This window comes from Hibiscus syriacus, unplaced genomic scaffold (genome assembly GCF_006381635.1).
Source record: "Hibiscus syriacus cultivar Baekdansim isolate YM2019G1 unplaced genomic scaffold, ASM638163v2 tig00111708_pilon, whole genome shotgun sequence".
Lineage (NCBI taxonomy): Eukaryota > Viridiplantae > Streptophyta > Magnoliopsida > Malvales > Malvaceae > Hibiscus > Hibiscus syriacus.
The window spans coordinates 242,801-314,889 of record NW_024063159.1 but is presented as its reverse complement, the minus strand read 5'-3'; the positions used below and the strand labels follow the sequence as shown (position 1 = coordinate 314,889).

At 34.2% G+C, this 72,089-nt stretch overlaps 2 pseudogenes; one reads left to right on the top strand and one right to left on the bottom strand.

Annotated features, from left to right (window-relative positions):
- Window positions 1-39,512: 39,512 nt before the first annotated feature.
- LOC120167903 lies at window positions 39,513-40,852 on the top strand (annotated as a pseudogene).
- Window positions 40,853-41,093: 241 nt separating this feature from the next.
- LOC120168024 lies at window positions 41,094-42,271 on the bottom strand (annotated as a pseudogene).
- Between the last annotated feature and the right edge of the window lie 29,818 nt (window positions 42,272-72,089).

Genomic DNA, 72,089 nt, shown 5'->3' with positions numbered 1-72,089 from the left:
TTTAATATTCGAAGAACTAAAGATTAAAATTTGTTCAATTGCTCCACCTTAGAAAGTAGCATAAATTCAATCGTTTAAAAGATTAAGCAAACATGAAATATCAGTGACGTGTTCAAACAAAACAATCCTCTACGTGCAAATGGTATATGCCATGCCCCCTTCTTCGGCTGTCAATGCCCCTGAATCCATCAGGTTTTGGATCTTGCGCTTCAGCGCCTTATAGTTCTCAGAGGAATGTTTGGAGCTTCTTATGTGGTAACAGTTAACAGCTTCAACATTGTAGTCCTTAGGATATGAGGATTCTTTTCTTAGATCATCCTAGCCGGCTTTGTCCTATCATCAGCTGATTAGGCTCTTTAATGTTACAATCTTGCTTCCATGTGGTTAAATTCGCTTCATCGAGTCCTTCACGACTTAATTTCATGTTTGTGAAAATGCTTAAAATGTAGATGAAAATGCAAAAAGGCAAAAATGCAAAATGCAAGAATGCACGAAATGTTCGAGGCATTGATCCAGAAAAGTGTCCATTATCATAAATAATCCTTATTCAGACAAAAATGTTTTATCTTGTAAGAGACATAAAAACAATAAAAGGTATGTTCGGACTAAATCTTCTAGACATCCATCCGAGATACTTTTTTCCATGACCCGACTGCTTCCTTGATCATATTCTTATAGTTGTCACCATGGTACACAAACTCTGATCTAGCTAGTCCGCATGTTGCTGGGACAAACTGACGTGCCCCATACTGTCTAAGTGCTAACAATGGAGCATACCCAACTGCACCCCAAAGTCCAAGTAAGGTCATAGTGTCAGAGTCCCTACATCGGAAAAGAACGTCACTGAGGAACAACCAAGGGGCTCTCCAGACAATATCTCGGTCCTGAAGATGAGTGAACACTTTCGTCCACTTCTCTTTTGAAGCGCCTTCATGCCATTTCATGGTGATGAACTCTCCCAAAGGAGAATATGTAGTGTTAAATCGGTGGTAAGCAACCCCGTTAGTCTTCCAAAAGTGGCTGTGTATCCAGACTTGAAGGAGCTGAACACATCCAATGAATCTACCTCCGCCAGCTCTTCAGCAATGGTTGAGAGACCGAAAGGTCTCGGCTAGGATGGTCGGTGCTGGGTTGACTCGTTTCGGAAGTTGTTCAAACAATTCTACTACAGCTGCGTCAATGCATCCCAAAACCTTCGGAAAGATGATCAAGCCATACGGACCTAGTGCAAAAAGGTCTATAATCTTCCATTCATCATGGTGGTCCTTCATTAGTTGCCTTATGTGGATCCACTCAATTCCTTGCCCGTTACCTTTGTGTCGGAGTCAGTCAGTCGCCCACTTTTCATCAACTCCTGCAATCTTAGCCAGTCCGTTCTTGAAAGGCTGACTCTTGATGTGTTTGACGTAAGCTCGCTCCAGTTTAATGCTTTCACAGTGCAATAGTGTAGTATACTCCTCGATGGTAGGTATCATGTCCTCCTGGTTAAAAGTAAAGCAACTGTATCCCGGGTTCCAGAATTGAACCAAGGCTCTGATTAAGGGCTCATCGGTCTTAACATGAAGTAAAAGTGCAATGTCACCATACCACTGACTGAACTTCTGTTTCCGATCATTCTTCCAACTGTCCCAGATGTCTCGAAGTTCTTGCACATTGTTCTGTTTTAGGCTGATAGAGGCGTAACTAACCAGCTCTGACACATAGTTTCCTTGAAGATTGTCTCCCTTTTCCTTCTGAGTCTTCTCGGACCATAGTCGTACCTCGGGGTTTTTAATCTCTTGTATTACAACACCTTTGTCCATGGATTCAGATTATTCGAGTTTTAACAAACACGTTTTAGTGGATCAATACCTCTTTTAAATGATGCAAGTGATGAAAATAAAAGAAAAGAAAAAAAAGATGAAAAGAGTTAGTGAGGTGAAAAATAATAAAAAACGATCATGAAAATGAAAAATCCTACCCCACATGATATCTACCCCACATGCTTATTATTCCTACCCGGACATGATCTCTATCCCGCATGCTACTTTCAAACAAATCCTAACCGCATATTTGTCTAGTTCGCATGCTTTGAACAGAAACTAAAGCAGGAAACAAAGCAGCCTAGGGTTTGGAATGAGATTTTGGGGTGGGCTCTAATTCTCCATGGTCTCCCGGTTTAGGTGCTAAAAAATGGTACCCGAGTTCTCCTTGCTGGTGCCCCATTGGGCTTGCTAGACCCTTAGTCCTAAACCCATCACAGGCTTGTGTGGACTAAGTTAAACTCGAGAGGAAACATTCCCTTATGCCCATACGGAGAATAAATTCACACGAAGGCATAAGGTATATGAATCCCGAAGGTTACTTGCTAGGCCCATACGGAGAATAAATTCACACGAAGGCGTCGCTTTCACCCCCACTTAAATAGGGTTCGGAGCTCGGGTATAGAGCCTTTAGATGAAAAATCTTTAAGGGCTGAAATCATTAAAAAATGGTCAGTACAACTATTTACTTCGAAAATATAATCAAAAGTAAGCAATAAGGATCGAAATGTTACCTTAAAATTTAAACTTACCCTTTTCATTAAAAAGACAACTGGAAATTACCTTAGCCTGACTCACTTACGGTCCCCAGCGGAGTCGCCAAGCTGTCGCAACCGTCTTTCAGTTGGGCCCCGAAATTGGGCTTCGACTTGAAAAATGTGGATTGGAGTCGCCACCGATCATTTATTTAAAGATAAATGGGTTGATCGGATACCCTATTTCTTACCTGATCTGCGTCTTACCAGAAATATGTCAGGCTCGGGAGTCGGTTACGGTCAAGGAAGGATTAGCACTCTTGAACCGCCCTTTCGGTACTACGTAATTTCCAGTTGTCTTAATTAAGAAAAATAACAAGTTAAATTAAAAGATAAAATAATGATCCAAAATTACTTACCTTTGACGGATTTACAAATATACCCTTTAAAAGTCAAAATATGGGTTAGAAGAGATGAATAAATGATAAATAAAGTAAAACAAATAAAATAAGGAGATTAAGTAAGAAATAAAGTAAATATAAAATGAATAGAATATATAAAATAAAAAACAATAACACTAATATATGCACAACAAACAACTAAATAAAAATAAAATGATAATGCAAATAAATAAAACAAGTAAAAGAATATAAAAACATAAAATATAGGATAAATATAAAAATAGATAAATAAATGAGTAAAATATATAAAAAAGTAAAAGCATATATATATATATAAGTAAAATAATAATAAAAAAAAGAAAATCAAAAGTAATATATGTATATATACATGCAAAATAGGAAATATATAAATATATATATATATATATAATAACACTAACAAAAAAAACATATATACATATATAATAAAATTAATAGAAAGTAATATGCATATATAACAAGAATAATAAAGTAGGAAAAAAATGATTTAGGGGGGAGAATTAAATATTTTAAAAAAATGAACACGCCTCGGGGGTGGATCTAGGTTCGAAACTTCGAAATCTCACCCTTTTTTAGTCATCGGCGCAACCCACGTTTTGGGTTATTCGAACCAAATCTCAAGAAAAATAACGTGCACATGCGAGAAATGAACGAACCAATGTAAAAAAAGATGCTACCTTTTATTTCCTTTTCGAATCGTTTACAACAACTTTGCCTTTGTATTTTCCGTGCCTTCCTATGTGTTTTGTGTGTAAATCCTCCTACAATGGTGAGTTACAATGGCTATTTATAGTGCTTGTGGATCCTATCTTTAGGAATTTAAATAATAGTAGAACTCTATCCTATTTTTAGGAGTTTGAATCCTAGCAAAATTTTATCCTATTTTTAGGAGTTTGAATCCTAAAATTCTATCCTATTTTTAGGAGTTTCAATCCTAGTAGGACGAAAAATGTGTGTTGACACCGGATATGGGGACGGAAATCTTCGGAGATGGGGACAGATTTTGCCGTAGAGAGTGAGAGATGGAGATGGGACTGAGTTGTGATTTTTTTTAGGTTTTAGGTTATGAGTTGCGATTACGGGAGTGGACGGTTCAGTATTCCGATAATTAATATTCGTGTTTGGAATTTGAAAATAAAATACGCGTAGCGATTATAATGGCGCTTTAAAAATCGCGTTGCGATTTACGTATTCGCATTGCGATTTACGGATACGCATTGTGATTTACGTATTCTTGTTGCGATTTACAGATACGCGTTGCGATTTACGTATTGTCGTTGCGATTTTACGTATTGTCGTTGCGATTTACGGATACGCGTTGCGATTTTACGGATACTCGTTGCGATAGTCAGAATCGCGTTGCGATTTATATGTTCGCGTTGCGATTTTCATATTCGCGTTGCGATTATGGAAAATCGTAATGCGAATTTGTACTATCGCATTGCGATTCTTCATAATCGCGTTGCGTTTCTGGGAACTAATTTGCGATTCTGGAGATCGCGTTGCGATTTTTATTTCGCATTGCGATTTTGTTTGTCATTTTGGCAAATCCAAAAGAAGTTGGTTAAAATCGTATATTATAAGACATTTTTGATCACTGAGGTTATTTTCTCTTCTTTTATTTCCATTTTAATATTCTTAAATAAATATAAAAATCCCACTTATCAATTTCCACCTTTGCCCTTTCAATTTTCTAAAAATTCAATTTAGTTACTAAATTACACTATTTCACTTTAACATGCAAATTCCATCAATCTACTTCAAATTCTACAGATTAAAATTATCAGTAAAATTTTCAAACCCCAAATTACTTCCCTTCAAATTTTTATAAACTTTTTATTCGATCCGATTATCCAAATATTTACTAGATTTTATCCTTTAATAAACATTTATATAAACTCCATATAAAAAATTATGAAATCCACTAAAATTCCCTTCTTGGGATGAACTACTCATTTACATAACCAAAATATAACTTTTGAAAATTTTCATTTTTAGTCTCTAAACTTTTATAATTTTACACTTTGGTTCTTAAACTTTCAAAATGTACATTTCAGTCACTAGTCCAAACCTTAGGATATTACACATCTTAAAAATCATAGTAACTAAGAAGCTCCACTCAACACGATGATATTATATGCTTTACTTAAGTCGACTTTCAACGCAAATGAACCTCGATTACCATTTCTTTTATTCTTCAAAGAATGCAACACCTCATATGATGTGTGAGATAAGTCACCCCGGGACAAAGGCACTTTAAGCCTCATCTATACACAAGTGGAGGACACCCTGTAATCTGTTCGCCACCATTTTTGAGATGATCTTGTACGAAAATGGGTCATATTGATAGGACTAGAGATCTTCGGTATAAGTAAAATATGGGTGTGATTGATCTCAGAAACTGGCCAATCCCCATGAAGAACTCCGATGCAATAATTAGGGATGTTCGTCCCTAAAATTCTCCAAAAACACCGATAAATAACAACACCCAAACCCTCTTCGGAGTTTTAAGAGGGTTCATAGAACGCACTGCTGCAGAAATATCCTCATAGGTGTACTCACGCAGTGAGTAACTGTTCATAGCTCGGTTATGCAGGGATTTACACCCAACATAATTAGTGGTGGATCCCTTACAACTTGAGACTCAAATAACCCACAAAAATACTCCAGAGCCACACTTTGAATTTCGTCATCACTATCATGCAGCACCCTTGCATCGTTTATAAGAGTAGAAATTCTTTTGGAATGTTTTCAGTGAGAAGCATATCTATGAAAGAATTGCGGTTTCCGTGTTAAGCCAATTAGCTCTCGCCCTCTTTTCCCATTATAATTCTTCCCTATCGGCTTCAAGATTCATCGCTAACTTAACTTCGATTATTTTCTCAATAACAGAATCGGTGGGATCAGATGCATTCAGAGACTCTAAGGTGGTGTTTGGTTCGCTGGAATGTTTATGAGGAAATTGAAATACGTGAAGTAATTGAAATCTGTAAGAATTGGAATCTAAAACATGTTTGGTTGGCAGTAAATTGAATTGAAATCTAATTCCATATTCTGTTTGGTTCGCAGACATGTTAGATGAATTTATTTTCAGTAATTTAAAATGATAGAATTGCCCTTCTTGTTTTTTTGTTAATTTTAGTTTGTTTTATAACTTACATGTAGCAATATATTATAAAAATTTTAAAAATATTAAAATTTTATTTTATTAATTGATTATTCATTTCAATAAATTATAAAAATCATACTAATAAACATCATAAGTTAAAATCATCCTAATTAGGGATGGTCATGGGTCGGGATGTAACACCCTCAACCCGTATCCGACCCGGATACAAGTCTGAGGTGTCACATTGACTTTTCTAACTTTAAACTTTTAACGAAAACCAATTAAATTTAAAACTTTTATTAAAGTAACATTGTCACTGTACACGAGTTAACCAAAACAAGACAAAACTAATCAGAGCATTTGTAACTACAACTTTTCTTACATGCCAACACACTACATACAACAAAATACCTACTGTGACTTTACTTCTGATCTGACCACTGAGTAGAGATAGGTTGATCTGCAAATTCCTATTCTTGATTCTCTTGCTCTTCGAAACCTACGTGTAAAAACACTTACACGCTAAGTCATAGACTTAGTGAGGCATAATTACATAATAAAGAATTACTAAAATATAAACAGGTCATCTACTATCCGAACACAATTATGCTATCATACCATCATGTATTATACCATATATGAGCCAATATAAATCATAATAATACCATATTAAGATACAATTATATACATCCTCGTTATATCTTATTTAAGCCCATATACACTATTGAGAACCCAAGGTATACGAGTATTATGAGGTTGTGCACACGTATTCTGTCACCACAGCTCAATGAACATTCCGAAGGACCTATCCAGAGGTCATAAAGATCCTCGATAACTATCCAGAGGTCATAAAGATCCTCGGTAACTATCCAGAGGTCATAAAGATCCTCGGTAACTATCCAGAGGTCATAAAGATCCTCGGTAACTATCCAGAGGTCATAAAGATCCTCGGTAACTATCCAGAGGTCATAAAGATCCTCGGTAACTATCCAGAGGTCATAAAGATCCTCGGTAACTATCCAGAGGTCATAAAGATCCTCGGTAACTATCCAGAGGTCATAAAGATCCTCGGTAACTATCCATAGGTCCTGAAGAACCTAGGTAAACTATCCATATGTTCCTTAAAACATAGGTATACTGTCCATATGTCTCGAAAGACATAGGTAATTCCGTCCATATGTTCCGTAGAACATAGGTACCCTCGACTCTTGGCATGCCAACTATACCCATAGCTCTCATATTACATAACATGGGCATTATCATTATGAATACATTTCTCATCACTTGTTCTTTCTCTTCTGTCACATACCACATGTATGTGTAACCATGTATTTCATATCATATATCTTATAATAGATTCTTATATCATCATTTGTTTCCTTTCTACCTATTCACAAACACACTAACATGTAATGCAAGCAAGATGTATTAATACATACATGTAATCACATAACTTATATCATATCATTTCTCTTATAAACACATATCTCTTCTTTTCTGTCACGTATCACATATACGTGTAATCATTGATCTTATAATCTCATGTTCCTTCTCTTCTGTCACATACCCTATGTATGTGTAAACATATATCTCATAAACATATATTTATGAATCTCATATCGTATCACATATTCACATAAACATGTAATCCACTTTTACATATCACTTAACATATTTTCTAATATGATCACATAACTCATATTATCTATCTCATGTCATATTCTCATGTATTTACTTAATTCAGTTTCACATAGCTTGTCACATAGGCATGTATTCTCATATATTATAATTTCATATAGTTCAATATCACATATCACATATACATGTAATCATGTACTCATACACACATAAGCATCATATCATTCACAAATCAAATAACATTTTAGGAGTCACTTCTTACCATAGTAACTCCATCACTGGCTCATCACAAGCCAATGTTTATTTGATAACATAAGTACAATTAAATTGCACTCACACACTTCATATACCTAATATAGATATCTCGTAACTCATTCATATATAAGCTCTAATCTGGAAAATAGACTTACCACAATCTGCATAGTATATCCCATAATGTATATGGTATAAATTCATATCATATTTAATAATATGGAATGAATCATGTATCAAGATATTAAATCTAGACTTATCGAAATTCTAAAACTGAATATACTAACATAATCATGTTATGCACATGCACTCACCTTAGCCTTGTTTGAATTGAATCAATTCTAACCCTTCGATTACTTTGAAGCAAAGTCACGTTCAATATCTACATAAGCATAATTTTCAAGATGATTATCAGATGCCTAAGTCTTGAAATTACCCTCTAATAGCCTACCAATTTAAGAGATTAATAGTTAGTCTTTTTTTTTTCATTATGGGGGAATCGATTCCCCCCTGGGGGTATCGATTCCCCTCTAGCATTCTGGAATTCATATTCGTTTGAGGGGGAATCGATTCCCCTTGAATGGGTACCGATTCCCCTAGCCCAGAAATCCCATTTTGAGCTCGAAAATCACCTTATTTCAGCTTAAACCTTCCTATTTCACTTCCTTTAATACTCCTAACTTGAATACACATACTTAAACTTATTTCTATTCACTAATCACTTCTTTAACTTCAAATCTAGTCATTCCTATGTAATTGCAAAAATTATACTAGTTTTGCAACATGTTCAAATTCCTATTCTAACACTTCCTATCCCTTAATTAACTTGATGATAAGTCAAATTCAACTTTCAATTCTCAATATAAACTTTATTTCGATATTTCATTCAAAAACTTCAAATATTTAAATCCTCATAAACTCTTCATTTTGTTGTTTTAAAGCAAATTAATCTTTCCTTAATCTTACTTAGCATCTAATAATCAAAACTAAACTTAAATTTCAGCACATAATCAGCTCAAGTGAAAACTCACATTTGCTTGGCTTCACACGTGAAGAAGAAGAAGAAAAAGAAGGGACCTCTGGAAACCTCTAAGCTTTGTTTCCTTCCTTCCACGTGTATCTATATATATCATATATTATTATTATATTTTTTTCTTTTCTTTACAAATGACCATACTATCATTTCATTCCTCATTCTTTTCAATTTGATCTTACACCTTATTCTCATATAAGTCTTTAAACCACTCAATTATTCTAATTTACATCACCAAATTTTGAAACCTTACAATTTAGTCACTAACCCGGTATTGAGGATGTTACAAATCTCTCCTCCTTTTAAGAAAATTCGTCCTCGAATTTCCATTACACATATCGATAATAACATATCTTGTTTACTTTAGCACTGTACCTTAATGGAATTGTCACTACACTATTTCTAAAAAAATGACTTCTAACTAAATTCTTAATTCTCTTACCCATTCTCTACTCTTATATGGTTATACAAGCTCATATCAACTAATATCATAAAGCATTTACTGTACAATAGAAGATACCTGCTATTATCTCTGGATCCTCATTGTCTTCACTGATATTGAGATTATATACTCTAGCCGTAGAGAGCATTTCCTGTTGAGTAGAAAATTCTGTCTGACTTATTCCTCTACCTCTACCCCGTCCTCTCTGGGATATCGAAGCAGATCGCTCCGACTGCACAGGCTTTCCTGTCCCCAGTGGACAATCTCTCATGAAATGTCCTATTTCCCCACATCGAAAACAGGCTCCAGATTCAACTCTACATGCCCCACCATGATATCTCTCACAAATCTGACAGTGTCTCTGTTGTGCTCTTCCATCACTAGACTTTCCTAATTGAGTCTGTCTAGCTCTCATCTGATTTGATCCTCTAGCAGAGGATACCACTGATTCAGACCTTACTTGGTATTGGAACCCAGAATCTCTACCTCTCTTGGGTGGTACAGAGCTCGACGAAGCCCCCGTTCTTTTGGAAGATTGAGCTTTCTGATCCCCAAACCGCTCGTTCTGAGCTCTTTCTAGAGCTTTAGCACGATTTACTACTTCCTGAAACGAGGACAAGTTCAAAATAATCAACATCTCTTTTAGCCTTGGTCGTAGTCCTTCAACAAACCACTCACATGCTTCTTTCTCTGTCCGAATCAATTCGGCCGCAAATCGACTTAACTTGTTGAATTCACACTCATATTCATACACTGTGCGATTTAGCTGTTTCAAATTCAAGAATTCTTGCTTCATTTCCCTGATGAACTGATCTCCTATATACTTGTGCTTAAACTCTTCTAAAAATAAATACCATGTTTTCTGATCATTTGGCATCCTATGAATAACATTCGTCCACCAGATTCTCGCTTGCCCACGGAGCAAAGAGACCATCCCATCTAGTTTCTCCATATCAGAGCAGTGGAGTCCCTCTAACATGATCTTTACATCATTAAGCCAAAGGTCCGCAACAACAGGACCTTCTTCGGCTTCACCTTTGAACTCTGGAGCTCCTAATCCTTTTAACTCTTTGGCTATATTAATCCTCTGCGTTGAGGATGCATGAGTTTGGAAACGTGTCAAAATAGTGCCCAACGTCCTGAAAAATACATTTTGATCTTGTACAGGCACTCCAGAGGGTGCCTGTCCTTCATCTTGCCTGGCCAGGGCAGGTGAATTACTACTTTCAGCTAATCTATCATCTCTCGCTTCACCCCGAGAGCTATCTTGTCCGGACATCTAATAAGAGATAACCAAATATTTCTATCAGCTAAACAACATACTCATTATTCGTATCAGATCAGAAGTTCTTACTACTGTGTTGCCATGAACACTTTTTAAGACACTATGGACTCCGGTTTATGCCGAGAATCGACTAAACCATAGCTCTGATACCATTAAATGTAACACCCTCAACCCGTATCCGACCCGGATACAAGTCTGAGGTGTCACATTGACTTTTCTAACTTTAAACTTTTAACGAAAACCAATGAAATTTAAAACTTTTATTAAAGTAACATTGTCACTGTACACGAGTTAACCAAAACAAGACAAAACTAATCAGAGCATTTGTAACTACAACTTTTCTTACATGCCAACACACTACATACAACAAAATACCTATTGTGACTTTACTTCTGATCTGACCACTGAGTAGAGATAGGTTGATCTGCAAATTCCTATTCTTGATTCTCCTGCTCTTCGAAACCTACGTGTAAAAACACTTACACGCTAAGTCATAGACTTAGTGAGGCATAATTACATAATAAAGAATTACTAAAATATAAACAAGTCATCTACTATCCGAACACAATTATGCTATCATACCATCATGTATTATACCATATATGAGCCAATATAAATCATAATAACACCATATTAAGATACAATTATATACATCCTCGTTATATCTTATTTAAGCCCATATACACTATTGAGAACCCAAGGTATACGAGTATTATGAGGTTGTGCACACGTATTCTGTCACCACAGCTCAATGAACATTCCGAAGGACCTATCCAGAGGTCATAAAGATCCTCGATAACTATCCAGAGGTCATAAAGATCCTCGGTAACTATCCAGAGGTCATAAAGATCCTCGGTAACTATCCAGAGGTCATAAAGATCCTCGGTAACTATCCAGAGGTCATAAAGATCCTCGGTAACTATCCAGAGGTCATAAAGATCCTCGGTAACTATCCAGAGGTCATAAAGATCCTCGGTAACTATCCAGAGGTCATAAAGATCCTCGGTAACTATCCAGAGGTCATAAAGATCCTCGATAACTATCCAGAGGTCATAAAGATCCTCGGTAACTATCCAGAGGTCATAAAGATCCTCGGTAACTATCCATAGGTCCCGAAGAACCTAGGTAAACTATCCATATGTTCCTTAAAACATAGGTATACTGTCCATATGTCTCGAAAGACATAGGTAATTCCGTCCATATGTTCCGTAGAACATAGGTACCCTCGACTCTTGGCATGCCAACTATACCCATAGCTCTCATATTACATAACATGGGCATTATCATTATGAATACATTTCTCATCACTTGTTCTTTCTCTTCTGTCACATACCACATGTATGTGTAACCATGTATTTCATATCATATATCTTATAATAGATTCTTATATCATCATTTGTTTCCTTTCTACCTATTCACAATCACACTAACATGTAATGCAAGCAAGATGTATTAATACATACATGTAATCACATAACTTATATCATATCATTTCTCTTATAAACACATATCTCTTCTTTTCTGTCACGTATCACATATACGTGTAATCATTGATCTTATAATCTCATGTTCCTTCTCTTCTGTCACATACCCTATGTATGTGTAAACATATATCTCATAAACATATATTTATGAATCTCATATCGTATCACATATTCACATAAACATGTAATCCACTTTTACATATCACTTAACATATTTTCTAATATGATCACATAACTCATATTATCTATCTCATGTCATATTCTCATGTATTTACTTAATTCAGTTTCACATAGCTTGTCACATAGGCATGTATTCTCATATATTATAATTTCATATAGTTCAATATCACATATCACATATACATGTAATCATGTACTCATACACACATAAGCATCATATCATTCACAAATCAAATAACATTTTAGGAGTCACTTCTTACCATAGTAACTCCATCACTGGCTCATCACAAGCCAATGTTTATTTGATAACATAAGTACAATTAAATTGCACTCACACACTTCATATACCTAATATAGATATCTCGTAACTCATTCATATATAAGCTCTAATCTGGAAAATAGACTTACCACAATCTGCATAGTATATCCCATAATGTATATGGTATGAATTCATATCATATTTAATAATATGGAATGAATCATGTATCAAGATATTAAATCTAGACTTATCGAAATTCTAAAACTGAATATACTAACATAATCATGTTATGCACATGCACTCACCTTAGCCTTGTTTGAATTGAATCAATTCTAACCCTTCGATTACTTTGAAGCAAAGTCACGTTCAATATCTACATAAGCATAATTTTCAAGATGATTATCAGATGCCTAAGTCTTGAAATTACCCTCTAATAGCCTACCAATTTAAGAGATTAATAGTTAGTCTCTTTTTTTTTTTCATTATGGGGGAATCGATTCCCCCCTGGGGGTATCGATTCCCCTCTAGCATTCTGGAATTCATATTCGTTTGAGGGGGAATCGATTCCCCTTGAATGGGTACCGATTCCCCTAGCCCAGAAATCCCATTTTGAGCTCGAAAATCACCTTATTTCAGCTTAAACCTTCCTATTTCACTTCCTTTAATACTCCTAACTTGAATACACATACTTAAACTTATTTCTATTCACTAATCACTTCTTTAACTTCAAATCTAGTCATTCCTATGTAATTGCAAAAATTATACTAGTTTTGCAACATGTTCAAATTCCTATTCTAACACTTCCTATCCCTTAATTAACTTGATGATAAGTCAAATTCAACTTTCAATTCTCAATATAAACTTTATTTCGATATTTCATTCAAAAACTTCAAATATTTAAATCCTCATAAACTCTTCATTTTGTTGTTTTAAAGCAAATTAATCTTTCCTTAATCTTACTTAGCATCTAATAATCAAAACTAAACTTAAATTTCAGCACATAATCAGCTCAAGTGAAAACTCACATTTGCTTGGCTTCACACGTGAAGAAGAAGAAGAAAAAGAAGGGACCTCTGGAAACCTCTAAGCTTTGTTTCCTTCCTTCCACGTGTATCTATATATATCATATATTATTATTATATTTTTTTCTTTTCTTTACAAATGACCATACTATCCTTTCATTCCTCATTCTTTTCAATTTGATCTTACACCTCATTCTCATATAAGTCTTTAAACCACTCAATTATTCTAATTTACATCACCAAATTTTGAAACCTTACAATTTAGTCACTAACCCGGTATTGAGGATGTTACACGGGATGGGTCGGGTTGGGCCAGGTCGGGTTTTGTTCAGGTATTTTTCACCCTAAACCCGAACCCGACCCGAATATCACACTTAAAAAACCCGACCCGACCCGCCCCAAATATCAAACTTAAAAAAATCCGATCCGAACACGATTTTTTTTTAAAAAAATCCGACCCGACCCTGATTTTTTTAAAAAAAACCCGACCCACATGAATATCAAACTTAAAAAAAACCCGACCCTATCCAAACCTGATTTTTTAAAAAAAATCCGACCGAGCCCCAATTTTTTTTAAAAAAAATCCGACCCGAATACCAAAAGATTGATGAGGGTAGTATGGTCAAATTTCATATTCCCTCCTCCAAAAGATTTCAATTCCATCATGTTATGGATATAATTTACTTTCCCTCTCTTGATGGAATTGGATTTCAATTCTCCATTTGAAAACTTGAACCAAACATGAGAAAGTGGTGAAATTGGATTCCAATTCCCTTTAATTCCAAGAGATTCCAGCGAACCAAACGGCACATAAGTGATGGTAAGCTCTCTAGCCTCTCTTATTGAAATCTTTTTTTCACGAGTGATACGCTTGAACCATGCTTCAAGGCCACGACTAACCACTTTTAGACAATCAGGAACAGATCCATGGGAAATCTTTCAGAGTCTTTCCACTGTTGATTCACACGACTCTTCTAAAAGCCAAGAGGCTTTGAAACGAAAATGCCAAATCCTCTTTGACCTAGAAGACTCAATATCCGTGGTTAAGAGAATGGGGAAATGATCAGAAAATGGGTGGAATAGATGGCCCAACCGAATATCAGGAAATAAATCCCACCAACTTGAATTTGCGACCCCACGGTCAAGTCATTCTCTAATGTTTGTTGCTTCGCTTTTGCCCCTCCCCCAAGTAAACCAGCACTCTGAATATCCTAAATCATCAAGAGCACAATCAGGCAACATAGCCTAAATATTTTCGATATGTCGCTAGAAGATATTCATTTTTTTTCATTTTTCATTTTTTATTTTATTTTATTTATATTATTATTATTATAATTATAATTATAATAATTATTATTATTAATATATTATTTAATATTACAAAGCCAATCAACCGGCCCAAAACCCAAACCAAACTGAAACCCAAAACAGTTAGGGTTTCCTAACCCTAATCCCAAGCCAGCCGCCTCAGACTGACCGTTGGATCTGGCAAGATCCAACGGTCCAGATGGCTCCAGATGGAAACCCTAGGGTATGATACCCTAGGGCCACGCGGCCGCCGCTGCTGCTTTCGCCGCCTCCGCCGCTGCCACGTCCCAAAACGAAGAACCCAGAAGACCCAGCTGCCCTCCACGCCATGGCTACAGGGTGAGTCACCACTGGTAGTCCGGTGACTCACCGAAATCCCCTCTTTGGACCGGTACGATGGCCACACTGGTGGTGGCTATAAAAGCCACCACCCGAACCTGAAAAAAAAAAGGGAGAATAAGACAGAGAACAGATCCCAGAGAGACAAAACCAAAAAAAAAAATATACAAAATACTACCAACGATCTCAGCAGCAAAGAAACAGAAAAGAAAGAAAAAGGAAGAAAAGAAACTTACCGAGGAAGCCCCGACCATCGGATCTCACCGGAACCTTCGAAACACCGAAGGTACTTTTGTAGATTCGCTCCGATTAGGAGCTTTTTAAGGAAAAAGAACACCGGAAACGTCCTTAGGACGTCCCGATCTATCTAATGGTGTAAAAATAAAATTTTCCGGCCACCGGATGCGGTGGCCGGCGATGACGGTCACGACGGCAGACGGTTGCCGTCCGGTGACCGGCTTCCCTCCGATGAGGGAAGCTAGAGAGAGGCCAGAGCTCTCTCTGCTTGAGAGAAAGAAAAAAATAATGAAATGAAGCTGGCCCTTCGGGCCAGCCGGTTTTGACCTTATATAGGCCTTCCCGAACGACGTCGTTTCGGGAAGGACTATGCGCGTAATTAGGTAATAGTTAAACCCCGTCCGCAGTCCTTCTAACTTGTAAACTTTACATTTTAGTCACTAAATCGAATTTATAATATTTTTAATTCAGTCTTCAAATTCCAATTTTATTCATTTTAGTCCTTTATTTTAAAATAATATATTTAGGATAAATAACAGATTTAATCCCTTAATTTTAATAAATAATATTTTAATCCCTAGTTTATATTTTTAATTTATTTTATTATAATATCTGAATTTTAGATAATTTTATTTTAGTCACTAAGTTATTAAATAAGAAAATAGCATGTTTAATCCCTGTAATTCTGATTAATTAGGAATTAGGTTTTTCAATTTTAATTTCACTATATTTTAGTCATTTATTTTAAGTATTTTTTATTGCTTTTAAATATATAGTTAGAATTGTATTTTTTTGCTTGTTTATATATTTAAATGTTGTTATAAATATATAATAAATAAATATTTATTTTAAATAAATTATTTTAATATTTAGTTTTCAATATCAAAGAACAGGACAGTCTTAATACAACTGGATTTCCTATTCTGATATTTTAAAATGAAAAATTAAACAATATTATTTAAATTAATATTTATCAATATCAAAGAAAAGAGCTGTCTTAAGGCACCTAGAAGTTCTTTTCTGATATTTTTAAATAAATAAATATTTTTTATATATAATTTTGAAATAATAGGATTATAAGTTAAATATATTTTTGAATTTTTAAATTTTAATAATAGAGACAATTTATAATTAAAAAGTACCAATTTTGGGCGTTGTAGGGGTGCTAATCCTTCCCTAAACGTAACCGACCACGAATCCTTTTTTATTATTAAAAAGAACAAATTTTTGGTTATAAAACGCAGATCAGTTCATTTTTTTTGATGTTTTCTTAAAACTCTTTTAAAGAAAATAATTTTTAGGTATTTGACCTACCTGATCCAAAAGGTCGATGGCGACTCCCAAATTATTTTAAAAAATATTTATTCACATCAATTTCCATGCCAAGTATAATATTTCGTGCCCGGGCGAAAACCGGTTACGACAGCTTGGCGACTCCGCTGGGGACCTGGTCAAACTTTTAAAAATCAATTATAAATTGTCTCCATTAATTAAAAATTAAAAATTTATATATTTAATTTTTAATTCTTTCTTTTCAAAATTTTTTATTATTTTCATAATATTTACATATTTTATTTTATTTGTAAGTATTTTATTTCATTATTTATTTTGTCAGAGGTATGAACATTTCTCCTCACACACAACACTTGCATTGCATAACATAAAGCTCTATAATTGAGTTGTCCCTTTTAAGTGGGAGTGAAAGCGACGTCTTCGTGAGAATTTATTCTTCGTGTCAGACCTAGCAAGTAACTTTTGGGGTTCATATGCTCTATGTTTTCGTGAGAATTTATTCTCCGTGTCAGGCATAGAGAAATGTATCCCCTCGAATTGAACTCAATCCACTTTAGTCTGTGATGGACTAGGGTTGAGGGTTAGCAACCCAAGGGGGCACTAACAAGAACAATTCGGGTACCTTTACTCTTAGATCTGAAACCCTGCATATAGAAAACCCTAGAAACTCTTCCGATCCTAAGTCATGCCGAAATTTTGTCTAAAATAGGTGTACACACAAGAGAAATGTATTCTAACTTTCTAGTTTATTTATTTTATTTAAATTACATGTATATTTAAATTATTTAAATTTAGAAAAGCATGTTTAAATAAAAAATTATTTATGTAAATGTTAAATTTCTTTATTATGTAAACTAATTTATTTTCTTTTTGTGTGTTCTTTATTTTTCTGTTTGCATAGCATCATACAGGATAAAAGGCATTGATCCTTGTGTTAATTGTCTCATTGGAAAGCCTTCATCTATGGATAAAAAGTGTTCAAATCAAGTAATTCTGAACTCAGAAGTAAGACAGTGGGCTGAGGATTTACAAAGACAAGAAGGAGACAGTTTACAGGATGATTATATATCTGACTTGGCCAGTTATGCTCCAGTTTCATTAAAAAGAAATGATACGCAAGATTTGCGAAGCATTTGGGAAAGTTGGGATTCAAACAAAAAATTGCAGTTTTATCAGACTTACGGAGACATCTCATATTTGCTCTATGTAGAAGTTGATGATGAATTACTCCGAGCCCTAATTCAATTCTGGAATCCAGGGTACAATTGCTTCACTCTCAATAAAGAGGATTTGGTCCCTACTATTGAAGAATACACAACTTTTCTACATATAGATGGGGCTTTGGAGAATCGAATCTATTCAAAGTCAATTAAAACTCAACCCTTTCGAGTTAAATTAGCAAAGATTGCCGGGGTACGAGAAGAATGGGTGGCATCACGTACAAAACAAAAAGGCGAAAGCGAAGGCATTGCTTGGACCAACATTAGAGAACTTATTCAGAGCCATCCAGATATTAAAGTACGATTCGATTTATTTGCTCTGGGTATATATGGTATGGTCATCTTCCCAAAAGTATTGGGATATGTTGAAGCTGCAGTGGTAGATTTGTTTGAGCAGCTACCGAAAAAGATTAATCCTGCTTCTGCAATCCTAGCAGAGACCTTCAGATCGTTAAATGCTTGTAGAAAGTTAGGAGGTGGACGATTCTCAGGGTGTACCCAGTTGTTATATGTTTGGATCCGTAGTCATTTCTGGAGGACAGAAAAAGTGTCATACCGACGCTTTAATACGGATTACTCACCATTAAAAGAATTTTTGGAGCAGGAATGGCCGAAAGAAATTAAGAAAGATATGTGGATTAATGCCTTTCGAAATCTACAAAGCAATGACGTGATTTGGCGAGCCCCGTGGCAAATCCAAAGGGAATTCTTTTACAAATGTGGAGATTACAACTGGATAATGCTGCTCGGATTATGGGGAGGAATTGGATATGCACCACTTCTGGTTATAAGACAGTATGAAGGTCGTCAATTTGTACCTGTCACTGCTGGATTACAGTCATCTGAGTTCGCATTCCACAGCAAAAATTATAAAAGAAGTATCATGGAAGCCGTTACAACTTGGAAAACAACTTTTTGTATCCGAGCTAAAGCAGCAAAAGAAATGCTAACTCCTGATTATGAAGAATGGAGATCTGTCAGAAAAAACGAAAATATTCCTCTACCAGATCAAAATGAGGATATCTCTATGGAAGATCGCATTAAGGTGGTTCCGTCAGAGATTGAAATCTTGAGAGCTGAGTTTGAAACAGAAAGAGAAGGCTGGTCGAAAGAATTAGAGCAAATGAGACAAGATAAAGCTATGTTGGGGTTTGACATTGACTTTCATTCATCACAATGTGCAATGTTGAGAAAAGATAAAGAAAAAGGTGATGATGAGTTCAGAGCATTACAGAAAAATTACCAGGAGTTATATAAATCCCGGAAAACATCAGGATCAAGCCAAGCAACAATACAGATGACCAGAGAATTGAACATCGAGAAAAGACGAGTTGAAGATCTGAAAGGAAAGAATAGCCGTCTACTTAAAAGCCTTGAGAAAGGAAAGCAAAAAATGGAAGATTTTGAGGTCGACAGAAGAGGGCGAATTATAAAAAGCAAGGCTGAACACCGCGAGATCATGAATGAAATGCAAAAAGAAAGGGATCGAGCCAAAGATTTAGAAGAAATGAAGAATGACATCTTTAATAAATTTGAAGGTGAGAAAAATATCATGTTCAAGGGATTTGAATCTGAAATGAACCAGTTGATTGCTGAACTTGAAGTCAGAGGCCAAAAGATGGAAGAATCCAATATTGAAAAAGAAAAATGGGAGCTAGAAAGAAAAAATTTCAACACTAGACTTGAGGTAGAGCAGGAAGTGGCTAGCAATTGGATGCAAAAATGCAGAAACAAGGATGTTCAAATCCAGAAGCTTAATCAAAGAACACAAGAAGCACGAACAAAACTTGAAGAAGATCTGGATCAGTCTAGAAACAAAAACTCAGAGTTTAATGCTTACATTTTGCAACTTGAGGAATCGTTGTTTCAAGAAAAGGTTCGTCTAGGGCCTAATGATCTCAAAGAAAGTAATGAGGAAAATGCTTCACTGCGAAGACGCATTAGAGATCTTGAAAAAATTCTGCACAATTGTCAAGTCAGAATCACTGAGTTAGAGCAAACTCTTGAAGGAAAAAATGAACAATGGCAAAAGTCAACTGAGTTCTATATTGAAAGAAGTGAAGAAAGAAGTAATATGGTGTTCGAGGCCATGGTACAAATGAGCGAAGTTGCTAGATATGTTGGGGAACTAGCTGTTGAAGCCAAAATAATTGAGCATCACGTTGATCCAGTTTCTAAGTGCGGAAAGAAGGTGTCATGGTTAATGAAAGAAATTATAGAGCTTAATAGGAAAGCTACACCTTATCTGTAGTTCTGAACTATTATAAAGAAACTTTTGTATGCCGATGAAAGTTGTTCTATGACAGTTAACTTTTTGGGATCAATACCTTTTTGCATACATTCATCATTCATTTCATAATTTTCTCTATGAATAATTTTATAATTTTTTATTATTAAGATAAAATTCATTAATTAAAATTTGAAAAAAAATAATAAAAGATTTTTCAATCGCAGTTATTCTGGCCAAAAGAGAAATACAACATCACTACGGTACTAGACAAGCTACTAAGAGAATTATGGAGGATAAAATACAGCGTATTGAGGAACAACATCATAAAGAACAAGAAGAAATGAGAATGAAGCTGGAAAAAATTGAAGCCAGTATTGCAAATTCACAAAACAGTATGATGCAGAAAATAGAGGACATGTTTAAAAGGCAGGCTATCATTGGAAAAATGCATGAAAATCCTGTATCTTTAGACCAAGAACCCATATATCCTCTAGGTTTTCCACCAGAACCAATTTATCATTATGGTACTACACCTATACAAATCAATGCTCGTACATCTACATTACAAGAAGCCAAACTACATGAAGATCAACAAGTGAATCCTGCATCTTCAAGCAAAAATCCGCTTATATCCGATGTGAAAATAGGGGATCTTAATACTGAGCATTTGATCCCAGATTTGAATGAGCTGAATGAGAAACAAAAAGTAAATGAAGAGCTGACCAGACAGATCAAGAGCTTAGAAGAATGAATGAAATCTGTGGAAATAACTGAATCATTCTATGGGTTTGACGCTAGTGAGTTGAGTTTGGTTCCAGACCTAATCCTCCCCATCAAGTTCAAAGCTCCTGAATTTGATAAATATGATGGTACTACATGTCCTTCATCTCACATTACAATGTTTTGTCGCAGAATGGCAGGGTATGTGAAAGATGAGAAATTATTAATTCACTGCTTTCAGGATAGTTTGACAGGGCCGGCTTTAAAATGGTATACTCAATTGACCAAAGCCAACATTAGATCCTGGAAAGATCTGGCTAAAGCATTCTTAGAGCAGTATCGCCACGTAACAGACATGGTTCCTGATAGATGGACTCTCCAAAATTTGGAGAAAAAGAATAATGAAACATTCAGACAGTATGCCCAAAGATGGCGTGACACGGCAGCCCAAGTTCAACCGCCTTTGTCAGAAAAAGAGGCCACAGTAATATTTGTCCATACATTGAAGGCTCCTTATTTAAATCATCTAATGGGGAATGCAACTAGAAATTTTGCAGATTTGGTCATTTCTGGAGAACTCATTGAAAATGTCTTGAAAAGTGGCAAAATTGAATCAAATGAGGGGTCTAGTTCGAAAAGACCTACGTACCGGAAAAAGGAGAATGAAGTCAACAATGCAAATTCTTACAGCAAGGATTCATCGAAAAGTGTTACAATAACCCAGCCAAGGGTTAAGAAAGAGGAAACAAATACTAATCGAGCAGATTCAAGAGGATCTCGAAAGGAAAATGAAAGGTTGTCTTTTACACCTTTACCAGTACCATATGCTGAGATCTATGATTCGCTGTTAAAAGCAGATGTCATACGGCCCTATCCTTTGGTTCCCATGCAACCACCATTCCCTCTTTGGTATGATACAAAGGCACACTGTGTTTACCATGAAGGAATCACGGGTCATTCTATTGAAAACTGTTTGGCATTCAAAAGGGTGGTCCAAAATTTGATCAACACTGGGAAGTTGGAATTCAATACACCATCTGCATCAAATCATCCATTACCAAATCATGGAGACAAAAACGTGAATGCAATTCAGGAAGAGAACAGAAAGAAAGCAAAAACTGACATTTCTGAAATTAAATCTCCGTTTGTTTGGGTATTCCAACAACTCTCTTTAGCCGGTATAATTCCACAACAATTCAGGCCAAAGCAGAATGAAGGCAAGAATTATTGTGAATATCATCAGGAGAAAGGGCATAAAATTCAACTATGTCCTGAGTTTAGGGATTTGGTGCAAAAATTGATGAACAATAGAGAAATAGAATTCTTTGAAGAAGAACCAGGGAAAAAAGAAGATGATGTTTGCTCATCAGAGGATTCTAAACCTAGTCAAAGAACAAATGATCCTGTGATCATTAATGTGAAATCATCTACGGTGATTCCTGCACCAATAAAGCCGAAAGTAGTTATCACCACTCCTCTACCATTTCCATACAAAGATACCCGCAGGGTACCTTGGAATTATAATACCAATGTTTTAATGGTAGGAGGATCTGTTTCTCTAGAAAAAACAGAAGAGAAAATACAGAGTTTGGATACAACATCGACGTCTGAAGCAATAAGTGAAGTCGGTTTCTTTACAAGAAGTGGGAGATGTTATTCTCCCGAAACATCCAATGCTTCAGAACAAGTGAAAGCAAAAGGAAAAGCCATGTCAATACATCAGAAGGTATTTGAGGATGAATCCCTTCCAGCATTTAATGAGCCTGTGACAGAAAAACAAGCCCAAGAATTTTTGAAATTCCTGAAACATAGTGAGTATAGTGTGGTTGAACAACTACACAAACAACAAGCAAGAATTTCTATTCTTGATCTATTGATGAATTCAGAAGCACATAGAAATGCTTTGATGAAAATTCTCAATCAAACCTTTATCCCTGAGGATATATCCCTCAATAAACTTGACAGAATTGTGGGACATATAGCCGCTGACAATTACATAACGTTCACGGATGATGAAATACCAGAGGGCGGAATGGGGTCAGTAAAAGCTTTGAACATCACAACACATTGTCATGGTCATGTGTTGCCAGGAGTATTGATTGACAATGGATCTGCTCTCAACTTGATGCCTCTAGTCACACTTCAAAGAATGCCTGTGGATCAATCACACATGAAGAGTTATCAGAATGTAGTACGAGCATTTGATGGTACTCAAAAAGAGGTGCTTGGGAAAATGGAAATACCATTGTTAATTGGACCAGTCGTATACAATATTGACTTTGTGGTGATGGACATCCACCCTACATATAATTGTCTATTAGGGAGGCCATGGATTCATTCAGCTGGAGTCGTTCCTTCTTCATTACATCAGAAATTGAAATTTGTTGTTGATGGACAACTAATATGCGTAGGTGCTGAAGAAGAAATCATTGCATCTGTAACAAGCGATGTTCCATATATCGACACCAATGAAGATGCTCTTGAATGCTCTTTCCGAGCTCTTGAATTTGTAAATGCAACCTTTATTGCAGAAGGAAGGAAAATTCCATATCCCAGATTGTCTGATTGCACAAAAATGACGGTACAACAAACTTTAGGCATCGGAGCTAAAGCTGGGAAAGGTTTAGGAAAGAATCTTCAAGGGATTTCAGTTCCTGTCAGTATACAGATGAAGAAGGATCGTTTTGGGCTTGGATTTAAGCCCAATTTTCAGCAAAAGAACAAAGAGATGAAAAGAAGATGTGAAGACAAAAGGGCAAAATTGAAAGGGGGAGAAATCCTTTGGGAACACATGTCATTCCCACAGTTGAAGACCATATTTAGATCAGGGGGAACAATTAATGTAGAACAGCAGCTTGTTGAAGCCTTTAAAGAAGAAAAGTTGACGAAGGATCAAGACATAGTTGAAGAAGCTATGAACGGATTATTTATCAACATGATCATGAATGACAACAATACTGGCAAATACTTGGATAGGATTCGACCATGTTTTCCTGGAGAAACACTCACCAATTGGACCACTGAAGATCTTCCTATAGTTTTTAATATTAACGCAGAGTAATATTCAGAACTAATCTTTATGTTTAGTTCAAAAATATGAAAACTTTTTGTTATCTTGTAAAAGAAATTATGTTAAATATAAGAAATTTTCTTTAAAATTTTCATATGGCAATCATTCTTTACATTTTCTTACATTTTTACATTTATTTATTTCATAAATTTACTATATTCTTTCGGAAATATGTCCGACTTAAATTTGCAGGTGTCACCGTGTTAATAGCATGTGTATTCCTAAATTTAATCCAGTGATAAATTTAGAGCAGCCTATATGTCTGGAAGAAATCAATGGGTGTGAGAATGAACTAGAATGTGATGTTCCTATTGAACTATTAAGATTGGTAGAAAAAGAAGACAAACAAATTCTACCCCACAAAGAAGAGATTGAGACTGTGAATTTGGGAACAGATGAAGAAATAAAAGAGGTGAAAATTGGTACTACTCTGACAATCCAGATAAAACAAGAATTGATAAATCTCCTTCAAGAGTTCAAAGATATCTTTGCCTGGTCTTATCAAGATATGCCTGGTTTAAGCACAGATATAGTGATACACAAGCTTCCAATTAATCCAGAATATAAACCGGTCCAACAAAAGCTCAGACGAATGAGGCCAGAAATGTTGTTGCAAATCAAAGAAGAAGTGATGAAACAGATCAATGCAGGTTTCCTACAAGCATCTAAATACCCAGAATGGGTAGCCAACATTGTTCTCGTACCAAAGAAAAATGGGAAAGTTCGAATGTGTGTGGATTACAGAGATCTCAACAAAGCTAGTCCGAAAGATAGCTTTCCCTTACCCCACATAGACACATTGGTGGACAATACTGCAGGGCACGCATGGTTTTCATTTATGGATGGCTTTTCAGGATATAATCAGATAAAAATGAATCCTGAAGACATGGAAAAAAACAACATTTGTAACCATGTGGGGCACATTCTGTTATAAAGTGATGCCATTTGGATTGAAAAATGCAGGGGCAACGTATCAAAGAGCCATGGTAACTTTGTTTCATGACATGATGCACAAAGAGATTGAAGTATATGTAGATGACATGATTGCCAAATCCCGAACTGAAGAAGAACATATTCAAAATCTGAGAAAGCTTTTCCAGAGATTGATGAAATATCAATTAAAGCTCAACCCCGCTAAATGTACTTTTGGGGTAACTTCCGGAAAACTTTTTGGATTTGTGGTCAGCAAAAAAGGAATCGAGATTGATCCAGATAAAGTAAAAGCAATTCAAGATCTTCCACCGCCCAATACAAAAAAAGAAATTCGAGGCTTTTTGGGAAGATTAAATTATATATCTCGGTTCATTTCTCAATTAACTGACAAATGTGATCCAGTGTTCAAATTACTTCGAAAGAACAATCCTGAAGTCTGGAATGAAGAATGTCAAGAAACTTTGGATATTATTAAGAAATATTTATCCAATGCCCCAATTTTAGTATCACCAATGCCTGATAGACCATTAATTCTCTATTTGACGGTCTTCGAAAATTCGATGGGATGTGTACTAGGACAGCATGATGAATCTGGAAGAAAAGAAAAAGCTATTTATTATCTGAGCAAGAAATTTACTGATTGTGAAATTAGATATCCACCAATACAAAAATTATGTTGTGCTTTGGTGTGGACTACTCGAAGACTCAGACAATATATGTTATACCATACTACTTGGTTGATATCAAAACTTGATCCTTTGAAATTCTTAATGGAATCACCAGCTTTGACAGGCAGAATGGCTAGATGGCAGATGTTATTATCTGAGTTTGATATTGTATATGTCAACCAAAAAGCAATAAAAGGAAGTGTCATAGCTGATTTTCTGGCCAGTCGTGTATCAAATGATTATCAGCCTTTGAACTTCAATTTTCCCGATGAAGATTTGTTGTGCATATCCATGAATGAAGAAGTCAGAACAAATGATGAATTATCAACTTGGAAGCTTTACTTTGACGGAGCATCTAATGCTTTGGGACGAGGAATCGGGGCAGTGTTAGTTTCTCCAGAAAATATTTATTATCCCTTTACAAGTAGACTGGAGTTCTTTTGCACCAATAACATGGCGGAATACGAAGCTTGTGTCATGGGATTGAAAGCAGCTATAGAAAGAAAAATCAAATGTCTCAAAATATATGGAGATTCATCGTTAGTGGTGTATCAATTGCGAGGAGAATGGGAAACAAAAGATCCCAAATTGTTGGAATATCGAAATTTTATCCTTGAATTAGTGAAGGAATTTGAGAAAGTTACCTTCAATTATCTCCCTCGAGAAGAAAATCAAATGGCAAATGCTTTGGCTACATTAGCTGCTATGTTTCAAGCAACTAAGAAAGTTGATATGATGCCAATCAAAATGCAAGTATATGAAATTCCTGCACATTGTTATAGTGTGGAAGAACAGGTAGATGGTAAACCATGGTATTATGATATCTTGCAATATATCAAAAATCAAAGTTATCCACCAAATGCATCAGAAATTGATAAAAGAACCTTGAGAAGAATGGCTGCTGGATATTTTCTTGATGGAGAGATTATATATAGAAGAAGCAATGATCAAATATTATTGAGATGTTTAAATATCAGCGAAGCTCGAAATGTCATTGAAGAAGTACACAGTGGAATATGTGGAACACATGCAAATGGTCTTTCCAAGGCCAGAAAAATAATGAGATATGGATACTATTGGGTTACTATGTACACAGATTGCATTGATTATGCAAGGAAATGTCATAAATGCCAAATATATGCAGACAAGATTCATGTACCCCCATCTCCTTTACATGTAATGACAGCACCCTGGCCATTTTCTATGTGGGGAATAGATGTCATTGGTGCAATCACACCAAAAGCATCGAATGGACACTGTTTCATCCTTGTGGCAATTGATTATTTTACCAAATGGGTTGAAGCTGCTTCATATACCAATATTAAGAGATCCACAGTCTGCAAATTCATAAAGAAAGAGATAGTTTGCCGGTATGGCCTACCAGAAAGGATCATTACAGATAATGCTCTGAACCTGAACAACAAAATGATGACTGAACTTTGTGCACAGTTTAAGATCAAACATGCAAACTCAGTGGCATATCGTCCAAAGATGAATGGGGCAGTTGAAGCAGCAAATAAGAACATCAAGAGAATCATTACAAAGACCACTGAAACTTACAAAGATTGGCACGAGAAGTTACCTTTTGCTCTATACGCATACCGAACTACTGTTCGAACATCTACTGGGGCAACACCGTTTTCTCTAGTCTACAGAATGGAAGCAGTCTTACCAATTGAAGTTGAGATTCCATCGCTTTGAATATTGAGAGAAACAAAATTGGATGAATCTGAATGGATCCAAGCTAGAGTTGATCAATTGAACCTTGTTGAGGAGAAAAGATTGAAAGCTATTTGCCATGGACAGATGTATCAGAAACGGATGATGAAGTCTCATGACAAAAAAGTACATCCAAGAGAATTCCAAGAGGGTGATCTAGTACTAAAAAAGATTTTGCCTATACATAAAGATTTCCGTGGGAAATGGATGCCTAATTGGGAAGGGCCATACGTTGTGAAAAAGGCCTTTTCCGGAGGAGCGTTGATCTTGGCAGAAATGGATGGAAAAATTCTGAGAAATCCAATAAACTCAGATTCTGTCAAGAAATATTATGCTTGAAGAAAAGAAAGAAAAAAAAAAAAAGAAAAAAAGAGAGAAAAAAAAGAAAAAGGAGGGTCAAGGTGAAAACCCGCAAAGGGCATCTTGTAACCAAAGGGAGGATTTGAGTTGAAAACCTGAAAAGGCGGCTCAAATGCAGGTTGATATTAGGCATCTGGCAATTGAACTCTCTTAAGATTTTGACAGTTTGGAAGAAACTTCACATCTACAAGCATTTCGACAACGTTTGAGATCTTCCAGACAAAAGCTTACATCATTTCTCTAAATTGTATCAACTTGATTAATTTAGAAATACTTATGCTTATAATTTGTTGAGACATTTGAATTTTTATTATTCTTATGCTTGCCAGAACTTTGGATACAATTCTATCTATTTCAAGTTCAATTTATTTGAGATTCAATTTATTTTTGGAAATTCAATTTATTCTTATATGAATTAATATAATTTTGAAATAAATTAAAGATTTCTGAATATCACTTTATGTTAATACTTTTAAATACATGGAATACGAAATAAGCAAATCATCATCATCTTAAAGCCATGAAAATTAAGATTGTTACACGGGATGCTACCGACAACAAGGTCGAATCCGCCAAATCTACTCATCAATTGCTCCAACCGATCACCATTCAGTTCTTGCACATCTATTTTCAAAGATATACTAAGACAGTAGAAGGCGATCTTTGCAGCACTGATTCCAGCAAAAAGAAACAAGACATTGATATCACTGGGAAACATGTCTCTATACAGATCCTTGTATATGGTTTTTAAGGAAACCTAGAAGCATTTCCACCTCATCAGGTTCAAGTGGAGCAACTTTATTCCTTCCAACCCATACTAGATTCCATTTTCAGCACTCATTAAGAACATACTTCTGAACACTCGAAGTTGGCTCATTGTCATAAGCTTCAAGAGCTTTACAGATCCTTTCTGTCAATTTGGCACTTCCTGTACATGTTTATAAACGGTTCAACTTTGTTCTTGGATCACATGAAAGCCATCATTTCTTTGTCAATGGAAAAACATCATCACATAGAGGAAGCAGAATAAGAGAAAATATGTTCTTAATTGGCAGAATTATGAATATAGCCCTTTTCAGTGTAATAGCATGGAAATGCTTCGAATCTACAAATTCTGGCTCTACATCAAATAAGCATAGTGATATCCTAGTCCAAACAATTAAATGAAAGATAAATTGGCCAATAGCATCTTCTGGAAGTGTTCTTTGAGTTATCTGATCTGGTTTGGCAGAACCAATCATTGAATTTGGAAGATGAATGTGTTCATAGCATCTTCTGGAAGTGTTCTTTGAGTTATCTGATCTGGTTTGGCAGAACCAATCATTGAATTTGGAAGATGAATGTGTTCATGGCATCTTCTGGAAGTGTTCTTTGAGTTATCTGATCTGGTTTGGCAGAACCAATCATTGAATTTGGATGATGAATGTGTTCATAGCATCTTCTGGAAGTGTTCTTTGAGTTATCTGATCTGGTTTAACAGAACCAATCATTGAATTTGGAAGATGAATTTGCTAATAGCATCTTCTGGAAGTGTTCTTTGAGTTATCTGATCTGGTTTGGCAGAACCAATCATTGAATTTGGAAGATGAATGTGTTCATAGCATCTTCTGGAAATGTTCTTTGAGTTATCTGATCTGGTTTGGTAGGAACTACAGAACCAATCATTGGAATTAAAAGATGAACTGCATGATCGTCTTCATTAAGAAGTTTCTTTTCAAGCTTCTTTTGCTTATCCCTTTCCCAAAAATCATAGCACAAGTTTCGTCTTTGCTTGTAACTGGGATTATCACATAATGGCTTCCCATCTTTTACCGGAAGAAGTGCGTCAGCATTTTTAGTCATTTGAACAGCACATATAAAATCTATCAATTTTGCAATTGATGAATCTGGACCACGTTTCTCCAGGTCTATTTGAAGTTTCAGCCTCTGAGAATCCCATTTTTGTCAAGTATAACAGTTTATTCTCCTCATCAGAATCAGAATTCAAGATTTCTCGGTATTAGAAGAACTATCGATATCTGTGAAATCATCTTGAAAGGTCACTTCATAATCAGATGAGTTGTTATCAGAATCAACATGTTGCCTGAATGCAAACTTTTCAAGAGCCTATACTATTGAGTTTTATTCTCAAGAGATTTTTGTGACATTATATCTACATTGGTCAAAGATGATAGATTCTCTCATTTGAAGAAGAAAAATCTATTGGGTTTTTACAATTGAAGAAATACTCAATTCACCAATCTGAAATCAAATAACTCAACATTCATGCATCATATTTTAGGTGTTTACAAAAATAGGTGCATTTTCATTCATTTTCATCTATGTTGAATTTTTAACAGGAATTTCAAAGATTTTAGCAAAGATTCAAATCCATCACTTGATGGATCAACATTGCCAGAGAAGTTCATAATGAGAAGAACTCATCTGAAGAAGGAAGAAGAAGTTCATAATGAGAAGAACTTGTTCAACTTTTTGTTTGAATTCATCATTTGATGGATCAACATTGCCAGGTAGAGTTCATAATGAGAAGAACTCGTCATCTGAAAAAGGAAGAAGAAATTCATAATGAGAAGAATTTGTTCAACCTTTTGCTCAAATCTATCACTTGATGGAGCAGCTTTTCCAGAGAAGTTCATAATGAGAAGAACTCATCTGAAGAAGGAAGAAGAAGTTCATAATGAGAAGAACTTGTTCAACTTTTTGTTTGAATTCATCATTTGATGGATCAACATTGCCAGGTAGAGTTCATAATGAGAAGAACTCGTCATCTGAAAAAGGAAGAAGAAATTCATAATGAGAAGAATTTGTTCAACCTTTTGCTCAAATCTATTACTTGATGGAGCAGCTTTTCCAGAGAAGTTCATAATGAGAAGAACTCATCTGAAGAAGGAAGAAGAAGTTCATAATGAGAAGAACTTGTTCAACTTTTTGTTTGAATTCATCATTTGATGGATCAACATTGCCAGGTAGAGTTCATAATGAGAAGAACTCGTCATCTGATGAAGGAAGAAGAAATTCATAATGAGAAGAATTTGTTCAACCTTTTGCTCAAATCTATCACTTGATGGAGCAGCTTTTCCAGAGAAGTTCATAATGAGAAGAACTCATCTGAAGAAGGAAGAAGAAGTTCATAATGAGAAGAACTTGTTCAACTTTTTGTTTGAATTCATCATTTGATGGATCAACATTGCCAGGTAGAGTTCATAATGAGAAGAACTCGTCATCTGAAAAAGGAAGAAGAAATTCATAATGAGAAGAATTTGTTCAACCTTTTGCTCAAATCTATTACTTGATGGAGCAGCTTTTCCAGAGAAGTTCATAATGAGAAGAACTCATCTGAAGAAGGAAGAAGAAGTTCATAATGAGAAGAACTTGTTCAACTTTTTGTTTGAATTCATCATTTGATGGATCAACATTGCCAGGTAGAGTTCATAATGAGAAGAACTCGTCATCTGATGAAGGAAGAAGAAATTCATAATGAGAAGAATTTGTTCAACCTTTTGCTCAAATCTATCACTTGATGGAGCAGCTTTTCCAGAGAAGTTCATAATGAGAAGAACTCATCTGAAGAAGGAAGAAGAAGTTCATAATGAGAAGAACTTGTTCAACTTTTTGTTTGAATTCATCATTTGATGGATCAACATTGCCAGGTAGAGTTCATAATGAGAAGAACTCGTCATCTGAAAAAGGAAGAAGAAATTCATAATGAGAAGAATTTGTTCAACCTTTTGCTCAAATCTATTACTTGATGGAGCAGCTTTTCCAGAGAAGTTCATAATGAGAAGAACTCATCTGAAGAAGGAAGAAGAAGTTCATAATGAGAAGAACTTGTTCAACTTTTTGTTTGAATTCATCATTTGATGGATCAACATTGCCAGGTAGAGTTCATAATGAGAAGAACTCGTCATCTGAAGAAGGAAGAAGAAATTCATAATGAGAAGAATTTGTTCAACCTTTTGCTCAAATCTATCACTTGATGGAGCAGCTTTTCCAGAGAAGTTCATAATGAGAAGAACTCATCTGAAGAAGGAAGAAGAAGTTCATAATAAGAAGAACTTGTTCAACTTTTTGCATAATTCTATCACAGAAGGAGATAGATTAGCATCAGCCTTTCCAGAGAAGAACTTATTTAACCTTTTGAATGATTCTATCACAGAAAGAAAAAGGTCAACATCATCCCCAGCGGAAAGTTCATAATGAGAAGAACTCACCTGACAGAGAGAGAAGAATTTATTCAATCTCCATACTAATCAAGTGAAATCAAATGAAAAAAAACTTATCATCTTTTCGTCTTTGCTCTATTCTTATTAAGAATAAGCAAAGAGGGGCAGCTGAAGATATTCATTTTTTTTCATTTTTCATTTTATTTATATTATTATTATTATAATTATTATTATTATAATTATAATTATAATTATTATTATTATTAATATATTATTTAATATTACAAAGCCAATCAACCGGCCCAAAACCCAAACCAAACTGAAACCCAAAACAGTTAGGGTTTCAGTTAGGGTTTCCTAACCCTAATCCCAAGCCAGCCGCCTCAGACTGACCGTTGGATCTGGCAAGATCCAACGGTCCAGATGGCTCCAGATGGAAACCCTAGGTATGATACCCTAGGGCCACGCGGCCGCCGCTGCTGCTTTCGCCGCCTCCGCCGCTGCCACGTCCCAAAACGAAGAACCCAGAAGACCCAGCTGCCCTCCACGCCATGGCTACGGGGTGAGTCACCACTGGTAGTCCGGTGACTCACCGAAATCCCCTCTTTGGACCGGTACGATGGCCACACCGGTGGTGGCTATAAAAGCCACCACCCGAACCTGAAAAAAAAAAAGGGAGAAGAAGACAGAGAACAGATCCCAGAGAGACAAAACCAAAAAAAAAATATACAAAATACTACCAACGATCTCAGCAGCAAAGAAACAGAAAAGAAAGAAAAAGGAAGAAAAGAAACTTACCGAGGAAGCCCCGACCATCGGATCTCTCCGGAACCTTCGAAACACCGAAGGTACTTTTGTAGATTCGCTCCGATTAGGAGCTTTTTAAGGAAAAAGAACACCGAAAACGTCCTTAGGACGTCCCGATCTATCTAATGGTGTAAAAATAAAATTTTCCGGCCACCAGATGCGGTGGCCGACGATGACGGTCACGACGGCAGACGGTTGCCGTCCGGTGACCGGCTTCCCTCCGATGAGGGAAGCTAGAGAGAGGCCAGAGCTCTCTCTGCTTGAGAGAAAGAAAAAAAAATGAAATGAAGCTGGCCCTTCGGGCCAGCCGATTTTGACCTTATATAGGCCTTCCCGAACGACGTCATTTCGGGAAGGACTATGCGCGTAATTAGGTAATAGTTAAACCACGTCCGCAGTCCTTCTAACTTGTAAACTTTACATTTTAGTCACTAAATCGAATTTATAATATTTTTAATTCAGTCTTCAAATTCCAATTTTATTCATTTTAGTCCTTTATATTAAAATAATATATTTAGGATAAATAACAGATTTAATCCCTTAATTTTAATAAATAATATTTTAATCCCTAGTTTATATTTTTAATTTATTTTATTATAATATCCGAATTTTAGATAATTTTATTTTAGTCACTAAGTTATTAAATAAGAAAATAGCATGTTTAATCCCTGTAATTCTGATTAATTAGGAATTAGGTTTTTCAATTTTAATTTCACTATATTTTAGTCATTTATTTTAAGTATTTTTTATTGCTTTTAAATATATAGTTAGAATTGTATTTTTTGCTTGTTTATATATTTAAATGTTGTTATAAATATATATTAAATAAATATTTATTTTAAATAAATTATTTTAATATTTAGTTTTCAATATCAAAGAACATGACAGTCTTAATACAACTGGATGTCCTATTCTGATATTTTAAAATGAAAAATTAAACAATATTATTTAAATTAATATTTATCAATATCAAAGAAAAGAGCTGTCTTAAGGCACCTAGAAGTTCTTTTCTGATATTTTTAAATAAATAAATATTTTTTATATATAATTTTGAAATAATAGGATTATAAGTTAAATATATTTTTGAATTTTTAAATTTTAATAATAGAGACAATTTATAATTAAAAAGTACCAATTTTGGGCGTTGTAGGGGTGCTAATCCTTCCCTAAACGTAACCGACCACGAATCCTTTTTATTATTAAAAAGAACGAATTTTTGGTTATAAAACGCAGATCAGTTCATTTTTTTTTTATGTTTTCTTAAAACTCTTTTAAAGAAAATAAATTTTAGGTATTTGACCTACCTGATCCAAAAGGTCGATGGCGACTCCCAAATTATTTTAAAAAATATTTATTCACATCAATTTCCATGCCAAGTATAATATTTCGTGCCCGGACGAAAACCGGTTACGACATCGCTCATTTCTAGGAAGACCCCCTTGCTTCTCATGTGAGAAAGCTATCTCGTTGAAGTCACCGATAACAAGCCAAGGGGTTGAGGGAAAGTTGTTGAATCATTGCAAAAGCTCCCAAGCAACTAGATGGTTATGTTCCTCGGGGGCTCCATAGAACCTAGTACACCGTCAGGCTTTTCCATCAGAATCATCCGTAATTAGAACATCAATGTGACGCTCACAGGAAGACTTCGAAGAAACTTGAACATCACTTTTCCAACCAATACACAAATCACCATTGCGGCCATTAGAGTCAACATCAGTACCATTTATAAAACCACACATCCTACGTACCTTGTTCATCAGTGTACTCTGTAATTTTGTTTGAGTAAGGAAAACACAGTGGGCTTTACATCCCTCAACCGATGTAGGAGACGACGAACTGTCTGAGACTTCCCCAAGCCTAGGACATTCCAGCTTAAGAGTTTCATTGGAAATGGTGGGCATGTTGAACAAGATTGGCCGATGGTAATGTAGAAGCATCGTTCGAATCATTAGTAGAAACTCCCGATGGCAAATTCTGAACTCTAGGACGTTTTGCTCCATCCACGTTGGTGACTGAACTTTCTTCCCTTGTTTGGGTGTTTGCTAAATAATATATGTAATATATATTTTTATTAAGCTAAGTTGATTACAAATTAATACATGTTTTAAATACTCTCGATCATTTTAGAAATAACACTCAATCACCTCTGCTACAGTCGTTGGTGTTTGAACCCAAAACCTCTAAGAATAATAATCATTCCTTTAATCATTGAGATAATTTAACCCGTGTAATAACGTAACATTTCAAAATGCCATATGTTATATATTCGAATATTGTTTTTATATTTTATTATGAACATTAAGAAGACGGTAATGTAACAATATTAATAATAAATATTATTTTAGATAATTCTATTATTAAATTATATTTATTTATATAATTTTGTAATAAAATGATAAATCTATTCACTATACATTGGATTGAAAATTCTGGGTAATAACATATTTCTTGGTGAACTAATTAAACAATAGTATTAAAATTTTGATCTTCACGCAGCACCGGTAGCACCATAGCAGATCCGGATCGGCAAACTTGACACAATCATAGTTATTTCATACATAGCAGATCCGGTGGTATTAATTTTTGTCGCTCTTTCATCCATTGTTTATTTTTTGATTAATTTTATTAAATTAAAATATAACTGAAAATTTATGAAAAATATCAAACTAACTTTTAATATCCTAATAAAACAATATTAATTCAAAATTCTGATTATGTAAAATTATATTTAATAAATTATAAATTATTCCTAAAATATTTTTAAATATATTAATTAAATTAATAAAATATTAAATGTAAATTTTAGGCAGAGACCAATGGAAAAACTCTATCAACCTTCGTATTGTTATTATTATTTAATTTAACATTAAAGGTTAACAATATTTAAAAAAACTTATTACTGGGATAGTTTAGTAAAAATCTAATTTCATATAATCTTATATTTCATCAACCAAAACACAATAATTTTATATTTCGGCCATATGAATCAAATGATCATTAAATTTCTAAAAGTTACAAAATGGTTATTAACGTATTAAATGTTATAAAACAATCATTAAATTTATCGAATTGTTACAAAAAGACTATTAAATTTTATCATATTGTACAAATGGTTATTAAGTTTATCAAGCTTTTATAATTATTATAATGTTGTCGGTACTATTATGTAATAATTCGATAAATTTAATGATCATTTTATAATTTTTGAAAGTTCAATGACCAAAATTATCATTTAAACATAAGAAAATTACCTATGGTGTACTTTACCTAAAATATATGCATATATTATGAAAAAAATATTTTTCATTTAATTTTTATATAATTTTTTAAAAAAATCGGCTCAATGGTATTATTTGGATAAAAAAGCTCAAAAGTAGAACTTGCCAATTGCAGGGACCAAAAAGAACTAAAATGAATTAAATTAGTAAAAAAAGTACTAGTAAAATAAATCCTCGAAGTTGAGTTATCAAAGAGGGAATGCACAAATAGGCTTGATTTGCCTATAGCAGTAAGTCGCAAGATCATTATGCAAAACAAGCAAGATTTTATAAGGTGGCCAAATCCACACATGCAGCCCCCTGCTCTTCGTCAGACTATCAGCAAGGTTGTTACTCTTTATGTAACAATGTTGAACTTGTACCTCCCAAGGCCACCCAAGGAGACAAGGATGAATCAGGGAGAGCGGGTATGACAATACTCTTGAAAATTTTAAATTATCATATATTTTAGATATTAACTTTATATAAGTAGTTGTTGTGGGTAGCTGTCATTTAACAATTTTACCCCTCTACTACTACTATAAAAGGGAAACTCCTCTCACTAATTAGAATACGCAGAAACTAATAATTTTATTATTTCTTTCTTAGAAATTTCTTATTGAAGAGTGCAACACAAGTGGATTCCACTCCCTCATTTAAGGTGTACGAGATTTAGAAGACTGTGTTAACCTTGGCAGGTAACGTCCATTTCGAGATTATACAATTCAGATGAAATTGCTTGTAAGGTAGTGGCTTTACCATGGCACAGTAAAGCGTCTTACTTCCTTCATTGTTTCAATATTATTTGTTAGTCAATACTAATTGATATTGTTTTGCAGCAATATTACTCCCTAACAGTTTAGGATCAAGTTTCTTTTAACTGCTGTTGAAACATGTAATAACAAAATAATATTCCTACAAAAAGTCTGATCTTACCCGGTTTGTGAAGTTTCAGATATTAGATTCATGCATGAATGCACTAGTTACATGTTCCATGAATGCTAGTGCCATAGTTATCTTTAAAAACCAAGATATTGTGTATTGTTTTTTAATTTTAATTTCATTGATTTTCAATGCTCAAGTATAACATGTTTCTTGTTTCTGATCTTAATAAAGCATTTAGATCTTTAAGGTCTAGCAGATTATAGTAACGGGGTTCTGTAATAACTAATGTTTTCAAAATCGGACCGGACATTGAACCAGTGAAGATACTGGTTCACTGGTTCAACCGGGTTCAACCGCGGTTGAACCGGATTTTATATAAAATAATATATATATTTTTTTAATTTTACATAATATTCAAAGCAATATTAATATATATGTAACATTTTTTTTAAGTTTACAATATTAAAAGGTATAAAAATATCACAAGTTATAACATGTATAAATGAAAAATCATAAAATCAAGTGAAACAAAATGATTCAAATCAACTACAACATAATTTTTAAGGTAAAACATATTAAATAATAAATATAATCAAAAAAAATAAAATTGGGGTTTAAAAAAATCATAACAAATGATGTCATTTGGTTTAATTGTTTTAAAAAAAATAATCTCACATGGCTAAGAAACATAGAAGAGTATCCCAAAAGTTTAAAGTGTAAAAATATGAGAACAAAACAATTACACATGGCTAAGAAACATAGAAGAGCATCCCAACTTACTTCTATAAATAATAGAGGTAATTTGACATTCAAAATCATGGAGCCTTTTGGTGAGCACAAAGCGAACTATTCTTTCGCTTCAATTGAGCTCAAATTCTAGGCTTCAATTGAGCTCAAATTTTTTGGCTTCAATCAAACTTCTAATTTTTTTTTTGAGTTCGAGCCTTTTCGATTTCAAGTTTTAATATTATATTTCGAGTTGATAATTTTTAGCTCGTGAGTTTTGAGTCGAATTGAGCTTACTTTTAAAGTTTTCGAGTTCGAGTCGAGCTCAGCAATACTCGAATTTGACTCGGCTCGTTGAACAAACGACGTTGTTTGGTTTAATTTTTTTAAAGAAAAAAAGTGAACCGGCGGTTTAAACTGGTTTTGCCGGTTTTCAGCCGGTTCACCCCGGTTTTCCCGGTTTTCAGCCGGTTTTTTACCGATTCTGTGCTAATCCGGTTTTGAGAGTTAACCGGACCGGATAGGCCACCGGTTCACGGTTCAACCGGTCGAACCGGCCGGTCCGGTCCGGTTTTAATAACTAATAACAACCACGAAATTCTTATGCATTGCTGGAAGTCTTGAACTTTATTTTTGGGCCAAAATCAGAGGCCGGAGCCCAAACCTTCTAACACAAATACATGGTGTCGGGTCGCAATTTATGCAAATACGCAAGAAAATAAATAAAAGTGAAAGGGGACCAGTCGCCGGTGGTGGTGGTGGTGGTGGTGGTGGTGGTGGGTGGGCCATCCAATTTGTTGACTCAACCTCATCTCTACGCTTTGCTCCCAATCGCATCAAGGCGGATGTATGGCGTTGCTTTTCTTTCCCTCCCCAGGGGCAATAATTGCTCACAAGAATCAATTTGATTTTGCATGTAACTATTATTTTTGAAGTTATATATAATTTTATATTCATATCATAGAATTAACTGTTAATTTATTCAAACCGGTGATGTGACATTAATATAATAACAATTTATTTCACAAAGCTCCCATATTTTATTAAATTGATATTGATTTAAAGTAAATAAAGAAAATCTTTAATATTTAGAAGTACACTCAATTTAATTTTTATTTTTATTTTAAATAATTTATTAATAGTTTATATAATTTAATAATAATTTAATGGTCTCTTTCAAAATTAACAAAATTTTAGGACCTAAAATTATTATTATGTAATTTCTCATTATCATTTTATTAAGTCAACGGTTAAATCTAATGAAAACAAAACCAAAGTGCAGCGTACTATAATTTAAAAAATAATCGAATAATTATAAAAGAGTAATAAATAAATAAATAAATGATTAAATAGATAGTTTATTCTAGATATTTATACGCCGTAAACGACATCCTTTTAACGGAATAAACAACATTTAATTCGCAATTACTATTACTATTTCTAAATTGTATTAGGCATCCTAATTAATTATAATAAATACAAAAATAAAAGGGTAAACTACATGTTTAGTATTTCAATTATCACTTTTATTCCATTTTGGTCACTCATCTCTTTTTTTTTCTTCAAAATCATACATAACAATACATTTTGATTTTATTTTAGTAACTTGTCATTAAAAAATTAACAAAATTACATACCTAATATTTTTAAGATTTTTTAAATGATTTCATGATATTTCTTATTGTGACATGTCAATATCATTGTTAATTTTTTAATAGTGAGTGACCAAAATAAAATTAAAACGTGATATTAAACATGAATTTAAAATAATTTTTTAAGTATATCAGAATAAAATTGATAATTGGGATACTATAAATATAGTTTGCCCAAAATTAGAAAACAAAAATCATAAAAACAATAGACATAGATATTGTCATAATTATTGGAATTCCCTTTGTATAATTGTACTATTCCAAACAAGAAGCTGGCAAAATAGAAACAGCCTTAGCATCCCATAGGCATAGCTTCGCCTTCCTTGTGTCTCCTTAAAACCGTGTGCTTAGATTTCACGACCTTATCCCTTTGATAATATTTCACTGTTCGTTTCTGGGTTTGATTTCTCGCGCAAAAAAAAAAAAAAAAGATGACAAGAGATAGGCAAATCGGTGTAGCAGTGGATTTCTCCAAGGGAAGCAAGTTAGCTCTCAAATGGACAATCGACAATCTGGTTGACAAAGGCGATACCCTTTATCTCATCCATGTCAAACACCATCAGAGCGGCGAGTCTCGCAACCTTCTTTGGTCCACAACCGGCTCACGTAAGTCACTGTACGCTTCAATTCCATTTTTGATCATCCTTCTTTTTACTACATATCATTTGACTTTCTAATCTCCGTTGGTAGCCTTGATTCCACTATCGGAGCTTAGAGAGAAGGAAGTGATGCACACGTATGATGTTGATCTTGATCCCGGGTTCTCGACTTGGTTGATACGGCTTCCAGGCAGAAGGAGGTTTCCCTCCCAGCTTTATTTTGTATTCCCTTTTCCTTTTGTTTTGTTGATTTATTTTATTTGATTTTTGGTCCTAAAACTGATACAGGTGACTATTGTGGCAAAGATTTACTGGGGTGATCCCAGAGATAAAGTTTGTGAATCCGTTGCTGATTTGAAGCTGGACTCTTTGGTAATGGGCAGCAGAGGCCTTGGCACCATTCAAAGGTAAATAAATCTTTCATCATCTTCCTGGGAAAATGGAAATATGTTTTGAAGAGCCAAATCATTCATTTAGGTAGATGTATTCAGTAAATTGTCATAATGTAGAAACTGAAACTATTTCTTCGGTGCGGCTCAATAGATTCGACTTTAGAACCAATTGGTTGTAGAATACAAGTTCTAAGTTCGAAATCCTTGAGACACACTAAACTTTGAGTGTGGTTAATGGCTGCTCGAAGAAAACATTTTTGGTTTTGTTTCCATGGTCCGACAGGCGACGAGTCGGATTGGGACATGAACTGTTTCTTGTTCTTGTTCATGTTATCATTTTGTTTTGATTTCTGATATTCTGATTTTGGTTGGCATTAGGGTACTGATTGGAAGTGTGAGCAACTATGTGATGGTACATGCAGATTGCCCTATAACAATTGTGAAGGAGCCTAGTACCCATTGATTTTTATCACAAAGGCTGAACTCAGTTTTCTGCAAGCTACTTTATCTTTGAAATAATTGATGTTCTTGTTTCTGTTCTATGTTATATGGACATCTTGATTATCAGGCTGTACTCAGATCTTGAGAGTGCTTAATTGGGCCAGTTCCAGTGCTATTTCCATGAGACTTATGTATGGACATGTGCATCTTTCATGTTTTGCATTAAATAAATAATGTTTATATATATATATATACACACACATTCTTTCCATTCCTCCATAGTTTTAGATTCACATTCTATTCAAAAGAACAGGAATTTTCCTGCCAATGTAACAATTTATCTGAAAGGTACCTTGTTTTCATTTCAATGAAATGAACTTTAATTTAGAAAAGTTGTCTTATAATCCCAACAGCTTCATGGAAATACATCATTTCATACTGATTTTGAAGCTTTTCGGCCTAGTTTGATCAAATCTGGATATTTCTCTTTTGGGATCAAACATTCATTAACAACATCAATTTTCTTGAGCTTTTGAATCCATTCACAGATAAATGGAAACTTCTCAGTGGTTAGTATTGTTTCTCCAGTAAGCTCTCCAATAACAGGGAACCAGAACAAAAGATGTGCAGCAACATCCAGGTACCCAATTCTCTGCCCTGCAAAAAATTGCTTCCCTTTGAGCTCATCTTCCATGATTTTCAGCAGCAGCTGAGCTTCTTCAATGGCTTGCTCTCTTTCCTTCCCTGCTCTGTGACCAAACTTGGTTACTATTGGCAAAACCTGCAAAAAGCGAATCACATTGCATTTTATAAAGGTCAGATTGTAGACGAATTATTATTATATATCCGGAACCTCCGAGCCTCCACTGCATCGAATCTACCAGCACTTCATAAACGATAGATCTTCATACAGATCTCTTCGCTTACCAGCCTAAAAACTCAGTCTCTCGAGCACAAACTCTTCAAGTCAACTTCAATTTATAGACAAGACTTCTAACAAATCCGTGTCTCACCAGGCCAAAATTAAAGTTCGACCATTAGATCTTTCTAGCATAATCAGCCTACGATAGTCATCATGACCTTACTGATCTTATTTCTTCTCCTTCATAATAATTTATTCTCCCCTTCATTCACACACTGATCAATAACCGTTACTTCACCGATTGCGACTCTTCACCTAGAATGAAACATTAACGACCGATAAACTAAACTTATTCCAATCAACAACTGTGCATTTGTTTTTGTAGATTTGTTGAAGAAAGTAAGAAAAAGGGGTTTCCTTTTCGTCGATGAATTTAGCCCAGAAACGACCCTTGCCCTTTCATAAGGATCTCGAGGCAAAATGGGGTTGTTTTCCCATGTCTCATCGAGGTACTCGAGAATGACCAATGATTCCGCAACTGGTTTTTCGTTATGCACTAGAAGAGGGACTTTCTTATGGATGGGATTATACTTCAAAAGCAAAGGGATCTTGTTTGACAAGTCTTCTTCGATGTACTCATAGGGTATTCCTTTGAGTTTCAGTGCCAATTCTACTCTGCGACTGAAAGGGCTCGCCCACATGCCGAAAAGCTTCACTTCTTCCTCCATTGTTGTTGCAGTCTTGAAGGTCTATGGATAGCTATGAGATCAATGATTTACCCTGTTATAGTTCAGTTTCATGTAGCACAAAACCGATTCTTGCATGATTCCAGCATGAACAAATCCAAAAATTTTGGACCTTTTCAACCCCTAAGACTGCCTTGCCTTACAATCATCGAAGAATTGACAATGACACAAAAAATGATCAATTGATGATATAATACATTTTTAGATATTTCTTATGTGACACAATCAGTGACGGAATCAAAGGGATGTTAGTTTTTGGCAAAAATTGGCCAAATCCACATTGAAAATTAACAAAGGATGGAAAAATTCTTAGCCTATAAATAGAACATTTGCCTTTGATTAAATGTATGTCAATCACCAAAATACAAGTGGTGTACTAGAAAGCTATTAGCTATACTAGTAGAGAATTTAAAGGGAAATTCTCTTGGGGTGTACTTTAGCTTTTGGGCATGTGTGAGAGTTAAATATTTTGTAGTGTGGTTGTAATAATTTTCCACATAGTATTTTTTTCTCTTGGTTGTCTTTTGACAACGCCTGTGTTTTTCTCCATTTGGGAGTTTTCTACGTTAAATTATTGTGTTTTTCTCTCTTTTATTTTTCAAGTATTTTTGTTAATGTTGTGATCTAAATGGATTGTTGGATTACAATGGGTTTATTTTCCCAACAATTGGTATCAGAGTCAATGGTTTGGTAAAAGATAAACTTTAAGGCGGTGTAGGAATTTCTTTAAAATTCTTAGTATGCTCTGTGGTTGCGGCTTTGTCCGATCTTCTACATCAGAAAAGATTTTTTAGAAATTGTTGTGGTCCAACTGGAGGTCCTTTAAATACGTTATTGTGTTTATTGAGTGTGGTATTGTGTAAGTAAGTGCAGCCAAGAAAGTTTTGTCACAAAGGCTATAATCGCCTAAGGAGGTTGGGGCTTAAGCGGTACCATTTGTGTCCCCCCAATCTTTCCTGGAAACTTTCTTAGTGCATTTTGTAGACACAATTGTTCACTCATTATTCACGTGTGAGATCACTGTAGCATTGTTGAGCAAAAATGAGTTTCAGATTTGATATTGAGAAATTTGATGGGAGAATTAATTTTGGGTTGTGGCAAGTACAAGTCAAGGATATACTAATCCAGTATGGATTGTATAAGGCCTTAAAGGGAAAGCCATCTTCTTTGTCCGAAGGAAAGGAACCAGATAAACCTAGTGATAGCAGTGGAGACAAGGGAAAATCCAAGATGAGTGAAGAAGAATGGGAGGAGTTAGACATGAGAGCAGCAAGTCAGATTCGTCTCTGTCTAGCCAAAAATGTTCTTGCTAATGTTGCTAGATGGTCATCAACAAAGGAGCTTTGGGAAAAGCTTGAGGAAATGTACCAAGCTAAAAGTCTTTCAAATAGGTTATATTTGAAGGAGAATTTTCACAAATTGCAAATGGAAGAAGGTACAAAAATTTTCTGACCACCTTAGTGCACTCAATGGGATTGTTTCTGAACTGGAATCTATTGAAGTGGAGATTGATGATGAAGATAAAGCATTGAGACTTATTTGGTCTCTTCCATCTTCCTATGAGCACATGCAAACCGTTTTAAAGTACGGGAAAGAGAATGTGAATTTTTTAGAAGTGACAAGTAAGCTGATTTCGGAAGAAAGAAGGCTGAAAAATGGAGAGAACAAATCTTCTGAAAGTGGAGCATTGTCGTTTGTGGAAATAGAAGAAGTGTAAAGGCTCCAAAAGGAAAATTATCTGCTGGGGATGTGGACAACCTGGACATCTAAAGAAGGATTGCAATAACGGTGGAGCTAATTCGGCTAATGGCTCCAAAAGTGATGCTACTAATGTAGTCGTCTTTGAAAATGAAGATGATGAATTTGCTTTGTAAAGAAAGATATATATCCTCATGGCATGATAGTTACCAATTGAGTTGCCATGGAAAAGGATGTATGAAAAGGTAGCATGTCCACATTTACACATGGGCATTGGTTGACAGTTGATGCAAGGTGTGCGGTGGAATTGATGTCGATGGCTAATGAACTTCCTAGAAAGTCAACATTGGAAGTTGCACCATAACTTATTAGCAGTTTTTCGACATGAACTGGTCGAGATAAAAATTCTTGGAGTTAGTGAATTCCAAGTGTGTATACTCTTATGGTGGAGTATGACAATTCTTGTTTTTAGAATTGTGACTATCATAGCTGATGGTGTTATTGAGGTAGCTGTTGTTTTTATGGTGAAGAATTGTATGGAATTTTTGCCAAGGTGGAGAGTTATTAGTTTTTGGCAAAAATTGGCCAAATCCCACATTGAAAATTAACAAAGGATGGAAAAATTCTTAACCTATAAATAGAACATTTCCCTTTGGTTAAATGTATGTCAATCACCAAAATACAAGTGGTGTACTAGAAAGCTATTAGCTATACTAGTAGAGAATTTAAAGGAAAATTCTCTTGGGGTGTACTTTAGCTTTTGGGCATGTGTAAGAGTTAAATATTTTGTAGTGTGGTTGTAATAATTTTCCACATAGTAAATATTTTTTTTTCTCTTGGTTGTCTTTTGACAACGCCTGTGGGGTTTCTCCATTTGGGAGTTTTCCACGTTAAATTATTGTGTTTTTCTCTATTTTATTTTTCAAGTATTTTTGTTAATGTTGTGATCTAAAGGGATTGTTGGATTACAAGGGGTCTATTTTCCCAACAAGGGAGGACTTTACTCTTCAAAATTTATTTTAATAACAATTTAGATTATTATAAATTTAAATATTATATAAATTAATTTTTGATCTTATAAAATTTGAGTTCAAATACCAGGGTGACCTGTGTTCAATCCCCGGTAACGGCGCTCACACTCTTTCCCCCAACCCAACGGCAAATACCTTTTATCGAGACTCATTGCTTCAGCCGAATGAAACCAACTATTGCTCCTTGGGTATTTCTACTCCCTATATTGGCTTTTGTTATCTGTGTTTGTGCTGCAATTTATTGCTTTAACTCACTACAAAATGACATGAATAATTACAGCAATCACTAAAAAAATGCTTTGTTACAATCATTTTATACTATTTAAAAAAATAAAATCCCTTTTAAACAGTATGACAATAATCTAACATGACTTTGGATTTTCTACAATCTAGTGATTACATGAAGCTCATATGTGAACTTAGTGCCTTGACATATTAGTAGGTCACACATAGGTCATATGCATGGATTTTGCCTAAGAATATAGTCATCATTATGATTAGATGATTGCATGGTTTAAATAATTTATTGTGATATACTTTTTTTTAAAGAAAAGATGGGTCGGTTAAAAACTCCTTCTAATCCTAAAAAGTGAAAAGAGTGTCCGAAAGTATATATTACCCAGGATCAATATCGTTTAATTCATCAGTAGCAATAAGCTCGGGACAAATCGAGTCAAAGAAATCAATTGTCACTACGCAATTTGTGATATACTTTTTGTTATAGATGATATGTTCCCTCAAGTAGCTTTTGATTAGTATATGCTGAGGTCATAAAGACAAATGCTTTATCTCGAAATTATATAATTTTTAATAAAGATTAATACCTATAACCTGGACATCGATACCAAGCTACTTGAAAGATTTTAAAATTTTCTAATAAATTATTTTGATATCGGTTTCGAATTTAGGTATCGATACTATAAATTTAGTACCGATACTTTTATGTGGGTATTCTTAAGATATTTTCTTATAATTTTCTGAAACATCGAATATGTATTTGATACAAGCACATGCTAAGGGTATTGATACCCATGTTAGAATATCGACACTTTCCTCTGCGTATAAATACCCCAATAAGATTTTTTGAAAGAGACCAATTGATGTAATTGAAAGAGACCCCAATAAGGCACGAACAGTTTTACAATTGGTCCCCTACTTTTTAAATAAATAATTAAAACATATCATGTAATTAAATATTATGTAAATATATAAATAAACCAAAATTTATGTAAAATTAATTATTAGTACGTCTAATACTCTAATATACAAATTTAATTGATTCAGAATAAACACATTTGGTCGTCAAACTGTTTGTCTCTAGTCTTTCATATTCTCGTATATCACGAGTTTTAAATCTACTAGGAACACTCCCCTCTCTTCCCCTAGAGTTTCCCTTCTCTTTTCCTCTAGATAAGATTATGATTAAATTTAGAATTTATAAAAAAAACATAATTAATTCGAACATGTTTATTATTTATTTGCTTAATTATCGCATAAAATAACAAAATTAACCTTCACTATTGTGCTTTAAACCATCGTTTTGTTTGCAAACAACATGCTGGATAACATATATACAAGGTCATAAATTATGAATTGAAGTTCTTTTAAAAGTAAAGACTTGCCATGAACCTTTCATGACTGGGTTTTAAAAGTAATTTTTTATTATTAAAAAGAGTAGGGGTGAGCGTTCGATCAAGTTAAGTCAAAAAATTTTGAGTTATTCGAATTGACGAGTCTTATTTTACAACTTAGAGTTGGCTTGAAATTTTTTCGATCGAGTCGAGTTTATAAAATTCGAGTCTAGTCGAATTTTCGAGTTTGTGTTTAGAGTTAATTATAAATATTTATAATATTATAATATTATTTGATTTCAATTTAAATGATTTTTTATGATCATATATATATATATATATATAACAATACATTCCAGTGGGATTTTTGATAAAAAAATATAATACATGTATTTCTTTTATCTGTGATATACATATATACATAATTGAGGAATTTGACTCAAACTTAAAAACTCATCCACTAATTACTAAAAATTTTGAGTTATTCAAGTTGTATTTTATAACTCGATTTGAACTTGAAATTACAACTCGAAGTTATTTCAAGTCAAATTTTTTCAAATCGAGTCGAGTCGAAAAAATCAGTTTTTCAACAGTGTTGTTGTAGTATAGTGGGTAGTAATCCCGCTTGTCGCGCGGGTGACTCGGGTTCGATCCCCGGCAACGGCGCATTACGCCTATTTACCCAACTAAAAGCAAAGACCTTTTATCAGGACTCATGCTATGGCTGATTTTTCCTTTTTATCCTTCGAAAATGGCTGGTTTCATGGATTCTGCTTTCCTTTTTCTTGTTCAAACCCATGTGATGTAGTGAAGGAAACTCATCTCAGAGAAGAGCCCACGATGCAGTGAAAGACTTGTCAACCTTCATTTATGCAAAAGATATCATACTACTGAAAGGATTTAAAATCCCAAGTTTCAGAAATTTATTCAAGGTTTCTTGTCTTTTCATGACGAATCAAAACAACGCATTCCTTATGAAAAATAGGATTCAAAGTTCGAACTATTAATCGAAGATGACAAGCTATGGGTCCGAAACGCATGCACCTTCAATAAACTATATTGAGAGCACTAGTGTCATTGATTAAAGCTTATCCTTAATGAAGGATATCATTATCGCTACAAACACAGTGAAGCCTGTTCACAATACAACCAGCAAATCCATAATGATAACGTGGAATGGGAATGGTTCCGGAGGACTGACTGAAGATGGAACAGTCTAGTGCACTAATAATGATGCACCAATAGGGGGTGTTTTTAAGGATAATGAAGGGCGATGGATTTTTGGTTTCTCCAAAAGCATAGGTAAATGTTCGATACTTTTGTCAGAGTTTTGAGCATTAAATGAAGCTCTTAAGCATACCAAAAAGATTCGGCTTTAGGAAAATTATTATTGAGATGAATAGTGTTGAAGCTGCTAAGGCAACTACAGGAAAACTAGAAATGCCGTATGACCACATACATAGTGGATATGATTCAAATAATGATTGATGGTGATTGGGAGATATGGTTCCAACACGTCTCTCACAAACAAAATCATGTTAAGAATACATTGACGAACCTACGATGACCACTATAATTACTTATGAACCCTGCAAAATTACAAAGGTTATACCCTAGGAGGACGTGAGCTGCAGGATTCCAACCTGCGCAGGCAAAGCCCGCATGATTTCTAATCATGCCCGATAACTACTCCGGCACGCCCACTTGCTGGTTTGCCGGAACGATTCATAATTGAGAGAGAAGCCAACCTCATGTCTTACCTTCCGTGCATGTATATCCTGTTAGAAATAAATTAGAATATTTTGTATGAGTTGTTAGTTGGTTATATTTTAGTTTGTTGGGCCGTTTTCATTTTAATTAGTAGAGTGGGCTATACAAACTCACTGATTATAAAGGGTTCAACAACCTTTTCTTTAGTATAGTTTCAATAATAATTCTTCATTAATCTCATATTTCCTTTCTTTATCTATTGTAAACTTACATTCATAAACTCAGAGTCGTTACTCATCAATTCCACATTCATCATCCACCAGTTGGTCACAGATGCCGCCTTTCTCACATATCCTCCCACAAAGTTATGGACCAAGTTGATCTTCTTTAGATCATGCTCCCATAATCTAGTTTAACCAGTTTAAAGATTGATCCACACTTGATCCTTGAATCCTCCTGCTCCCATAATTATGATGATTATAAACACTCTTTTATCATTTATAATATTACTAATCTTTTTTCCTTTTACATATTATCGATCATATAATCAAAATTATATCAAAATCAATCAACTATTTAATCTAATAATAAATTTAACCTAATATTTAAAGATTCTTTTAGAAAAATCTGCATCGTTATAATTATGGCAATAATTATTAATATTATCAATTTAGACCTACTAATAATCAACCCAACCCTAGTTAGTCGGTAAAGTATTCTAGTACCAGATTGATATTAGATAATTTTTTGTTCATCGTATCAGTATTATATAAGCGAAATACTTTAGCGAAGGAGTTTTTATCATTATTGTTTGATGGTTGAACAAAACATCTTATCCTTTAAAGAAATATATTGAGTGTCTCACGCTTTCAAGAAATATGTTCAGACAAAAGAATCTATCATGTGACATTCAAGAAACATGTTAGAATTCAAAGATATATATATATGTATGGGTGTAGGGATCTACCATGCCATCTTCGGCGGAATAGCTCACGCTTTCAAGCAATATGTGTGAGTAAATATATCTATTATGTAAGATGTAACGAAGCATCTTAAACCTTTAACAAATGTTTGTAAACGAAGAGATCTATCACTCCAGATTTGATGGGGCATCTTACACTTTCAAGAAATACACATGTCAAGCACTTACAGAGGAGGCTTCTCATGTTGTACAGGAGAAGCCATTCTAACGGGATATCTTGACAGATACCTCTATCTAAGGAGACATCTCGGTTTTCATTTAGTGAAAAAATGTTGGATGATGTCTCAATAAGAAGCTCTTTGACATTATACGGACGATGGCATCTTAATAGATTGACAATACATTTAAATAAAGGAATCATAGGAAGACATCTTTATAGATTCACTTCCACAATACATTCAAAAAAAAAAAAATCTTACAAAGGCATCTTGTGTTGTAAATGAGTGTCTTTTAGCAGAGGGATTTACTACACTGTGACATAGAAGGAATCTCACTTTTTACTTGATGAATAGAAATTAATTGATGCCTTGACGTTGCAGTCAATGGAAAGATACAGTCTTTACATCTCACACTATACTAGCAATGAAATATACCATATGCCTTACGTTATACTAGCACAAGCTCTCATTAAGAAGGTTTCCGAAGCTGTACAAAGGCATCAATTGAGCTATTCTTAAGATTTACTTCAACTCTATATTTAAATAGATGAATCTTATAAAGATATCTTTCGTTGTATAAATAATTATTTACAAGAGTTTTAAATTTGAAATAAGTGAATGATTGACTTGTAGTATGTTTCGATTATTGCCTATCAATTTGAAGTTATTTTTTGCAAGTAAAAGTTTGGTCTGGAGCCTTTCATGACTGGTTTGTAAAAAAAAAACATATTGAATATATATTAAAGTTTAAACGTATTTTCAAGAATGTCGTTGTAGTATGTGGTGAGTATTCCCGCCTGTCCGCGGGTGACCCGGGTTGATCCCCGGCAACGGCGCTTTGATTTTTCTCCAAGTAACGGCAGATACCTTTTATACAGACTCATTGTTCAGCCTTTTAGATGGGGCAGCATTCGATCGAGTCGAGTTAAATATTTTTTAGTTATTTGAGTTGATAAATCTTATTTTACAACTCAAATTTGATTTGAAATTTTTTCAAGTCAAGTCGAGTTTATAAAACTCGAGTCGAGTCAATTTTTCAAGTTACTGTTTAAATGTAATTAAATATTTTTAATATTATATATATTGATTCCAATTTAAGTAACTTTCTATAATCATATATATACAATATTTCTTCATATTTTTTCATATGTGATATACATATATCATACAGATCTTAAGGACTTGACTCAAACTTGAAAATAAATGCACTAATTACTAAAATTTCGAGTTATTCGAGTTGCATTTTACAACTCGATTTGAACTTGAAAGTTTTTCGAGTCGAGTCAATTTATGAAATTATGACTTGAAACCAATTCAAGTCGAGTTTTTTCGAGCCGAATCGAGTCGAAAAATTGATTTTTTAGTCGAGTTTTGCTCGCTCCTACTTCAAGCTAGTACTGGTTTGAACTGATATACTATTTGGATATTCTAGTCTCTTTTGGCTTTGTTATCTGTGTTTGTGTTTCAATTAGATGTATAAATAGTAATCAGTCAAAATGCTTCTTACAATAATTTTATGATATTTAAAAAAAAAAAACAAAATCCCTTTTCTAAATCCAAACAATTTATTCCAATTTTCTTGAATCTTATTGCTGATATTAGTTGCATCATGCAACTTGTCGTTTATTATTTGTTTATTCTCTTACAGGGTGCAAGTTTAGGCTTTAAGTTGGTATTAAATATTTAATTGATAATCTTGGGAATATCTCACTGCTTCTATTAAATCCGGTGTTTGTAGATTCCCTTTATTACAGCACCAACTCAGTTTCGTCGTATAAAGTTGGACATTTTCACCCACTGCAATCCATATTCATTCTTGTAATTTACCAGGAATTGATTTTTGTTTCATTTACAAAATTTTTCATTATTCAAATATTTGACTTTTAGAATAGTGTAAGACAATGACGTCAGGTTAAAAAATAGTCAAGTATGAAAAATAATTGGAAAACATGTTTCACTTATATTCTTCGTCTTCTTTATTTTCGACATATAGAAGGATTTCATTAGAATCTTTTGAAATTAAAACAAATTTCGGGCAATACTAATTGATAGATATAACTCTCAAAAGAGTTATCATTAGAGTCCTTTATACATTGTACACTGATGTTGTAGCATTGGTTGAAGCTATAGGGGATGCTGCAACAATCAATAAGTCACGAGGTGGTTAGGGGAACCTTCTGGATGGGATAGCTGGAGAGGGCAGCGGTCACAAGGCTGGGCAACGTGGAAGGATTGGATTGGATGAAGGCTGCCTCCTCTAGCATATAAATTGGAGAGCTTTGTGAGCCGGAGGTGGAAGTCATCTTCTCGGTTACTTTGAAAATGGATAGAGCTTCTTCAATGATCGTCTCAAGGTTGTTAGACCTTCTAATGAGTCAAGCTCTAATATCATCTGTTGGGATCGTTGAAGCTCGTTCAATCAACCGAAAATGTGCCAAGAGGGGTGAATTGACAATTTAAGATTTAGGGAGTAAGGAGTATAAAGATAGAGAAATTTGCACAATGATTTATAGTGGTTTGACTTATCAACAAAGTATACATCCACTACCTAAGCTCCTTACTTAAGATTTTCCAACAAATCCACTGGTTTGTTCTTTCTTTTTCAAGGATCAAGAGTAACCTTTACAACTCACTAGTTTTTCACTTGGCTAAACTAGAACCAAAACCCCTTAACAAAGGATAAGAAATGTGTAGACGAGAAGACCTCTCTAGTTAGGTGTTTACAAAGATTTATCTCAAAAAAACAAAACTTAAAGATATACAATTAAGCTCAAAACACAAATACTTACAAGAGAGAGAAAATAAAGAATAAAAAACCTTTCTCTTGTTTGATTGCTTGGATAGGTGTTGGTCTACTTCTTCAAGTGTCTTGAACTTCATTTTATATGTTGGGATGTGTTTTTGACCGTTACTAGCTGTTGGGGATCAAAATAACTATTACTTGCATCTTTTAAGGCACAAGGGGTCGATCTTTTATCAAAATTTTCAACTGTTATACCAAAGGGATCAATCCTTTTTGGAAATGGATCGATCCTTTTCCTCGAGGGATCAATCATTTTTTCAAGGGATTTCTCCTAAACTCATTGTTGTCCAAGGGATCGATCATTTTTCAAGGGGATCGATCCTTTGGTCGAAGGGATCGATAATCATTTTTCAAGGGATTTCTCCTAAACTCATTGTTGGTCCAAGGATCGATCATTTTCAAGGGGATCGATCCTTTGGTCGAAGGGATCGATCCTTTTGCTAAGGGATCGATCCTTGAGCTAGATAAGCTTGGAAAATGACCTTAAAGTGCAAAAAACAATCTAGTATGTTTTGAAAAGTTTTGACTAAGTTTGAAAAACATTTAAAAACATATTTTTTAACTTTGATTTGGACTTTGAATTATTTTTTAAAACTTTGAATAAATTCAATTTAGTCCAAAATATTTTGTCCTTATTTGTTATATCAAAATATTAGTTCTACAATTATATATCTTTTGGGAAACCTCCTCTCTTTTAAAGTCCTTTAAATTTCATGCCCAAAAAAATACTATGGTATCGATACTAACCTCTTGGTATCGATACCACCCATTTAGTATTGATGCTCTGTTAAGGGTATTGATACTCCATTGCTAATTCATCTTGAAAACAAAGAAGAAGTATCGATACTTATATGGGAAGTATCAATTCTCAACCCTGAGTATCGATATCCCAGAGTATCGATACCAAAATATACATTGGAATGTTAGTTTCGATACCACTTAACTGGTCTCAAAAGGGGTCATAAATAAGACTTTTGAGCATGTTAAAAAACATTATATATGAAATCTACCATGAAATGCATCACTAAGCTTCATAACTTAACTTCTTAGCTAGGATACATTTCTAATAACCCACATTTGGTATGAGGAAGTTGTGAATGTGGTACATGCTTTCTTTGGCTGCTAAAACCTCTCTCGAATCAACTAGGAGGCACATTTTCTTTTCTCCTTGCTTTAGAACTTTCTCCTACTTCCTTCACTAAACAGATAGAGAATGGTTACTAACTCGACTATGGATACAAATTAAATATACCCTAAAACTCAAATCCTCCCAAAAATAGCTTGTATCACTTGATTTCCATAAACCACCTAAAACCTATTCTGAAAACTATGACCAAAACTTGAGATTAAGGGCTGAATTGAAGCTGAGGGATGGAGGTAAAGTTTACCTTGGTTAATTCAATCGAGGCTTAGGATTTCAAAAGCTTTCACCTCTTTGCTTAGTAGAGAGTAAAAAAGAAGAGAGAAAGAAGAGAAATGGAAGAGTGTTTTGGTGGGTATTGGTTCATATGAAAAACACTTAATATAAGGGGATTTTATTCTTGGAGCAATAATGGTTAAACTGCACTTTTGGTCTCTCTTTTTATCCCATAATAAATCATCACTTATCCTTAACTCTTGGGTCAACTTAAGCCCAATACCATCTTAAATTGATCTAAATTGTCTTAGGAGATCTAGTGGGCTCGACTTAGGGGTCTCGGGTTGACCCGAAAACTAACCTGTGATTCAGAGCGTTACACACACCTTCAAATTAAATTTAAATAAAAAAATTCATCGTTAATATTTTGTATAAATAATTTATTAAAATAATAAAGTAGAGAAACATGATGCATATATCTATACACGTATGTACTGACAGAAGCTAGAATTGAAATAATAAGAAGGGAAGCAATGCCAAAAGAACCCTTCTTCATTTCTTTATAGATAATGTTGACGCCGTTTAGAAAAGAAAATAAGATTCAACTTTAAATATTTTATGTATTGGATGAGGATGAAATTATTTACAAAAGTGCTTTTGTTAGGGATTTTATACAAGATTTTCTAGGCAAATCATGTAAATGGTTAATGAATCATCGTACCAGTATCTTAACTAAATTTCATTAGGCAAGATAAAGATTTTTCTGAACGCTTATGGTATTATAATAATGCAGGTCCAAATCTAGATATTATAATAATATGCACTAAAATCAATTATTAATGAAATACCTTAGTTTTGTTGACGATGATCAATTTCCTTGTACAACAACTGTTAACTTTTGGTGAAAGATTTTTGTCCCTAATTATTTATATGTGATTTATTAATCGATTAATTTGAATTAGATATCATAAAGGCTTATTATGGATATCATAAAGGCTTAATAAATGTGTTGTTATCAACGATTAAATAGAGTGATGTTATTCATAGAAATCCCGAGTTTAAGTAACTACATCTATAAATATGAGTTGTCAATGACTAAAAAAGGTTCTAAAGATATATTACTTTATGCAAAGCTGGTGAAGAAAGATGATTTTGAAGTGCGACTCATGTCGACGTACCCGATTAATATTCGTTCGATCCTCCACGAGGACAGTTTAGGATTAGGAATCCGAGGAATCCTTAGCTTAGCTTTTAGCTCTTTATGGAAATAAATATATCTTGGAATTATAGAAAAATAGATTAAATAGTTCACTAAGTTTATGGATTTTCAAAGACAACTTGATAACGCTTCTTTACTACATTGAAAATGGATGGTTTCTGCTTTTGTTTTGTTGTTCAAACCCATGTGCTAGCTTCTTGAATCAGAAACTTAGTCCACCAACTTTTTAAAACTTTTCATCTTGATTCAAAAAATGTGTTTGTAGGCAATATTTTTTCTGTTTCTCCTTCCCTGTTTTATCCAGCCTTTGCTCTACTATCAACCACCGGAATGATTATTTTGCCTGCCCCCGCTTTCCTCTCCCGCGGGAAGAGCTCGTTCGCAATCAAATTATTATTGATTAAAAATAAAGCAAACCACCAGAGCAAGTGGATGCAAAAGGAACAACAACGTTCAATGAGCCAGAACCAGCAGCAAGAGGGCGACGAAACACAACACAAAGCAAACAAACTCGAAATGCTAACAGCAGATCGAGACATAAACAAGAACAAAGATCACTCCGGAAAGGATCACTCTTTCGAATGCCATATCAAAGAAACTCAAGCAAACAAACAATCAAGCTCTGTCAATAAATGCTAAAACTCCACAAAACACGCTTCCATCACTACCATGCGCAAAAAAGTAAACCAACATACAAATACTAAAGCTCAAACCGCCTTGAAAAAACACTAAAACCACACCAACTTCATAAATAATATGAACTATGCACTGAACACAGACTATAAACATAAATAATTCCAAGAAACTCCCCCACGAATCAACGACCGACAAACCTTTATAAACAAGACCTCAACTCAACACCTAAGCAGATGAAGCATAACACTAAGCCTAATGAACCAAAAACTACACAGCTAACAATGCCAACCATTCTCTCAAACCATATCAACCCAACAACAAACCTACAACCCATACCACACACCATAACCAATAGCAAATTAGAACAATATCACCCCATAAACTTAGCGAAAACACACGAGCGAAACAACCTCCACACCAAGAAACACCCACGACACTATCAAAACACTTAAAAAATAATAACCAGCCAATAACGTAACCAATCTGAAAAGAAAACCAAATTAACTGCACCACAATCAAATTAATTCTGCAACCAAAAACTTGAAAAGACACATAAAAGCCACTTACATGATCAATGAGAAGCCACGATAGAAACAACACTGCTCCAAGAAAAACATATCTCACTTAGATTAACTTTTTATATTTATAATTGAGGCCCTCAATTTTTTTCAATATCACTTTCTAATTTTATAATCGAAGTCCCTATTTTTTTAATCTCACTTTTATCTTTAAAATTGAGGACTCTAACTTTTTCAATCTAACCTTTTACTTTTATAATTTATATCCCTAATTTAATCATTTTTCTAAGATTTATTAATGTGATTAAATTGATATTCAAATTAGTAGAATTTACTCTTGTTCTATAAGGGTCTATTTTTAGTTTCCCTTAGGGCTTTGAAAATGTTCGAGAGTCCTCTGATTATTACCTATCAATTTGAACTTGTTTCTTTATTTATTTATATGTATACAGGAGAATTGGCTTGAAGCCTTTAATGATTGTTTATAGGAATTTTAAAGATTGTTTCAAAGCTGTCGTTGTAGTATAGTGGTGGGTATTCCCGCCTGTCACGCGGGTGACTTGGGTCCGATCCTTTTTTTTCCCTGCCAAATTACGGCAAATACCTTTCTCATTGCTTCAGCCTTTAAACTAGCACATGGGTTTGAATTACTATTGCTCCTTGGTTATTTCTAGTCTTTGGCTTTGTTATCTGTGTTCGTCTTTCAATTTACTGCAACTAACTACAAAATGAGATGCATAAATACTGTGATAACTCAAAATTATTTACTTACAAGCATTTTATACTAATCTTCAAATCTCTTTTCTAAATGTAAGCATTATGACAAGAATCTAAGATGACTTCAAATTTTCTAGAATTTTATTTTACCGATGCTCATTGCATCTTGTGACATGTCGCTTATTATTTGTTTATTCTCTTACAGGGTGCAGGTAGTTTAGGTTCATCGTAGAAAGTTATACATTTCAACCGACTACAATCCATATTCATTCTTATAATTTGAGCGAAACAGTTTTATGTTGCTTCATTTCCAAATCATTCATTCTTCAAATATTTAACTTCTAGAATATTGTAAAAACAATAAGGTCTGGTTAAAAAAATAGCCGAATATGCAAAATAATATGAAAACCATGTTTCACTTGTATTAATGCCCTTTATTTTCCAACACATAGGAGGATTTATTTCGAGTCTTTTGAAATTGAAATAAATTTCCAGGCACTACTAACACTGACAAACACAAGTGCCACCCATACAACTATAATGTTTACAACCCCATCGGCAAGCGAGGGCACAGTCGGCATTTGTTCGACATTGAGCATCCTCGACGATGGGTACCACCTTAGCAGCAACCTCCGGGGGTTGACAATAACAGATGCCCATCGGGTCACATGCGCAAAACTCCGGACCTTCACAGTCTTTGTCACTAGAACATGCTAATGAGCCTGACACACCTGCATATTAAATTTAAATATTTTTTCATTATTTAAATTTTTTTGTGAAAACAATTTGTTAAAATATTAAAATAAAGAAATATAATACATGTATCTATGTATGTACTGACAAGAGGCTAGAATCGAAATGATAAGAAGGAAACCAATGCCAAAGAACCCATCTTCATTCTTACAGATAGTTTTGAAGCCGATTAAAGAAGAAAACAAAGTTGAATTCTAGGTATTTTATGAATTGGTTGAGGATAGGATGATGATATACAAGAGTGTCTTTGTATTGAGTATTTTATAGAAGAAGTTTTAGGTGATCATCATGCCAATCATGCAACATATATCTTAGCTAATATTTCGTTAGTTAAAGATAGAGATTTTTTTTTGAACGCTTATGGTATTATAATAAATGCACATCCAAATCTAGATATCATAACATACATGCATGAAAAATCAATTTATAATAATCTTTTATATGTACCTATGATTATTGATTTTCTTTTAAAACAACTGCTAATTCTTGGTAAATTTTTTAAATTATTAGCATATTCTATTAATCGATTAATTTGAATTGATTAATTTAGATCAAATATTATAGAGATTCATTATGGAGGCGACAATTTCAATCTAGTTTGCTCTATTTATGACATCATGATTCGAATATCTAATCTTAATGAATTTAGTGTCTCATCTTATTAAATCAACTGATTATTGATCTCAATGAATATTTTTTACATGTCAAAAGTGTCAAAAGTCAGTTTTGGAGGCTTAAAAAATCAGATTTTTCGGTGCAATAAATGCACCGAATGGGGCAGACAAAATCATCTGTAAATTATTGAATTATTTGGCATGGGATAATTCACATTTAACCATTGTAATTTAGGGTATTTACAAATTAGTCCTTAAAGCTTCAACTATAAATACCCTAGCTCATTTAGCTTCAAAACCATCCCAAAGTATTCTATCTTTCATCCAATACTAGAGAGAATTTAGAGAGTTTCTTGAGAGTTGTTTTCTCCTTTTTATCAAGAGAGAATTATCATTGTTTTCTCCTTGGTAGATCGAGAGAAGTTATAATTCCTATTTTCTCATAGTGAAATTCTTCTACCGTTGCCTGTGGTTTTTACCCTATTTTATTTAGGGGTTTTCCAGGTAAATTTTGTGTCTCTTTTTTATCTTCATCTTTATTTTCTCAAATTATCTCCTTATTGTCTTTGTGGTTGCCACCAAAAGGTGGATCCTCCAACATATGAAAGTAAGAAGTTATTACCCATTCTTTGAAGGTTCCAGAGAATTATTCACGATAGTGAAATAGTGGGAGCTATCCGTAAATGAAGAAATGGCAACGAAATTTGATATTGAAAAGTTCAATGGGAGAAATTTCTCATTGTGGAAATTGAAGATGAAGGTCATCCTGAGGAAAGACGGTTGTCTAACAGCTATCAGCGAAAGGCCAGTAGATTTCACAGACGACAACACATGGATCGAAATGGACGGAAATGCTATGTCAAACTTTCATCTAGCAATAGCAGATTAAGTATTGTCAAGTATCGAGGAGAAGAAGACAACTAAGGAGATATGAGATCATCTCACCAAACTGTACGAGGCCACATCGTTGCACAATAAAATTTTCCTTAAGAGAAAATTGTACACTCTCCGTATGCCAGAATCTACTTCAGTGACAGAGCACTTAAATACACTGAACACTTTATTTTCTCAGCTTACATTCTTAAGTTGTAAAATAGGAGAACAATAACGTGCTGAACTTCTACTTCAAAGTCTACCGGATTCATATGATCAACTCATCATCAACTTGACAAACAGTAATGTCACCAGTCTAGTCTTCGATGACGTTGCAGCTGCCGTTCTACAAGATGAAAATCAGCGCAAGAACAAGGAAGACAGACAAGTAAATCTGCAACAAGCAGAAGCATTGACAACGATGACAACGATGAGAGGGAGATCAACAGAACGTGGCCAAAGTAGCAGTCACAAACATGGTAAATCGAAGTCGAGAAGCAAGAAGAATTTAAAGTGTTACAACTATGGAAAGAAGGGTCACTTGAAGAAGGATTGTTGGAGTCTAAATAAAAACTCCAATCCACAAGGCAATACCGCAAACACTTCAGATAATGGAGATGATCTATGTTGTGAAGCGTCAACCACCGTGGAAGGAAGAAAACGATTTGTAGATATATGGCACATTGATTCGGGAGCAACATATCACATGACCTCAAGAAGAGAATGGTTCCATCATTATGAACCTGTCTCAGGAGGATCTGTGTATAGTTGCAATGATCATGCCTTAGAGATCGTTGGCGTGGGAACCATCAAATTGAAGATGTATGATGGAACAATCAAAGTTGTTCGAGATGTGCGACACGTGAAAGGTCTGAAGAAAAATTTATTATCCTACGGATTGTTGGATAATAATGCTAGCAAGATTGAAACACGGAAAGGAATCATGAAGGTGTTCCGTGGAGCGCTTGTGGTGCTGAAAGGTGAAAAGATAGCTGCAAACTTGTACATGCTGAAGGGAGAGACATTGCTAGAAGCAGAAGCCTCTGTTGCCACATGTAGTTCAGATTCTGCAATGCTATGGCATAAGAAACTTGGACACATGTCAGAACAAGGAATGAAAGTCCTTGTGGAGCAAAAGCTACTTCCAGGCTTAACAAAAGTATCACTTACTTTGTGTGAGCATTGCATAACAAGTAAGCAGCACCGGTTGAAATTCAACACATCAAATTCTAGAGGCAAAAGTGTTCTAGAATTGGTTCACTCTGACGTATGGCAAGCACCAGTAACGTCCCTAGGTGGAGCAAAATACTTTGTCTCATTTATTGATGACTACTCCAGGAGATATTGGGAGCACCCTATTAAGAAGAAGTCAGACGTGTTTTCAACTTTCAAAAACTTCAAAGCGCGGGTGGAACTTGATTCTGAATATAAGATCAAGTGTTTCAGAACAGATAATGGAGGAGAATACACAAGCGAAGAATTTGATGACTTTTGCAGGAAAGAAGGCATCAAAAGACAGTTCACAGTGGCGAACACTCCTCAACAAAATGGAGTGGCAGAGCGGATGAACAGAACCTTGTTAGAAAGAACAAGAGCAATGTTGAGGGATGCAGGCCTAGAAAAATCATCCTGGGCAGAAGCAGTCAATACCGCCTGTTATTTGGTGAATCGAGCTCCATCAACTGCAATAGAGCTGAAGACACCAATGGAGATGTGGACTGGAAAACCAGCTGATTATTCAAACCTCCATGTATTTGGAAGTATAGTGTACGTGATGTACAACTCCCAAGAAATTTCAAAGTTGGATCCAAAATCTAGGAAATGCAAATTTTTGGGGTATGCTGATGGAGTGAAGGGGTATCGCTTATGGGATCCCACTGCCCGCAAAGTGATCATCAGTAGAGATGTTATCTTTGTAGAAGATAAACTACAAAGAAAAGAAGACGATGATAGCGCTGAAAAGTCAGAGACTACACAGATACATGTGGAAAATGAGGTTGAACAAGGAGATTCTTCTGAAGCAGAACCAGCACATGATGAACAAGAACCAGAGAGTTCTGAAGCTCCAACAACTCGTCAATCAGATCGTGTGAGAAGACGTCCCAATTGGCACTCAGATTATGTTATAGAAGGTAATATTGCATACTACCTTTTAACAGAGGACGGTGAGCCATCAACATATCAGGAGGCAATAAACAGCTTAGATGCTTCACTGTGGATGATGGCGATGCAAGAAGAAATTGAAGCCCTTCATAAAAATAATACATGAGACCTTGTGTCACTACCACAAGGAAGAAAGCCAATTGGTAACAAATGGGTCTTCAAAATCAAGAGAAATGGTGACGATCAAGTGGAGAGGTATCATGCAAGACTGGTGGTCAAAGGATATGCTCAAAAAGAAGGTATTGATTTTAATGAAATATTTTCTCATGTGGTTCGACTAACAACAGTTCGTGTAGTTTTGGCAATGTGTGCTACATTGAACTTACATCTAGAGCAGCTAGATGTTAAAACAGCTTTTTTTCATGAAAATCTTGAAGAAGAGATTTATATGCTCCAGCCTGAAGGTTTTGAAGAAGAAGAAAAGAAGAACTTGGTTTACAGGTTGAACAAATCTTTGTACGATCTAAAGTAGGCGTCGAGGTGTTGGTATAAGAGATTTGATTCCTTCATTATGTGCCTTGGATACAACAGACTTAATGCAGACCCTTGTTCTTATTTCAAGAGGTCTGGTGATAATGATTTTGTTATATTGATGTTGTATGTGGATGACATGTTGGTTGCAGGACCCAACAAAGATCATATTGAAGAATTAAAGGCATAACTGGCTAGGGAATTTGAAATGAAGGACTTGAGATCAGCAAACAAGATTCTAGGGATGCAAATTCACCGAGATAGAAGTAATAGGAAGATTTGGCTTTCACAAAAGAATTACTTGAAGAAAATCTTGTCACGATTCAGCATGCAAGATTGTAAGCCAATTTCTACCCCTCTTCTTATTAACTTCAAATTATCCTCTAGTATGAGTCCTAGCAGTGAAGAAGAGAGGATGGAGATGTCTCGAGTACCGTATGCATCAGCAGTGGGAAGTTTAATGTTCGCTATGATATGCACAAGACCAGACATTGCACAAGTAGTGGGAGTGGTTAGTCGGTACATGGCGAATCCAGGCAAAGAGCATTGGAATACAGTAAAGAGGATCCTGAGATACATCAAATGGACCTCAAATATTGCATTATGTTACGGAGGATAAAACTTACTAATCAATGGGTATGTAGATTCTGCCTATGCAGGGGATTTGGATAAAAGCAAATCTACTACATGATATGTGTTCAAAGTTGCTGGTGGAGCTGTAAGCTTGGTTTCAAAATTACAGTCAGTTGTGGCTACATCCACAACAGAAGCAGAATATGTAGCAGCTACACAAGCCAGTAAAGAAGCAATTTGGTTGAAGATGCTATTGGAGGAGCTTGGGCACAATCAAGAGTATGTCTCTCTATTTTGTGACAGTCAAAGCGCCTTGCATCTAGCAAGGAATCCAACGTTTCATTCAAGGACAAAGCACATACGAGTTCAGTACCATTTCATTCGTGAAAAGGTGGAAGAAGGGATAGTAGATATGCAGAAGATCCATACCAAAGACAACATAGTAGATTTCATGACGAAAGCGATCAACACTGATAAATTTACTCGGTGTCGATCCTCCTATGGCCTGTCAGAGATGTAAGCAACATGAAGGTACAAGGTAGAAAGAATGGTGTGAAGATATGATTGTTCCAATCAAATCTTCAAGTGGGAGATTGTCAAAAGTTAGTTTTTGAGGCTTAAAATATCATATTTTTTCGGTGCAATAAATGCACCGAATGGGGCAGACAAAATCAGCTGTAAATTATTGAATTATTTGGCATGGGATAATTCACATTTAACCATTGTAATTTAGGGTATTCACATTTAACCGTGGTTTTCACCCTATTTTATTTAGGGGTTTTCCACGTAAATTTTGTGTCTCTTTTTATCTTCATCTTTATTTTCTCAAATTATCAGTTGTGATTTTGCTCTATCCGATAGCCGTCTTCCGCAACAAAAAGGACTTATAAAAATCTATTTATCAAAATTTATTTAATAATTATTATAAATGGAGTGGTAAATGATTAGTGTATATAAGGACGAAGCTATGCTTAACCCCACGGGGCCATTGCCTCTATTTTTTATTATTAAAAAAATATATGAGAAAATATTAAAACTAGGGTTCCAAATTTTTAGTTTATTTTGATTTGTCCCTATTTTTATGGTTAATTATACCTTGCCCCCTCATTTTTATGGTTAATTATACATTATCCCTCATTTTTTATGATTAGTTATATTTTACCTCCCTTACGTTGGAATCATGACTGCATCTCTCAGGGTGCGTTTGGTTCACGAAATGTAAGATTACCAGTGGGAATAAAAGATTATCAGGGAATAGGATTACAGGGAATGTTGTATTTTTTGTTTGGTTGGTTTAGCACTAATGTAATATTACCGTGTTTGGTTAAAGAAATAAAAGATTATTGGAATGTATATTTGACCAAATTGTCCTTATTATATATTTGTTTTTTTAACAAGTTGGAAAATATTTTTATATATTTTATTTAAAAAATTAAAATTCATAAAATTTATATAATTTTTTTTACAAAATTGAAAATATAAAAAGGTTTAATGAAAGGGTAAAATTTTATTTTAACCCCTGAACTTCATATAAAATTTAAATTATAGACTTTTTTGTAAATCTAAAATAGTTTAAGGATAAATTCGTAATTTAATCTTCGTAGAATTTTTATTATTCAATGAGAAGGACATTTTTGAAAAAAAAAATAAGGGCATTTTAGTCGAAAACGCTGGTAATCCAACAATACCTAAGGGAAAGGGGTAATGACATTCCCGGTAATATACCCAAAAAAATCCACTATTGGTAATAAAACATTACCGGGAATGAGATTCCCGACCAACCAAAAGGGGAATGTGGATTCCATTCCCATGGGAATCTCACATTCCCCGAACCAAACAGCCCTGAGGGTATATTTTATTAATTACGTTGCGACAAATACGGGACATGGAGCGATTGGGCTTGTGGCTCGTGATCATACTGGCAAAGTGGTGGCTTGCCACACACGTCTATTAAGAGATATGCAAGATGCAAGTTTTGTTAAAGCTTACGCTTTCACGGAAGGTATTAAATTGGCAGTGGAAAAAGGTTGGAGCGAAGTGACATCGGAAGGAAATGCATCGAATATTGTAAATAAGCTGACCTCTCCGGAAGAAGATCTTCCTCTCGTAGGGTTCTATCTCCGCGAAGCGAGGACCATTTTAGCGAGCAACAGGCATATCAAAGTCCGATATCTTTGGTGAGAAGCAAACAGTGCAACTCATGCTTTGACACAATAGTCTCTAAACTTAGACTCGTTACTGTTTGTGAATAAAAAAAACTTATTGTATCACACCAAATTCTATAGAAAGAAACCATTATTTCAATGAAGTGAAGTGCAAAACTTGTGGGCGGAGATAAATTGATCTATTTATCTATGATCGAATTATATTTGTTTGATGCACTATTGTCAATATGATTGTAAATTTTAAATAGAAATATTGGAAGTTGAGAAAAGAATAAAGAATATAAAAAAGACTATAAAAATACAATGAAAAAACTTAAGTCAAAGTTTTATTATTTATTTTATTATTATTTATTAATAATATAGTCTATTTTTATATGATATATGTTATCTTATCTTATTCGTTTTTTTAAACTTTGTTGGTTTGTAAAAGTATTCTTGTTTCGCTAATTATTACTATATAAGATACATCATGGTACGGGACTATTTGGACTACAAGATCAAACCAAATCATAGAACAAGATTTGATAAGTAATAGTCAACAAATTGGAACTCATTTAGTAACAGTGTTTTTTCTTCCATTTTAATTTATTTCAATAATTCGTTTAGTTGCTTTGATAGGTGCAATTGATGTGGCTCGTTAGTAATAAATCTTTCATTCCGAGTCACAAGAACAATCTCTTTTTATTTTCATTTTTATTTTTTATTTTTTGTCATGATAATGTAAGGCAAGAGGTCAAAAAGAAGGTTCTAGTTTGCTAAGATGGACGCTTTCTGTTTCAAATATCAAGTTTTAGGGTTAGGTAGTGACAGTCCTTAGTGGATGTTGCTGGGGTGAGAAAGGCTTGCGGGGTGTTCGTTATGCAACACCCAAAATTCCAGACTAGTAATTTCGAGTTTACCCGAGAGGTAAGTGGACCTTATGGATTTTATGATTTAAGTTATTGGTTTAATTGGGTTGGTTTTGGGCCCAATTAACCATAAAAATGAGATTTTTAAATATGAGTCAATATGTGAGGGATACCACTATTGGAAATTGAAGTTAGATTTTGGGGTTTTATATTAAGCTTGAACCGGGGGGCTTTCCCATTTCTTCTTCATCTTCTTTCTTTCTCTTCTTCTTCCCTCTTCAACTTTATTAAGTCTCAAATTTGTCCCTCTTACTCCCTATAACATCAAATTTGTGACTGAGGAAAAAGGGAGAAAAATCAACCAAGTTCAAAAAGAAGAGTGCTTGATAGCTAAAGAAGGTTCATTTCGAGTTTCTAACATCAAGGTAGTGTATTTATAATTCTTTAGAGTATTAAGTTGTAACACCCCAACCCGTATCCGACCCAGATACGAATCCGAGGTGTCACATTGACCTTTTAAAACATGTACTTGTATAAAATAGTGAGTAATTTAAAACTTTTATAACATATAAATGACTAATTTACATAAAAGACATTTTCATTATTACAAAACCAATCAGAGCGTGTATATTTCACTTATTTATTTACATATAACTATTCGAAACATTTATAAAATTGTTCATAGCTTAAACAATATATTCTTTTGAAAACATGCCAACTAGAACTTTATATACTAAAATACATATTATTCACCTCTTTTCTGATCTTGCCTTTAGTAAGAAGAACTGACCTGTCTTGCTCCACCTTGCTCTTTACTCTTCTCGAAACCTACGTGTAAATCACTTACACGCTAAGTCAAAGACTTAGTGAGGCATATAAACATATAAGGTAAACGGTAACTAATAATCATACGTAAACAATTACTACTATCATTTCATACCACTCATACTTTTACATGTAACGAATATATGCATACATATATGTCATTATCATTCATATCTCTTATCTCATGTTCCTATGATCTCTTATGTTCATATCATATAACATATACCATAACCAATTGCACATATACATATCATGTCATGTAAACCATATATATATATATATACTATCATAAAACACGTACACCCAAGCAATTATATTATCATCTTCATTTCTTTTTTATTTTATCACTATCATTGATTCCTTTCATCATATGGTCTTATAAGTTACCATTTGTACAATCAATATCACACATGAAATTCCACAAGGAAACAAACATATTATCATATCACTTTATTAATATTATCTATTTAATAGCCCATGATACACATGTGAGAACTAAAGATATACGAGTACATAGAGGTTGTGCACTAATGCTGTCACCACAGCTCATATAATTACACCAAAGTGCCACGTATAATTGCACCGGAGTTCCGCGTAGAATTGCACCGTAGTGCCATATAATAATGTCCATAAGGACCACATATCATTCCTTAAGAATCATATACATATACTAGGGATCAAGTATGTGTCTCACCAGACTTCACACATGTTCCAAAGAATATATATATGTCCCGAAGGGCCACAAATCATTCCTTAAGAATCATATACATATGCCAAGGATCAAGTATGTGTCTCACCAGACTTTACACATGTTCTAAAGAATATATATATGTCCCGAAGGACCACATAGACCCTCAACTCTTGGCATGCCAACTATACCCCTAGCTCTCATGACACATAACATGGACATTATCTTTTATATCATTTTACATATTCATGTAACCATATCATATATTCATATAAGCTCATGGTTTCATTCACATATACATGTAATCACGTAGTTCATGTCAATTCTCATATGAGTTCATATTCATATAAACATAGGATTCACCCTCATGTATCACATATACTTCCTCTTTCATATGGCTCATAACATTTCTCATGTGTTCATATGACATGTAAATCATTGTCATCTTATCATGTTATCACATAAACATATCATCTTACAATACATACAAAAACACATCAATACATATATTCACATATACCTATCATTTCATTATCCTTATTATTATTCTTATCATCACCATTAATCCCTTTTACTTACTATATTCATATCAATAACACATATACTCATGCACACATATAAATCATAACCAATACATACTTCTATGAATTCATGTTTTTCACTATTGGAAATATAGTTATCGCAAGTCTTATTTTCCATTGAACCTCATATACTAAATAATGTGCACTCACCTGAGCCTTGTTTGCTTTGAATCAATCATAATCCTTAGATTGTTCCGGAACAAGCTTTATTCTATATCTACATCATAATAATACATTGATACATATCAGTATACTAATTGATATCTTCTAAATTGTCACTTCTTAGGCTAAAAGAAAAGCCCATTTCATCTTTTAATGAAGGTATGCATCGATGCACTGCACAGTGTATCGATGCATTCCCTATCGGTGCATCGATGCACTACCTGTGCATCGGTGCATAAAATACATTCGATGTTTGTTTATTACTGGGATGCATCGATGCATGCCTTATGCATCGATGCACCAATTGCATTCGATGTTTTTAGATTAAGAGAGTGCATCGATGCACTACTTGTGCATCGATACACCTTCAAACAATTTCTTGGTTTTAACCTTGATGCATCGGTGCACTATGAATATGCATCGATGCACTCTACCCAGAATTGTTCCACATTTGATCCACATTTAATCCTTAAATCCTCCTCCTCCCATAATTGTGATGATTATAAAACACTCTTTTATCATTTATAATATTACTCAATCTTTTTTTCCTTTTACATATTATCGATCATATAATCAAAATTATATCAAAATTCAATCAACTATTTAATCTAATAATAAATTTAACCTAATGTTTAAAGATTCTTTTAGAAAAAATCTGCATCTTTATAATTATGGCAATAATTATTAATATTATCAATTTAGACCTACTAATAATCAACCCAACCCTACTTAGTCGGTAAAGTATTCTAGTACCAGATTGATATTAGATAATTGTTTGTTCATCGTATCAGTATTATATAAGCGAAATACTTTAGCGAAGGAGTTTTTATCATTATTGTTTGATGGTTGAACAAAACATCTTATCCTTTAAAGAAATATATTTGAGTGTCTCACGCTTTCAAGAAATATGTTCAGACAAAAGAATCTATCATGTGACATTCAATGAAACATGTTAGAATTCAAAGATATATATATGTATGGGTGTAGGGATCTACCATGCCATCTTCGACGGAATAGCTCACGCTTTCAAGCAATATGTGTGAGTAAATATATCTATTATGTAAGATGTAACGAAGCATCTTAAACCATTAACAAATGTTTGTAAACGAAGAGATCTATCACTCCAGATTTGATGAGGCATCTTACACTTTCAAGAAATACACATGTCAAGCACTTACAGAGGAGGCTTCTCATGTTGTACAGGAGAAGCCATTCTAATGGGACATCTTGACAGATACCTCTATCTAAGGAGACATCTCGGTTTTCATTTAGTGAAAAAATGTTGGATGATGTCTCAATAAGAAGAACTTTGACATTATACGGACGATGGCATCTTAATAGATTAACAATACATTTAAATAAAGGAATCATAGGAAGACATCTTTATAGATTCACTTCCACAATACATTCAAAAAAAAATCTTACAAAGGGATCTTGTGTTGTATAAATGAGTGTCTTTTAGCGAAGGGATTTACTACACTGTGACATGGAAGGAATCTCACTTTTTACTTAATGAATAGAAATTAATTGATGCCTTGACGTTGCAGTCAATGGAAAGGTACAATCTTTACATCTCACACTATACTAGCAATGAAATATACCATTATGCCTTACGTTATACTAGCACAAGCTCTCATTAAGAAGGTTTCCGAAGCTGTACAAAGGCATCAATTGAGCTATTCTTAAAGATTTACTTCAACTCTATATTTAAAATAGATGAATCTTATAAAGATATCTCACGTTGTATAAATAATTATTTACAAAAGTTTTAAATTTGAAATAAGTGAATGATTGACTTGTAGTATGTTTCGATTATTGCCTATCAATTTGAAGTTATCTTTTGTAAGTAAAAGTTTGGTCTGGATCCTTTCATGACTGGTTTGTAAAAACAAATATTGATTATATATTAAAATTTTAAACGTATTGTCAAGAATGTCGCTGTAGTATAGTTGTGAGTATTCCCGCCTATCACGTGGGTGACCCGGGTTCAATCCCCGGCCATGGCGCTTTAATTTTTCTCCAAGTAACGGCAAATACCCTTTTATCCAGACTCATTGCTTCAGCCTTTTAGATAGGGTCAGCATTCAATCGAGTCGAGTTAATTTTTTTTAGTTATTTGAGTTGATAAATCTTATTTTACAACTCAAACTTGATTTTAAATTTTTTCAAGTCAAGTCGAGTTTATAAAACTCGAGTCGAGTCGATTTTTCAAGTTACTGTTTAAATTTAATTGTAAATATTTTTAATATTATATTATTATTATTTGATTCCATTTTAAGTAACTTTCTATAATCATATATATAATACAAATACATTTCTTCATATTTTTTTCATATGTGATATACATTTATCATACAGATCTTAAGGACTTGACTCAAACTTAAAAATAAATGCACTAATTACTAAAAATTTCGAGTTATTCAAGTTGTATTTTACAGCTCGATTTGAACTTGAAATTTTTTCGAGTCGAGTCAATTTATAAAATTGTAACTTGAAACCAATTCGAGTCGAGTTTTTTCGAGCCTAATCGAGTCGAAAAATTGGATTTTTTTAGTCGAGTTTTGCTCACTGCTACTTCAAGCTAGTGCATGGGTTTGAACTGATATTACTATTTGGATATTTCTAGTCTCTTTTGGCTTTTGTTATCTGTGTTTGTGTTTCAATTAGACAATTACTGCTTTAACTCACTAGAAAATGAGATATATAAATACTGTAATCACTCAAAAATGCTTGCTTACAATAATTTTATGCTAATTTAAAAAAAAAAACAAAACTCCCTTTTCTAAATCCAAACAATTTAATTCCAATTTTCTAGAATCTTATTTGACTGATATTAGTTGCATCATGCAACTTGTCGTTTATTATTTGTTTATTCTCTTACAGGGTGCAAGTAGTTTAGGCTTTAAGTTGGTGTTAAATATTTTAATTGATCATCTTGGGAATATCTCACTGCTTCTCTCATTAAATCCGGTGTTTGTAGATTCCCTTTATTACAGCTAGACATTTTCACCCACTGCAATCCATATTCATTCTTGTAATTTACTGGGAATTGATTTTTGTTGTTTCATTTACAAAATTATTCATTCTTCAAATATTTGACTTTTAGAATAGTGTAAGACAATGAGGTCAGGTTAAAAAATAGTCAAGTATGAAAAATAATTTGGAAAACATGTTTCACTTATATTCTTCGTCTTCTTTATTTTTCAACATATAGAAGGATTTCATTAGAATCTTTTGAAATTAAAACAAAATTTCAGGCAATACTAACATTGATAGATAATAACTCTTCAAAAGAGTTATCATTAGAGTCCTTTATACATAGGTTTAGTTTGAACTTTAGCATTATTAGGAGCATTCTAGGATCATATTTGATATATGTTTGCATATTTTGTATTATGAGAACTAAGTGGGTTATTTAGGGCTGATTTAGATTTTATTGCTGAAAAATTGTTACACTGATGTTGTAGCATTGGTTGAAGCTGTAGGGGATGTTGCAACAATCAATGAGTCACGAGGTGGTTAAGGGAACCTTCTGGATGGGATAGCTGGCGAGGGCAGCTGTCACAAGGCTGGGCAACGTGGAAGAATTGGATTGGATGAAGGCCACCTCCTCTAGCCTATAAATTGGAGAGCTTTGTGAGCCGGAGGTGGAAGTCATCTTCTCGATTACTTTGAAAATGGATAGAGCTTCTTCAAGGATCGTTTCAAGGTTGTTAGACCTTCTAATGAGTCAAGCTCTAATATCATCTGTTGGGATCGATGAAGCTCGTTCAATCAACCGAAAATGTGCCAAGAGGGGTGAATTGGCAATTTAAGATTTAGGGAGTAAAGAGTATAAAGATAGAGAAATTTTCACAATGATTTATAGTGGTTTGACTTATCAACCAAGTATACATCCACTACCTAAGCTCTTTACTTAAGATTTTCCAACAAATCCACTAGTTTGTTCTTTCTTTTTCAAGGATCAATAGTAACCTTTACAACTCACTAGTTTTTCACTTGACTAAACTAGAACCAAAACCCCTTAACAAAGGATAATAAATGTGTAGATGAGAAGACCTCTCTAGTTAGGTGTTTACAAAGATTTATCTCACAAAAACAAAAATTAAAGATATACAATTAAGCTCAAAACACAAATATTTACAAGAGAAAGAAAATAAAGATTAAAAAACTTTTCTCTTGTGTTTAATTTCTTGGATAGGTGTTGGTCTACTTCTTCAAGTGTCATGAACTTCATTTTATATGTTGGGATGTGTTTTTGACTGTTACTAGCTGTTGGGGATCAAAATAACTGTTACTTGCAACTTTTAAGGCACAAGGGGTCGAACTTTTTTCAAAATTTTCAACTGTTATACCAAAGGGATCAATCCTTTTTGGAAAGGGATCGATCCTTTTCCTCGAGGGATCAATCAGTTTTTCAAGGGATTGCTCCCAAACTCACTGTTGTCCAAGGGATTGATCCTTTTTCAAGGGCATCAATCCTTTGGTCGAAGGGATCAATCCTTTTGCTAAGGGATCGATCCTTTGAGCTAGATAAGCTTGGAAACATGACTTTAAAGTGCAAAAACAATCTAGTATGTTTTGAAAAGTTTTGACTAAGTTTGAAAAACATTTAAAAACATATTTTTTAACTTTGATTTGGACTTTGAATTATTTTTTAAAACTTTGAATAAATTCAATTTAGTCCAAAATATTTTGTCCTTAT